Source organism: Mesoplodon bidens (genome assembly GCF_964165515.1).
Source record: "Mesoplodon bidens genome assembly, chromosome: 14".
Taxonomy (NCBI): Eukaryota; Metazoa; Chordata; class Mammalia; order Artiodactyla; family Ziphiidae; genus Mesoplodon; species Mesoplodon bidens.
The window spans coordinates 75,403,492-75,475,580 of NC_138170.1; positions in this window are offsets into that span (position 1 = coordinate 75,403,492).

Consider the following 72,089-nt stretch of genomic DNA (forward strand, 5'->3'; position numbering starts at 1 on the left):
GTCCCCCAACCTCAGCAATATTTGAAGTTAAGGACTCCTGATTTCAACCAAGTCTCTATGATCTCAGTCTATGCTCCTTTGACAAATAACATAGAAAAAAGTAAGCGTGTGTGTGTGTGTGTGTGTGTGTGTGTGCTGGAACTGGGGCAGAGCTGCTCCCTTCCCAGCGTCTGGGCACATTTTGCTGCAGAGCCTTTCCAGTAGGATGGCTGAGACGGCAAGCCCAGCTCGGGTTTCATTTCAGAGGCTGATTAAAGCTCTCACAAATGCCAGCTTACATCATTTCGATGACTATTAATTTAAAGAAAATAGTTGCCTGGAAAAAAAGAAAAACATTGCAAACCATTCCTGTTTTATCAGCAAGGGGTCCTTCTTCTCAGACAACTCTTTTCTTCGTCTTGAAGTGGGCAAGTCTGACCTGGGCAAAGTTATCCAGGTGGAGCAATTAGAGGAACACGGGCCAGATTCTTCCAATTAGGTGAGGGCGCACAGACTTTTGCCATGGTGATGGCAAAAAAACTACTGTTCAGTCCCCCATTCTCACTGTTCAAGTGATAAATGACCCCCAGCCTGCTCTCCCCAGAGCCGAGTGAGGCCTGTCTCTGGACAAAGGCCAGGGAAAACAGAACAAGATTTATAAGAGCCAAAGGCAGAGTGAAGACGAGCTGGAGGGCATGCGGGAAAAGCCCACATGAGAAAATGTGGTGCGTTTTAGTAGCTGCATGTTACTTTATGGTGGCGGGGTGGGAGTAGAAGGGGCGCTGGGCTGCTGGTGGAGGGTAAGTGGCCACAGTCAAACAGCGTCTGGGCGGCCGGGGCCTTCTCCGCAGTTGGCCCAGCTCTTGGGAAAGCAGGGAGCCCTGGCCCTGAAATCCTGATCTGGCTCCTTCATTCACCCCAAATCCTTCTAAACGGACACCGTTAAAGGAATGTCTTTAAAACTAAGGAGACAAATGGAGACAGGGAAAGTGGTCCTGTGCTGCTAGATTAAAAGGCACGATGGTACAATTAAAGATATTCACCAGCGAAATTTGAACCCCATTACACGCTGGCGTACAGTACGCGAGGAAGAGCTGTTTTATATCATTAAAGACAAAAACCAGGTCTATAGGTAAGCTTTAAGAACAATAAACATCCTGAATTCAAGAATAAGTCTGTCAAATGAAGGGATATTGATTTTGGAACAAGGAATATTATGTCAAACAACATTAGTTTAATTGATCTGAATTTAGTTTAAGTACTAAAAGCATTTATATACAAACAGCAAATGAAAATTAACTGCAGCTGAAGCCCCGCTGTTCGTTCACAGGGGTTTTGCGTAGACCAGAACCTGGCACCCAAGCGGCCTGGCTGCAGTCAGGAGCACACAGCAGAGCTGGGCTTTCTTCCCCCGCATGACAATGGGGAAGGCAATGTGCTTTCTCTCAGAGGTAGGAACATTTAACACCGGCCTTTGACTTTTCAAAATACACAAACGCCATTTCTTGCTCCAGAGGAATTCATGAGAGAACACGGGGTGAGGCCAGGAGAGAGGAACCGAGTGGGCACCCAAGTAAGTGAACCGCTTCTGGTCCCCAAGTGAACGAGCCCCGGCTCCCCCTCTGACCGCTTGGCCCCATCAGAACCAATGTCTAACAAGGCTGCCTGTTCTCCGCACAGAGCTGCCCCTTTCAGCGGCTGCCAGGCCCTAGGAGCCCCAGGTAGAGGCTCCAGGAAAACACTTAGGCTCACAGCCCAGGCAGGACAGGTTCTCAATAAACAGTACCAGCCTCAGTCCCTCAGTGGTGACAGAATGGAGAGAGACTGTGAAAGTGTCCGAACCCATTTCCTGCCTTGTGCTCTTGTTTCCTTCTGAAAGAGATCCCAAGTCAACCACTTTTTCTTTCTTAATCCTCCACCTACAGCCAACCGGTGGAACTCACTCCAAAGCATGTGAATATACAGGAAATGCACAGTGGTAAAGCCAGGACAGAGATGCACATTTTCTCTTTAGTTACCAAAGTCTTGTGTGCAAGAATAATTGTGATTCTCCCACAGGATTGTTCAAGGGAAATCCAGCGGAAGCCTTCAGAAGTCCACTGGGCCTGGTGATCACCCCGAGTCTGCTTGCAGAGGGCTCATTGTCGGCTGCCATGGACCCCCGTGAATGGGTGAGGGTGTGAACCACTAAGTTATGTGTCAGACTCATTCTTTAAGGTCTGGTCAGCTCAGGAGCCGACCATGTTTCCACTTTGTTTTCAGAAGGCCTGACAAAGGCTCCAGGATGTTGTTTTGTTTACATCTTGCCACCTGCACACTCCCTCCCTGAAAGCTGAATCTCCACTCCCAGATCAAAGGGCAGTTAAGTGGAGCTGGAAGAAAGATCTCTCCACCTCCAGCCCTCAGCTTTCACTCTCACTCCAGAGTGCTGCACGTTGTCAGATTTATAGCCTTACGTGTGAACACGGCCACAAAAACCAACAAAAACAGCCTCACACCGTGGTTTTCCCTCCATCCAGACCCTTTGCCACACACGTGAGGTTTATTCTCAGGGTTTTAGCTGTGAAGGGACCTTTATATGAGCTCTCAAGACACCAGTTATCCTATCTGTCTTGATTTCTCCTTGTTGAAACATTTTTCTATTCCATCCATTTGACACATTTTCTATCAAAATATTTTTCCCCTCTGATAGTCCCAGCCAGCAGTCAGCAGAGGAGCGGAGTGACTGAGGACCCGGAGAGCAGTGTTCTAGAGTGACAGATGGGACCTGCTGAGGACAACGTAGTAAGAAAGAGGACATGAATCAAGGCCTTGGATGATGGCACATTCTGGCAACATGCACACTGTAAAGGTGCTGTGTAGTAGTGTCTCACAGACTCCAATGGACTCGTAATCCTGGGCTAATATTCACATTATATTTGTACTTTGAACACCTGTGATGTGCCAGGCCTTCTGCAGAGCATCCGTGAAGACTTGTACACGATTCCTGCCTTAGTCCAGAGGCATATGATCCGAGCACAGCCTGGTTCATATCTGCTGAACAGAGGTACAAACAAGCCCCTAGAATAACCTAAAGACAGAAGCAATTGCTCTTCCAAGAAATAAGGTTGCTATGGTCTGAATGTTTATGTCCCCCCAAAGCTCACATGGTGAAATGCTCCCCTCTAAGGTGATAGTATTAGGGTATGGGCTCTTTGGAAGGTGCTGAGGTTTTGGAGGCAGAGCCCTCTTGGATGGGATTGGTCATCTTACAATAAAGGCTCCAGAGAGATCCCTCACTCCTTTCACCACACGAGGACACAGTGAGAAACTGGCCACCTGCAACCCAGAAGAGGGCCTTCACTACAACCTGACCAGGCTGGTGACCTGATCTTGGATTTCCAGCCTCCAGAACAGCAGCCTGAACCGACTTAAGACAAGGAAAGTAGAAAGTCAGGAGCCTGTCAGCTGGAACAGGTGGGTGGGGGGAAAGATTCCATGAGGAGAGAGCTGTAAGCACAGAGGGTACAGGTGATGTCTGCACAATGCTGCCTAGTCCTGTGTGGCTGCATCACAGGGGGCTGTGGTGAGAGCCGGGCAAGAATCCTTGACAAGAGCACTCATGGCTTCCTGACCCCTTTATTGCATTCCTTTCCCCTTCAGAAGCTGTAGTGGACTGAGAGGCAGATGGTCTTCACGTTGAGTCACTTAGAGCCATGACCTTGGACGAGTCACTTAACCTCTCCAGACCCCAGCTCCTCTTGTGAAATATGCAGAAAGTAACAGTTACCTCCCCACAAAAGTGAAGGTAAGGCTTAAATAGAGTCAACTTTTGAGAAAGCCCTTACACACAGTACATAGCTAGGCTTACCAGGGCACTCAGTCATGTGATCCAGAGGGGCCCACACACTGAAATGAAAGGGGGAGGTCAGGCTTTTTCTGGCCTGAATTTAGGAGAAAAAACTCCCAATAGTTCTTTATATGTGATGCTGAGCAAGTCACATCACTTCTCCAGGCCTTATTTTCCTTCAATAAAACAGGAGTGGAAGGGCCAAGGTCTCTTCCGGTTTAGATTTCCAAGGACAGAGTTTAAAGCTCAATGGGCAAAATCTTCAGATTCCCGGAGACCTTGTTTAAATCCACCTCCTGGAGTGTAACTGTTATATGTCTGAACATTACAAATTATGAAATACGAAATAAATACATGCACATATACATAAACACATGTGAGTATATATAGACATGCATGTATATACGTAACTCAATTGTTCCAACCAGGGACATCGGTCCAATGCCTGGAGTTTCTCTCTTTCTTTCAGGATTCAACATTTGGCTCAGTTCCAATATATTCCTGAGTTTCTGAGTCTTGTTCCCACAAAGATCTGTCTTCTCTCTCTGGTTAAAAGAAATGCATGCTGGGCATCCTGCCAAGCACTTGGGGGCCTTATAGTATTCTGCCGTGACCCCTGGGGCGTGCCCCGTTTCCTGTGTCACTGGTTGTCGGAGTCGGGGGAGGCCTACCATGGCCTTGTTGGAGCTAGGCATTGAATTCTGAAGCATGAAAGGTTTACCCAGGCCCAAGACTGGACTCCCCAGATTTCTGTCTCAAGAATCCCAGCCAACTATGTCCTGACGCACCAGTACCTTACAAAGTGACCCTTGGAAGAGAGAGAGAAACCCACCTGCTCTTCCAGAGATCTTTACTAATCTTCTCTCACACTGAAAAGGCCCTTCAAGGTTTACAAAATACAGTTATATCGTTGACCTGATATAAGTCAAACCAGGGTATTAGCATCCAAACAAGGACTCAATTTTTATGCACATGCATATGAAATCCTAGGGGTCATCTTTTGAGGAAGTGCCCACTTGCTGACCTCTAATTATCCCAGAAGGGCCCAGATATACCATTCCTTGGGAGAGATAGGATATTCTTAAGCTCAGAGGACAGAAGGGCTAAAGGTTGGCTTTAGGCAAAATGGAAACAAACAAACAAACACCTAAAAGAGGCAGAGACTATCCTCCCTTTTCATATCCTGCCCTCCTCAAAGTATCATTTCTACTTCTCTCACAGCCTTCCTCTTCCTACTGGAAACAACTGCTTTCAGAACACAATTTATTCACAGTCTCTAAAGGCCCTTAAAACTCTGACGTTTTATGGTTCTATTTGAATTTCAGCCAATTTCTTTTCATGAGATGAAGCTCTGGTATTAAGGAGTTTCAGAAATGTTAGGGTCATTTGGGAGGGGAGGTAGGGGCTTCCCTGCCTAAGCAGTTTTTATGGTGGATGTCTTCATGGAAACAGGCAGCATCATGGAGCCTGACCAGGGAGCCTGACAAGGTCTCCTCGTATATAACAGAAGGATGTCCAGGCCAAGAGGAGGCCCCAAAAAACTGAGCCTGCTTCTGGAAAGACAAAGCTCTTCTACTGATGAACGTAAGTGCAATGAAACAGAAACTACTGTGAACCTAAGGGCAGGAGCTCTGAAGGGAAATACTCCATGCCTCTTGGATTTAAGGAGTCCCTTGTCTACTAGTGGAAATATGCACATAAACAGATAATTTCAGTAAAATGTTCTAAGTGATAAAACAGATGTAAGTAAGGGTATTGTGAGAGCAGAGAGAAGGGACATTTAGCCAATCTAGAAATTCAGAAAATACTTCTTGGCAGGAATGAAATCTATTCATGTTGTATTTTGTGTGCTTTTTTGTCTTTTTGTAACATGTTCTTGTCTTTTCTCTCACAATATCACCACTCCATCCCTGTGATGGAGCCAGGGAGAGGAACATTACCTCAACTGACAGATGAGGACACCAGGACACAAGAAAAATAGACAAAGTTGCACAGCTAGTTAATGGCAGAGAATGAGCAAACCTATGTTGTTTTTATGCACATAAATAGTCAATTGGATAGAGACTAAATGGAAAAATGGTGAGAGTTCTAGAATATTTTGAGAGTGGTGCAAGGGAAAAGGAGGGGATGTGATAAAGTTTTTGAGAGTTTGATATGTTACAGCAGTATTTAATTTGCTTCAACCAAAGCTATACTCTATAGAAATGTACATGCACTATCCCTGGGTAGCGGGGGGGGAATGGGTGAAGGAGGTCAAAAGGTAAAAAAACAAAAACAAAAGCACATAACATCACTTACAATTCTTCCCAAGAAAGTAAAGTACTTGGCTATTAAACTTGTGCAGGATCTCCATAGTGAAAATTATTAAATGCTCAGGAAAGAAATCAAAGAAGACCTAGATAAATGTAGAGACATGCTATGTTCATGGACTGGAAGATTTAACATAGTAAAGATGTCAAGTCTTCCCAAATTGGTCTACAGGTTTAATGCAATTGCTATCAAAACCCCACAAGCTTTTTAAATAGATATAGACAATCTAATCCTAGATATATGTGGAGGGAGAAAAGTCTGTGTAAATTGTGTGTTTATGCCTATCAGGTTTAATGCTAGCTCTGTAACTTTGGTTAACTTTTCATTTTTATTCTGAGAAACTTATGGTATGATAAAATATACTAGTGTAAATAAAGACACAATTCTTAATATGTAAAAAAAGAAAGGAAATGCTATTCCATTTAAAGTTCCAAAAGTTTATGCTGGTTTCATGCTTTGTATTTTGCATATTCTGTTCCCTTTGATTGTAATGCACTTCCCCAACTTTTGCCTACCTGGCATATTCTCACACATTCTTAAAAATGAAGTCAAACATTATTGGTCTCTGTTCCCTTGGTCTCTGGAACACATGCCCCTCAGATTTCATTCTAGGGATAACTGCTTGCTCTTTTGTCTGATAGGTTTTATTTTTTCCCCCACCAGATAGTAAGGATCATGAGTATAAGAATGTTATTCTATTTATCTTTATGTCCCCAGAATCCAAATGGTAACTGCTTAATAAGTGGTTGAATAAACAAATGGGTGAATAAAGAAATAAACAATAGGTAATAATTAATCTTTATAAAAATATAGGGTCAGTAAAGTGCATAAAACTTCAGCTCCAGGATATAAAGATATAGGAAAAAAGCAGCATTCTCACACTAATAATGAAAAAGAGCCAAACTAACTTCAAATTCACAGTATTTTTCAAACCCATCAGAGAATGGAGGTTGCAGGGAACTGGTTCAGAATCTAAGTAGAGATGGTGACTGAAGAGAGAGAGAATACATGAACATGTACTCACCTGGGATAGATAGAACCAGATGTCAACAAAAAGTTCAGCTAGAATAGCTGACAAATTGGTGAAGGCCAAGTGGGAGTGGTAGGACAGAGGAAACGTCTGGGGAGGTCACAGAAACTAGGTAAGTCCACAGTATCTTTCAGGTTTGTTCTCCATGGACCCCTGTGAACACCCTGGGTGTTTACATAAAAGATCAGAAGGGTCTATCATGGTTCAGATCTGAATGAGAAAAACAGAAGCCATGCAAGAAGGACAAGAACCTCTGCTGGATCCCTCCCCTACATTTCCACCATGGAACAGAGACATTATCTGAGGCGGAAGAGCAACAATGCCGGCCCTAGGGCACAGGTGAACATACACTGCATATGTAAACAAGGAACAGTGGCAGAAAAATCCTAGTCTTGAGAGAAGAATAGTTATGTGCTGAGCCCACAACTGCAGCCAGGGCAGGGACAGAGAACAGAGAAGGCCACCATGATGAGGTCCAGGGACATGGTATATACCTAAGACTGAGCTTTAATTAGAGTAACAGAGACCCCACTTCACCACCACTAAGATAAGAAACGTGGAATAACAAGTAAAAGAAGAATACTGCTAGAGAAGCGCAGAAGAGGAACAGAGCTTCCAAAGAGACACTCTCTGAGGTACAGCCCAAATGGAAGACCTAAAACTCAGAATCATACAGATATTCCTCGGATTAGCCACACACTACTCTAGCACAAAGTACCTCTAGAGGAATGGGAAGAATGTGGTGCACTGCGAAAAACTAAATCAAAAATAGTAGCACTCGAAAACAGTAGAATATATTTTCTTTTCCAGGGTAGGTGGAACATTCACAGAGGTAGGTGCAGAGAGTTCCACTGGTAAATTCTACCAAACATTTAAGGAAGGAAAAAAATGCCCATTCTATACAACTTCTTCCACAATATAAAAGCAGAAAAAATACTACCCAGCTCATTTTATGAGGCCAGGATTATCTTACTATGAAAAGGAAACAACGGTATTACAAGAAAAGAAATCTACAGAAAAATATCCCTCATTAATGTAGAGACAAAATACTGAAATGAAAAATATAGTATCTCTATTGTAAATCTAATGTTTTCCAGAGTACAAAGTTTGAAAAATGGTATGTTTGTTTAGAACTCAATATAAAACTCCCCTATTAAACAGAGCTTTCCTAAATCGTGCAGTGGAAATCTTAAACTGTTATCTTGATTTGACCCGTTAGCCAAGGTTACACAGGTAATACATGTAAAGTAAGAAGAAAACTGGAAGGTAAACTTCTATCAAGTGATCAAAACAATATCAAAAGAAATCATTTTAATCATATGGCACCTGATAAGATACAAAAGAAGATGTAGCATCCCTTCTTTGATATTTCTGCCAAAGATACTTGGCCTGAATCTACTCATGAGTTAATATCAAACAAACTCAACTTCAGAGGCATTCTACAAAATAACTGACTTGTAATCTTCAAAAGAATCAAAGTTATGAAAGTCAAGGAAAGGTTGAAGAACAAGCCCACACTGAAGAAGACTAAAATCAATACGCCATTCTAAACAGTATACTTTTTCTGAAAGGAATGAATTTGGCTACTTGGTGAAACTTGAATATATTTATAATAACATGTTTAGAGAAGAATGGTGCATCATGTCAGCAACTTACTCTCATCTGGTTAAGAAAAGTTCTTTTTCCATCTTCGAAACTTATAGATCAGTTTAATTATAATTTAAACACATATGCACAAACTTATCATAGCAACATTACTCATAATTGCAAAATACTGAAATCAACACATACATCCTATAGGAGACTGGCTGAAACATGACACATCACAGAATGGAGTCTTATGCTACTGTAAGAAAAACTGGGGAAGATTTCTATGAAATTATATGACATTATTTTCATAATAAATCATTGAGAAAAAAGGAAATTGCAAAGAGTATCTACAGTACGCTATCTTTCAAATAAGAAAGAAAAGGAGATAATAAAGTATATACATATTTGCTAATCTGTGCAAAAAGAAATACAGGAAAGTTCAACAAGGAACTAGTGAGATTAACTGCCTGTAAAGGGTGGTTAGAAATAAGGTAGAAAGAACAGAAGGATTAAAAAGGAGTAGAAGGGATGAAAAGGAAGTGGTACTTACTTGAGCTTATCATTTGTATAATTTGGACTCTTAGAACCACTGTAATGTTTGGCCTACCTACCAAATAAATGAATAATTACAATCAACAGAAATCCTGCACTATTTTGGTTATATAATGTAAGGTTAGAGATGGGAAAGAAAAGTGTTCGCAAATATACTTTGTTTTCCACAGAGGTATAGATGAAACTACTAAAACTACTTTCTGTATATACAATAATTGAAAAATAAGTGAATATATTAAGGAAAACAAAAGCCATGTTTCTACTGTTAGAGATATTACAAATAAATAAAGAGAGAAAGATAAAATAAAACTCACGGTGTTTTTCTGCAATCAAAAGTACCAGTATGGACTCATAGCTTTTATATAGAAGTAAATATAAATGTGTAGGTATGCATGCATTCATATGCATACATATATTTCCTAGCTCTTAGTGTTAAGAGGGACTAGAAGCAATGATACTCCAGTACCAGTGAATACACAGAAACTGGATCTTAATTTCTAAATTCTGTTCATAAATAAAAGGAACCAGGAAGTTGGAAAAATGGCTGATTCTAGAACTGGAACAGGGAAAGTACATGATGATCTGGAAGATGTTATGGTGCTAGAGATTAAGTAAATGTTCAAAAATTGATAGGGTCTTGTCAAAAGATCATATTAGCCAACTTAAAGAGGCTCACAATGGCCAAATTTCTATAATTTGAACAATAAAGTAAATAATGATAGTAACAGACCACAACTTATAGGATAAAATAAATATTCCAGACCCCATTTTTACATAAATTAAAAAAGAACAAAATAAGTAAATGGGGGAAAGGGACATTTTGTACAGCCCTAATTAATAAATGTAGAGAGAATGATGGAAATAAAAAAATAAGCATTTAGCAAATAAAAGGTAATTGTTGCAGGCAAGAATAATCAATGGGTGAGATTGGTTCAAGATGGCGGAGAAGAAGGACGTGTGTTCACTCCCTCTGCGAGAGCACTGGATTCACAACTAACTGCTGAACAATCATCGACAGGAAGACACTGGAACTCACCAGAAAAGATACCCCACATCCAAAGACAAAGGAGAAGTTGCAATGAGATGCTAGGAGGGGTATAATCACAATAAAATCAAATCCCATAACGGCTGGGTAGGTGACTCACAAACTGGAGAACACTTACACCACAGAAGTCCACCCACTGGAGTGAAGGTTCTGAGCCCCACGTCAGGCTTCCCAACCTGGGGGTCTGGCAACGGGAGGAGGAATTCCTAGAGAATCAGACTTTGAAGGCTAGTGGGATTTGATTGCAGGACTTTGACAGGACTGGGGGAAACAGAGACTCCACTCTTGGAGGGCACACACAAAGTAGTGTGAGCATTGGGACCGAAGGGGAAGGAGCAGTGACCCCATAGGAGACTGAACCATACCTACGTGCTAGTGTTGGAGGGTCTCCTACAGAGATGGGGGTGGCCGTGGCTCACCATGGGGACAAGGACACTGGTAGCAGAAGTTCTGGGAAGTACTCCTTGGCATGAGCCCTCCCAGAGTCTGCTATTAACCCCACCAAAGAGCCGGGTAGGCTCCAGTGCTGGGTCACCTCAGGCCAAACAACCAACAGGGAGGGAACCCAGCCCCACCCCTCAGCAGACAAGCGGATTAAAGTTTTACTGAACCCTGCCCACCAAAGCAACTCCCAGATCTACCCACCACCAGTCCCTCCAATCAGGAAGCTTGCACAAGCCTCTTAGATAGCCTTATCCACCAGAGGGCAGATAGCAGAAGCAAGAAGAACTACAATCCTGCAGCCTATGGAATAAAAACCACATTCACAGAAAGACAGACAAACTGAAAAGGCAGAGGACTATGTACCAGATGAAGGAACAAGATAAAACCCCAGAAAAACAACTAAATGAAGTGGAGATAGGCAACCCTCCAGAAAAATAATTCAGAATAATGATTGTAAAGATGATCCAGGACCTTGGAAAAAGAATGGAGGCAAAGATCGGGAAGATGCAAGAAATCTTTAACAAAGACCTAGAAGAATTAAATAACAAACACCTAGAAGAATTAAGAACAAACAGAGATGAACAACACAGTAACTGAAATGAAAAATATACTAGAAGGAATCAATAGCAGAATAACTGAGGCAGAAGAACAGATAAGTGACCTGGAAGACAGAATGGTGGAATTCACTGCTGCAGAAAAGAATAAAGAAAAAAGAATGAAACGAAATGAAGACAGCTTAAGAGACCTCTGGGACAACATTAAACGCACAAGCATTGGCATTATAGGGGTCCCAGAAGGAGAAGAGAAAGAGAAAGGACCCAAGAAAATATTTGAAAAAATTATAGTCAAAAAATTCCCTAACATGGGGAAGGAAATACCCAAGTCCAGGAAGTGCAGAGAGTCCCAGGCAGGATAAACCCAGGGAGAAACATGCCGAGACACATAGTAATAAAATTGATAAAAATTAAAGACAAAGAAAAATTATTAAAAGCAACAATGCAAAAGTGACAAATAACATGTAGGGGAACTCCTGTCAGGTTAACAGCTGATTTCTCAGCAGAAATTCTACAAGCCAGAAGGGAGTGGCACAGTATATTTAAAGTGATGAATGGAAGACCCTACAACCAAGATTACACAGCAAGGATCGCATTCAGATTCGATGGAGAAATCAAAAACTTCACAGATGAGCAAAAGCTAAGAGAATTCAGCACCATCAAACCAGCTGTACAACAAATATTAAAGGAACTCCTCTAACTGGGAAACACAAGAGGAGAAAAGGACCTACGAAAACAAACCCAAAACAATTAAGAAAGACACAGGCTTGCTGAACGGATACAGAAACAAGACCCATATATATGCTGTCTACAAGAGAACCACTTCAGACCTAGGGACACATACAGACTGAAAGTGAGGGGATGGAAAAAGATATTCCATGTAAACAGAAATCAAAAGAAAGCTGGAGTAGCAATACTCATATCAGATAAAATAGACTTTAAAATAAAGAATGCTACAAGAGACAAGGACACTACATAATGATCAAGGGATCAATCCAAGAAGAAGATGTAACAATTATAAATATACATGCACCCAACATAGGAACACCTCAATACATAAGGCAAATGCTAAGAGCTATAAAAGAGGAAACTGACAGTAACACAATAATAATGGGGGACTTTAACACCTCACTTACACCAATGGACAGATCATCCAGACAGAAAATTAATGAGGAAATACAAGCTTTAGATGACAAAATAGACTAGATAGACTTAATTGATATTTATAGGACATTCCATCCAAAAACAGCAGGTTACACTTTCTTTTCAAGTGCACATGGAACATTCTCTAGGATAGATCACATCTTGGGTCACAAATCATGCCTCAGTAAATTTAGGAAAATTGAAATCATATCAAGCACCTTTTCCGATCACAACACTATGAAATTAGAAATCAATTACAGGGGGAAAAAAACGTGAAAAACACAAACACATGGAGGCTAAACAATACGTTACTAAATAACCAAGAGATCTCTGAAGAAATCAAAGAGGAAATCAAAAAATACCTACAGACAAATGACAATGAAAACATGACAATCCAAAACCTATGAGATGCAGCAAACTCAGTTCTAAGATGGAAGGTTATTCAATACAATCCTACCACAGGAAACAAGAAAAATTGCAAAAAACAGTCTAACCTTACACCTAAAGGAACTAGAGAAAGAAGAGCAAAGAAAACCCAAAGTTAGTAGAAGGAAGGAAATAATAAAGATCAGAGCAAAAATAAATGAAATAGCAATAGCAAAGATCAATAAAACTAAAAGCTGGTTCTTTGAGAAGATAAACAAAATTGATAAACCTTTAGCCAGACTCATCAAGAAAAAGAGGGAGAGGACTCAAATCAATAAAATTAGAAATGAAAAAGGAGCAGTTACAACAGACATTGCAGAAATACAAAGCATCACAAGAGACTACTACAAGCAACTCTATGCCAATAAAATGGACAACCTGGAAGAAATGGACAAATTCTTAGAAAGGTATAACCTTCCAAGACTGAACCAGGAAGAAATAGAAAATGTGAACAGACCAATCACAAGTAGTGAAATTGAAACTATGATTAAAAATCTTCCAAAAAACAAAAGTCCAGGACAGATGGCTTCACAGGTGAATTCTATGAAACATTTAGAGAAGATCTAACACCCATCCTTCTCAAACTCTTCCAAAAAATCGCAGAGGAAGAAGCACTCCCAAATTCATCCTACAAGGCTACCATCACCCTATACCAAAACCAGACAAAGATACTAAAAAAAAAAAAAAATAGAAAATTACAGACCAATATCACTGATGAATATAGATGCAAAAATCCTCAACAAAATACTAGCAAACAGAATCCAACAACACATTAAAAGGATCATACACCACGATCAAGTGGGATTTATGCCAGGGATGCAAGGATTCTTCAATATACACAAATCAATCAATGTGATACACCATATTAACGAATTGAAGAATAAAAACCATATGATCATCTCAATAGATGCAGAAAAAGCTTCTGACAAAATTCAACACCCATTTATGATAAAAACTCTCCAGAAAGTGGGTGTAGAGGGAAACTACCTCGACATAATAAAGGCTATATGTGACAAACCCACAGCAAACATCATTCTCAATGGTGAAAAGCTGAAACTGCTTCCTCTAAGGCCAGGAACAAGACAAGGATGTCCACTCTCGCCACTATTATTCAACATAGTTTTGGAAGTCCTAGCCATGGCAATCAGAGAAGAAAAAGAAATAAAAGGAATACAAATTGGAGAAGAAGAAGTCAAACTGTCGTTGTTTGTGGATGACATGATACTATACTAAAGATGCCATCAGAAAGCTACTAGAAGTAACCAATGAATTTGGTAAAGTTGCAGGCTACAAAATTAATGCACAGAAATCTCTTGCATTCCTATATGCTAACAACAAAAGATCAGAAAAAGAAATTGAGGAAACAATCCCTTTCACCATTGCAACAAAAAGAATAAAATACCTAGGAATAAACATACCTAAGGAGGTAAAACACCTGTACTCAGAAAACTGTAAGACACTGAGAAAGAAATCAAAGATGACACAAACAGATGGAGATCTATACCATGCTCTTGGATTGGAAGAATCAATATTGTGAAAATGACTATAACTACCCAAAGAAATCTACAGATTCAATGCAATCCCTATCAAATTACTAATGGCATTTTTTACAGAATTAGAACAAAAAGGTCTTAAAATTTGTATGGAGACACAAAAGACTCCAAATAGCCAAAGCAATCTTGAGGGAAAAAAATAGAGCTGGAGGAATCAGACTCCCTGACTTCAGACTATACTACAAAGCTACAGTAATCAAGACAATATGTTACTGGCACAAAAACAGAAATATAGATCAATGGAACAGGATAGAAAGCCCAGAGATAAACCCACTCATCTATGGTCAACTAATCTACGAAAAAGGAGGCAAACTTTATCATAGGTGGCAAACTTTGTCAAAGGAGGAAACTTACAAGCTTTTGCACAGCAAAGGAAAACATAAGACGAAAAGACAACCCTCAGAATGGGAGAAAATATTTGTAAATGAAGCAACTAACAAAGGATTAATCTCCAAAATACATAAACAGCTCATGCAGCTCAGTATTAAAAAAACAAACAACCCAATCAAAGAATGGGCAGAAGACTTAAACAGACATCTCTCAAAAGAAGACATACAGATGGCCAAGAGGCACATGAAAAGATGCTCAACCTCACTAATCATTAGAGAAATGCAAATCAAAACTACACTGAGGTATCACCTCACACCGTTTAGAATGGACATCATCAGAAAATCTACAAACAACAAATGCTGGAGAGGGTGTGGAGAAAAGGGAAACTTCTTGCACTGTTGGTGGGAATGTAAATTGATACAGCCACTATAGAGAACAGTATGGAGGTTCCCTAAAAAACTAAAAATAGAATTACCATATGACCCAGCAATCCCACTACTGGGCATATACCCAGAGAAAACCATAATTCAGAAAGGCACATGAACCCCAATGTTCATTCCAGTACTATTTGCAATAGCCAGGTCATGGAAGCAACCTAAATGCTCATCGACAGATGAATGGATAAAGAAGATGTGGCACATATATACAATGGAATATTACTCAAACATAAAAAGGAATGAACCTGGGTCATTTGTAGAGACGTGGATGGATGGAGAGACTGTCATACAGAGTGAAGTAAGTCAGAAAGAGAAAAACAAATATCATATATTAAAACATATATATGGAATCTAGAAAAATGGTACAGATGAACCAGTTTGCCAGGCAGAAATAGAGACACAGATGTAGAGAACAAACGTACGGACACCAAACAGGGAAGTGGGGGGGATGGTGGTGGTAATGGGATGAATTGGGAGATTGGGATTGACATATATACTCTAATATGTATAAAATAGATAACTAATAAGAACCTGCTATATAAAAAAATAAATAAAATTAAATTAAAAAACAATTTTAAAAATCATTGTTGTTAAAATAAATCATCAATGGATGCTAAAAGAAACAGGTGAAGGCATGATTAGATATAGGATATTAGCATATTCTAAAAGTATGAAGTTATAAAATTCGAGATACTTTTTTATTAAAAAGGAAAAAAATAGTGATTTTATAGTAGAGAAATGTAGCAGACATCACCTTAATCAGGTGATCAAAATTAACATTGCCAGCAACAAACTATATTGACATAATTACCTCGTGACAGATGCACTGAGGAAAGGAAAAATATTTCCATTATTCTTACAAAAAAATTCATAACCTCAATGTAATAATGAAAAAAACATCAAACAAACTCAAACTGAGGGATATTCCACTGACCAGCCCTCTTTAAAAATGTCAGTGTCTTGAAAGACTAAGAAAGACTGACTAGGGGGATCAATCAAGATGGTGGAGTAGGAGGACATGGAACTCAACTTCCCCCATGAACACATCGAAGATACATCTACATGTGGAACAATTCTCACTGAAAACTAAATGTAGACTGGCAGCAAGACTCCTGTACAACCAAAGATATAAGAAAGATCCATATGGAATCAGGTAGGAAGGAAAGAGAAGTGATCAGTTTGGGACCTGTGCCCCTAGTCGGGACTCAGAGGAAAAGGGAGAATACACAGGCAGAGATCCACCCTAGGGAATGAGAGGTTCTAGTCACATATTGAGTGCCCCAGCCCTGGGATCTGACACAGAGAAGATGAGGCCCCTTTGCTGGTTGGAGGGCCACTGGGATTAACAGGAGGGCTGTGGGAAGCCTGGGCTCCACTCCTGAGGAGCTCATGAGAGCTGGCTTGCTCCCAAGGCAGGGCACAGAGGGCAGAAGGAGGATGGGTCCAGTGGCTGCCCAGTTTCTCACAACCACCCCAGCATGATCCCCTGTGTGAGCCGAGCAAATGCTCCAGTATTGCTTACTTCACCTCGCAAATCCACACTGGGGTGAGGGCTTCCACACCAGGGAGAGAGCCTGGCTAAAGGACGCATAGGTGATTCAGACCCTGGGCAGCACCTGAGCACAGTAGGAGTGTCTATTGTTATCCGGTCACAAGCCAAGAGCCTACTTGGGCTCCCTCTTGCTCCAGCACTGCTCCCCTCTGGGGCAAGGGTGCTGGTTCTGGGAGAGGAGAAAACACACACTTAAAGGGGAAAGAGACAACTCAGACCTGACCCTCAGGGATTCTGCTCCATCAACTTGGCATCCCACCCCATCCCTGATAGGGTTGTAATGGCCATTAAGCAGAGGAGAAGTCCCACCTCACACTTGGCCCAGGCCCTAGCCCCTCCATCTCCAGTTCCACCTCCTACCAATGTGATGGCTGTCAGCACACCCTGAGGAAAAGCATGAATTGTGTTCATGTGAAATTCACCTCTCCCCAAAGGCACTAGGCACACACAGACTGTATAGAAACCTAAGGACACCCACATAAGAACACCCTTTCAAGACTGCAATAGGTAGCTGTTTTACTTAAATTTATAGAGACAGAGAAAGTTAAGCAAAATAAAAAGACAGATGAACTGGTCTCAACTGAAAGAGCAAGAGAAAAACCATGAAAAAATAATAATAAAACAGAGACTTCCGGGTAAGATGGGGGAAGAGTAAGACACGGAGATCACCTTCCTCCCCACGGATACACCAGAAATACAGCTACACGTGGAACAACTCCTACAGAACACCTACTGAACGCTGGCAGAAGACCCCAGACCTCCCAAAAGGTAAGAAATTCCCCACATACCTGGGTAGGGCAAAGCGGAGAGATTCCCGCACAGAGGATCGGTGCCGAGCGGCACTCACCAGCCCGAGAGGCTTGTCTGCTCGCCCGCCGGGGCGGGCGGCGCTGGAAGCTGAGGCTCGGGCTTCAGTCAGAGCGCAGGGAGAGGACTGGGGCTGGCGGCGAGAACTCAGCCTGAAGGGGGCTAATGTGCCACAGCTAGCCGGGAGGGAGTCCGGGAAAACTCTGGAGCTGCCGAAGAGGCAAGAGACTTTTTCTTCCCTCTTGGTTTCCTGGTGCGCGAGGAGAGGGGATTAAGAGCGCTGCTTAAAGGAGCCCCACAGACGGGCGCGAGTCACGGCTGAAAGCGCGGAGCCCAGTGACGGGCGTGGGACGCTGGGGCTGCTGCTGCCGCCACCAAGAAGCCTGTGTGCGAGCGCAGGTCACTGCCCACACCGCCCTTCTGGGAGCCTGTGCAGCCCACCACTGCCGGGGTCCCGGGATCCAGGGGCGGCTTCCCTGGGAGAACGCACGGCGCGCCTCGGGCTGGTGCAACGTCACGCCGGCCTCTGCCGCTGCAGGCTCGCCCCGCACTCCGTGCCCCTCCCTCCCGCCCGGCCTTGAGTGAGCCAGAGTCCCCGAAGAGGCTGCTCCTTTAACCCTGTCCTGTCTGAGCGAAGAACAGACGCCCTCAGGCGACCTACACGCAGAGGCGGGGCCGAATCCAAAGCTGAGACCCAGGAGCTGTGAGAACAAAGAAGAGAAAGGGAAACCTCTCCCAGCAGCCTCAGAAGCAGCGGATTAAAGCTCCACAATCAACTTGATGTACCCTGCATCTGTGGAATACATGAATAGACAACAAATCATCCCAAATTGAGGAGCCAGGAGTCAGTGCTGTGCCTCTGAGGTGGGAGAGCCAACTTCAGGACACTGGTCCACAAGAGACCTCCCAGCTCCACATAATATCAAATGGCGAAAATCTCCCAGAGATCTCCATCTCAACACCAGCACCCAGCTTCACCCAACGAGCAGCAAGCTACAGGGCTGGACACCCTATGCCAAACAACTAGCAAGACAGGAACACAACGCCACCCATTAGCAGACAGGTGGCCTAAAATCATAAAAAGTCCACAGACACCCCAAAACACACCGCCAGACGTGGACCTGCCCACCAGAAAGACAAGATCCAGCCTCATCCACCTGAACACAGGCACTAGTCCCCTCCACCAGGAAGCCTACACAACCCACTAAACCAACCTTAGCCACTGGGGACAGACACCAAAAACAACGGGAACTACGAACCTGCAGCCTGCAAAAAGGAGACCCCCAACACAGTAACATAAGCAAAATGAGAAGACAGAAAAACACACAGCAGGAGAAGGAGCAAGATAAAAACCCACCAGACCTAACAAATGAAGAGGTAATAGGCAGTCTACCTGAAAAAGAATTCAGAATAATGATGGTAAAGATGATCCAAGATTCTATTTCCAAGATCCAAAATCTTGGAAATAGAATAGACAAAATGCAAGAAACAGTTAACAAGGACCTAGAAGAACTAAAGACGAATCAAGCATCGATTAAAAACACAATACATGAAATAAAAAATACTCTAGATGGGATCAATAGCAGAATAACTGAGGCAGAAGAACGGATAAGTGAGGTGGAAGATAAAATAGTGGAAATAACTGCTGCAGAGCAAAATAAAGAAAAAAGAATGAAAAGAACAGAGGACAGTCTCAGAGACCTCTGGGACAACATTAAACGCACCAACATTCGAATTATAGGGGTTCCAGAAGAAGAAGAGAAAAAGAAAGGGACTGAGAAAATATTTGAAGAGATTATAGTTGAAAACTTCCCTAATATGGGAAAGGAAATAGTTAATCAAGTCCAGGAGGCACAGAGAGTCCCATACAGAATAAATCCAAGGAGAAATATGCCAAGACACATATTAATCAAACTGTCAAAAATTAAACACAAAGAAATCATATTAAAAGCAGCAAGGCAAAAACAACAAATAACACACAAGGGAATCCCCATCAGGATAACAGCTGATCTCTCAGCAGAAACTCTACAAGCCAGAAGGGAGTGGCAGGACATAATTAAAGTGATGAAGGAGAAAAACCTGCAACCAAGGTTACTCTACCCAGCAAGGATCTCATTCAGATTTGATGGAGAAATTAAAACGTTTACAGACAAGCAAAAGCTGAGAGAGTTCAGCACCACCAAACCAGCTTTACAACAAATGCTAAAGGAATTTCTCCAGGCAAGAAACACAACAGAAGGAAAAGACCTACAATAACGAACCCAAAACAATTAAGAAAATGGGAATAGGAACATACATATCGATAATTATCTTAAATGTAAATGGACTAAATGCTCCCACCAAAAGACACAGATTGGCTGAATGGATACAAAAACAAGACCCATATATATGCTGTCTACAAGAGACCCACTTCAGACCTAGAGACACATACAGACTGAAAGTAAGGGGATGGAAAAAGATTCCATGCAAATGGAAACCAAAAGAAAGCTGGAGTAGCAATTCTCATATCAGACAAAATAGACTTTAAAATAAAGACTACTAGAAGAGACAAAGAAGGACACTACATAATGATCAAGGGATCGATCCAAGAAGAAGATATAACAATTGTAAATATTTATGCACCCAACATAGGAGCACCTCAATACATAAGGCAAATATTAACAGCCATAAAAGGAGAAATCGACAGTAACACAATCATAGTAGGGGACTTTAACACCCCACTTTCACCAATGGACAGATCATCCAAAATGAAAATAAATAAGGAAACACAAGCTTTAAATGATACATTAAACAAGATGGACTTAATTGATATTTATAGGACATTCCATCCAAAAACAACCGAGTACACATTTTTCTCAACTGCTCATGGAACATTCTCCAGGATAGATCATATCTTGGGTCACAAATCAAGCCTTGGTAAATTTAAGAAAATTGAAATTGTATCAAGTATCTTTTCTGACCACAATGCTATGAGACTAGATATCAATTACAGGAAAAGAGCTGTAAAAAATACAAACACATGGAGGCTAAACAATACACGACTTAATAACGAAGTGATCACTGAAGAAATCAAAGAGGAAATTAAAAAATACCTAGAAACAAATGACAATGGAGACACGACGACCCAAAACCTATGGGATGCAGCAAAAGCAGTTCTAAGAGGGAAGTTTATAGCAATACAATCCCACCTTAAGAGACAGGAAACATCTCGAATAAACAACCTAACCTTGCACCTAAAGCAATTAGAGAAAGAAGAACAAAAAAAACCTCCAAAGTTAGCAGAAGGAAAGAAATCATAAAGATCAGATCAGAAATAAATGAAAAAGAAATGAAGGAAATGATAGCAAAGATCAATAAAACTAAAAGCTGGTTCTTTGAGAAGATAAACAAAATTGATAAACCATTAGCCAGACTCATCAAGAAAAAAAGGGAGAAGACTCAAATCAATAGAATTAGAAATGAAAAAGGAGAAGTAACAACTGACACTGCAGAAATACAAAAGATCATGAGAGATTACTATAAGCAAATCTATGCCAATAAAATGGACAACCTGGAAGAAATGGACAAATTCTTAGAAATGCACAACCTGCCAAGACTGAATCAGGAAGAAATAGAAAATATGAACAGACCAATCACAAGCACTGAAATTGAAACTGTGATAAAAAATCTTCCAACAAACAAAAGCCCAGGACCAGATGGCTTCACAGGCGAATTCTATCAAGCATTTAGAGAAGAGCTAACACCTATCCTTCTGAAACTCTTCCAAAATATAGCAGAGGGAGGAACACTCCCAAACTCATTCTACGAGGCCACCATCACCTTGATACCAAAACCAGACAAGGATGTGACAAAGAAAGAAAACTACAGGCCAATATCACTGATGAACATAGATGCAAAAATCCTCAACAAAATACTAGCAAACAGAATCCAACAGCACATTAAAAGGATCATACACCATGATCAAGTGGGGTTTATTCCAGGAATGCAAGGATTCTTCAATATACGCAAATCAATCAACGTGATACACCATATTAACAAATTGAAGGAGAAAAACCATATGATCATCTCAATAGATGCAGAGAAAGCTTTCGACAAAATTCAACACCCATTTATGATAAAAACCCTGCAGAAAGTAGGCATAGAGGGAACTTTCCTCAACATAATAAAGGCCATATATGACAAACCCACAGCCAGCATCGTCCTCAATGGTGAAAAACTGAAACCATTTCCACTAAGATCAGGAACAAGACAAGGTTGCCCACTCTCACCACTCTTATTCAACCTAGTTTTGGAAGTTTTAGCCACAGCAATCAGAGAAGAAAAGGAAATAAAAGGAATCCAAATTGGAAAAGAAGAAGTAAAGCTGTCACTGTTTGCAGATGACATGATACTATACATAGAGAATCCTAAAGATGCTACCAGAAAACTACTAGAGCTAATCAATGAATTTGGTAAAGTTGCAGGATACAAAATTAATGCACAGAAATCTCTGGCATTCCTATATACTAATGATGAAAAATCTGAAAGTGAAATCAAGGAAACACTCCCATTTACCATTGCAACAAAAAGAATAAAATATCTAGGAATAAACCTACCTAAGGAGACAAAAGACCTGTATGCAGAAAATTATAAGACACTGATGAAAGAAATTAAAGATGATACAAATAGATGGAGAGATGTACCATGTTCTTGGATTGGAAGAATCAACATTGTGAAAATGACTCTACTACCCAAAGCAATCTACAGATTCAATGCAATCCCTATCAAACTACCACTGGCATTTTTCACAGAACTAGAACAAAAAATTTCACAATTTGTATGGAAACACAAAAGACCCCGAATAGCCAAAGCAATCTTGAGAACAAAAAATGGAGCTGGAGGAATCAGGCTCCCTGACTTCAGACTATACTACAAAGCTACAGTAATCAAAACAGTATGGTACTGGCACAAAAACAGAAACAGAGATCAATGGAACAGGATAGAAAGCCCAGAGATAAACCCATGCACATATGGTCACCTTATCTTTGATAAAGGAGGCAGGAATGTACAGTGGAGAAAGGACAGTCTCTTCAATAAGTGGTGCTGGGAAAACTGGACAGGGACATGTAAAAGTATGAGATTAGATCACTCCCTAACACCATACAGAAAAATAAGCACAAAATGGATTAAAGACCTAAATGTAAGGCCAGACACTCTCAAACTCTTAGAGGAAAACATAGGCAGAACACTCTATGACATAAATCACAGCAAGATCCTTTTTGACCCACCTCCTAGAGAAATGGAAATAAAGACAAAAATAAACACATGGGACCTAATGAAACTTCAAAGCTTTTGCACCACAAAAGAAACCATAAACAAGACCAAAAGGCAACCCTCAGAATGGGAGAAAATATTTGCAAATGAAGCAACTGACAAAGGATTAATCTCCAAAATTTATAAGCAGCTCATGCAGCTCAATAACAAAAAAACAAACAACCCAATCCAAAAATGGGCAGAAGACCTAAATAGACATTTCTCCACAGAAGATATACAGACTGCCAACAAACACATGAAAGGATGCTCAACATCTTTACTCATTAGAGAAATGCAAATCAAAACTACAATGAGATATCATCTCACACCAGTCAGAATGGCCATCATCAAAAAATCTAGAAACAATAAATGCTGGAGAGGGTGTGGAAAAAAGGGAACACTCTTGCACTGCTGGTGGGAATGTGAATTGGTACAGCCACTATGGAGAACGGTATGGAGGTTCCTTAAAAAACTACAAATAGAACTACCATATGATCCAGCAATCCCACTACTGGGCATATACCCTGAGAAAACCATAATTCAAAAAGAGACATGTACCAAAATGTTCATAGCAGCCCCATTTACAATAGCCCGGAGATGGAAACAACCTAAGTGTCCATCATCAGATGAATGGGTAAAGAAGATGTGGCACATATATACAATGGAATATTACTCAGCCATAAAAAGAAGTGAAATTGAGCTATTTGTAATGAGGTGGATGGACCTAGAGTCTGTCATACAGAGTGAAGTAAGTCAGAAAGAGAAAGACAAATACTGTATGCTGACACATATATATGGAATTTAAGAAAAAAAAATGTCATGAAGAACATAGGGGTAAGACAGGAATAAAGACACAGACCTACTAGAGAATGGACTTGAGGATATGGGGAGGGGGAAGGGTAAGCTGTGACAAAGTGAAAGAGCGGCATGGACATATATACACTACCAAACATAAGGTAGATAGCTAGTGGGAAGCAGCCGCATAGCACAGGGAGATCAGCTCGGGGCTTTGTGACTGCCTGGAGGGGTGGGATAGGGAGGGTGGGAGGGAGACGCAAAAGGGAGGGGATATGGGAACATATGTATATGTATAACTGATTAAATTTGTTATAAAGCAAAATAATAATAATAATAATAATAAAACAGAAATAAACAATTTACCAGATAAAGAATTCAAAGCAGTAGTAATAATAATGCTATCTGAATTAGGGAAAGGAATAGATGAACACAATGAAAAATTTAACAAAAAAATAATAAAAAGAACCAGTCCGAACTAAATAATACATTAACTGAAATGAACAACACACTAGAAGAAATGAGTAGTAGACTAAGTGATACAGAAGAACATGTAAATGATCTGGAAATAGAATAATATAAATCACCCAATAAGAACAGCAAAAAGAAAAACAAATTTTTAAAAATGAGAACAGTTTAAGAGATTTCTAGGTAACATCAAGCATACCTACATTTGCATTATAGGGGGTCACAGAAGGAGAAGAGAGAGAGAAGGGGGTAAAAATTGTATTTGATGAAATTATAGTTGAAAAATTCCCAAACCTGAAGAAGGAAACATATATCCAGGTACAGGAAGCACAAAGGGCTCCAAACAGGATGAATCCAAACAGAACCACACCAAGACATATCATAATTCAAAATGGCAAAAGCTAAAGATAAAGAGACAGTTCTAATGGCAACAAGAGGAAAACAAACAGTGATAAGGCTATCAGGCCAGAAGGGAGTAGCCTGATGTATTTAAAGTGCTGAACGGGAAAAACCAGCAACCTAGATACTTTACCCAGTAAGATTATCATTTATAAGTGAAGGAGAAATAAAGAACTTCTCAGATAAGCAAAAAACAAAAAAAGTTCATCAATGCTAAACCTACCCTAAAAGAAGTGTTAAAGGTTCTTCTCTGAGTGGAAAAGAAAAGGTTACAATAAGAAATAAGAATTTATAGGAAAAGAAAAATCTCTCTAGTAAAGGCAAATATATAGTAAAGGCTGCAGATCAACCACTTAAGCTTGTATGAAGATTAAAAGATGACACATTGTAAAAGCAACTATAAGTATAATATATAGTTAAGGGATAGACATGAAGATGTAAAATATGACATCAAAAACAAAACTGTCACTCTTTGCAGAGGACACGATACTATACATAGAAACCCCAAAGCCTCCATCAAAAAACTGTTAGAACTATAAATGAATTAAGTAGAGTTGCAGCATACAAAGTTAATATACAGAAACCTCTTGCTTTTCTGTACACTAATAATGAACTATCAGAAGGATAAAGCAAAAAAAATAGCATTTAAAATTTCATCAAAAAGAATAAAATACCCAGGAATAAACTTAACCAAGAAGGTGAAAGACCTATACTCCCAGAACTATAAAATGCTGATGAAGAAAACTGAATATGACAGAGAGAAATAGAAAGATATCCCATGTTCTTGGACTGGATGAATTAATATTGTTAAAATATCCACTCTGCCAAAAGGAATCTACAGATATAGTGTAATCCCTATCAATATACCCATGACATTTTTCACAGAACTGGAACAAATAATCCTAAAATGTATGTGGAACAAATATAGGCCCAAATTGCCAATGAAATCTTGAGAAAAAAAGAACAAAGCTGGAGATATCATGCTCCCTAACTTCAGACTATACTACAAAGCTACAGTCATCAAAACAGCATGATACTGGCACAAAAATGGACACATAGCTCAATGGAACAGAATAGAGAGCCCAGAAATAAACCCACATGTATATGATCAATTAATCACAACAATGGAGGCAAGCATATACAATGGAGAAAAGACAGTCTCTTCAATAAGCGGTGCTGAGAAAATTGGACAGTTACATGTAAGAGAATGAGATTAGGACATTTCCTCACACCATAAAGAAAAATAAACTCAAAATGGATTACAGACCTAAATGTAAGACCTGAAACCATAAAAATCCTAGAAAAGAACATAGGCAGAACACTCTTTGACATAAATCATAACAATATTTTTTGGATGTGTCTCCTAAAGGAAAGGAAACAAAAGCAAAAATAAACAAATGGGACCTAATTAAACTTAAAAGCTTTTCTACAGCTAAGGAAACCATTGACAAAACAAAAAGACAACCTACTGAATGGGTGAAAATATTTGTAAATGATATGGCCAATAAGGGGTTGATATTCAAAATATATAAACAGCTCATACAACTCAATATCAAAAAAAAAAACCACCAAAAAACACCTAATTTAAAACTGGGCAGAAGACCTGAATAGACATTTTTCCAAAGGAGACATACAAACAGCCAACAGGCACATGAAAATATGCTCAATATCACTAGTCATCAGTGAAATGCAAATCAAAACCACAATGAGATATCACTTCAAACCTGTCAAAATGACCATAAATAACAAATGTCAGCAAGGATGTGGAGAAAAGGGAACCCTTATACATTGTTGGTGGGAATATAAATTGGTGTAGCAACTGTGGAAAACAGTATGAAGTTTCCTCAAACAACTAAAAATAGAACTATCATATGATCCAGCAATTCCACCCCTGAGTATATTTCTGAAGAAAACGAAAACACTGATTCAAAAAGATACATGCACCCCAGTGTTCATAGCAGTATTATTTACAATAGCCAAGATATGAAAACAACCCAAGTGCCCATCAAGAGATGAATGGATAAAGAAGATGTGAGATACACACACACACACACACACGCACACACATGCAATGGAATATTACTCAGCCTTAGAAATGAATGAAGCTCTTTCATTTGCAACAATGTGGTTGGGCCTGGAAAGTATTATGCTTAATGAAATAAGTCAGACAGAGAAAGACAAATACCATATATTATCACATGTGTGGAATCTAAAAAATAAAACAAATAGACGTATATAACAAAACAGAAAAACTCTCAGATATATAAACAAACTAGTAGATACCCATGGGAGAGAGAAGGGGGACAGGACAAGATAGGGATATAGGATTAAGAGATACAAACTACTATGTATACAATAGATAAGCAACAAGGATATATTATACCACACAGGGAAATAGAGCCATTATTTTGTGATAACTTTAAATGGAATATAATCTATAAAAATAGTGAATCTCTATTCTGTACACCTGAAACTAATGTAATGTTGTAAATCAACTATACTTCAATAAAAGGAAAGCAAGACTGACTAACTCTCTCAGATTGGAGGAGACTAAGGAGATATATCAATTAAACACAATACTGGATCCCAAGATCAGGAAAAGAATGCTAGTGGGACAATTAGCAAAACATAGGGAAGTTGGATGATGGATATACCATGAAACTCATCATGAAGATTTTTTTTAATTGAAAATTATTTCAAAATTAAAAATTAAAACAAATAAAATCTAATGAAAGAAAGTATGAATAGAATGAACTACCAAAGTTTATCCATCATCTGCAAGGAAAGAAGAGTCAGCCATTTGGCTGGATGAAGTGGGACATGGTATTTCAGCTCTCACCCTATGTCCAACTATCCTTAGTAACTAAATATTGAAAATGTTTTCAATTAATCCTCTTGTTTTTAGTCACATCAACATGCTACTATCAATGGCACTAGGGCACCAAATTCTTGAGCCTTTATATGGATCCACAGTGATAAATAATTAACCCTACTAATCTCCACCACCACCAAGAACACAAATAATTAAATTTTGCTTTCTCTGTTCTTTTAAATCAATTACTACTCACTTGTCTTCTTTCCACCTTCCAAATTTTTGTTAACATCTCTTTGTCAGCATCTCACTTCTCCATGTCCTCAATGGTTTATTCCTACTTTATCCCTCTATTTTCATTTTAGTGGGGTTTTGGAAGAAAACACAAAAAGTGTGTTTTCAATCTGCCATGCTTATTTTTTTAATACCTCTAGTGTTTGTATCCAATTTAATGATTGTTGTTGACCTGAACTAAGTTTATATAATACTAGTCCCATTTGGTTGGAAAAGAGAAAACTCTGTGAGGACATCCATGCCCATATCCATTTACACAAACACCTAAAGGCTCTTTACATGAAGAAACACAATTGTTAAGTTTGATGACTGATTTTCGCTAATCATAAGAAAGAATTTTCCAGTTGTCAGAATTGCTTAGAAAAAAAAAATGCATTAGAAGGTACTGAATTCCCTTTGTTGAGCATAATGAAAGACTTGATGCCTACTAGTGAGTAATACTAGAACCTACAGTGGAACTGGAAAAAACTTCTAAAGTGTGAATTTCTGGGATATTTGGGAAAGACTCTTATCAATTAATTCAACAAGTATATATTGAGAACCCATTATGTGCAAAATTGGGTTCTAAGCCTCCCAGAAGTTATGTGAAATCTAGAAAACCCAACACCAATACAGACACTAATCAGACACTATCTTAAACAAATATGTACTATGTGCTTTGCATTGAGTTAAGCATTTTATGTACTTTTTCTTCATTTAATCATTAAAACAAATCAAGTTTATTCACCTCCAATTTAGTAGTGAGGAAACTAAGGCTTAGGAAAGTTCATTATGTTGCCCAAAGCTACACAGTAGTATGTGGCCAAACCAATATTTATAACCAGATCTGTCCAGCATCAATGATTTTGCTCAAAATCAAAACAAAACAAAATCCAACACATACACATGCTCAAGTTTCACTATCAATGTTAATGCATCAATCAGGCAGCCTTACTTCGGCAGACCCATTATAAACACAGTAAAAACAGCTCTCTTTATTTAAGAACTCATAATTTTAGCAGTAGGAAATCACACATATGTTTTGAGCCAAATCTGGAGTTTATAGGGGAATGTATCATCAGAGAAGCTAATAATCCTCTCCAAAACCAAGGTTGGTCTAACATTTAGTATAGAGATGCTCAACAAGAGAACATGTCACAGTCTCACTGTTTACGCTTCTTCAAACGAATGCCCTGCATTTTTCTGCAGTGTGACAGAGTCATGAAAATAGAGTGTTATGATTCAGTTAGGAAATGGATGATATCTCTACTGTCTGCTTTCCTTCCTGTCCATCCTTTTGGATTCAAATTAAACAACAATCCCATGTCTGTAGCCCAAATGTATGAAAACAATGGTGAAGGTGAGTGAAACTTCCTGGTGCTGAAAATATCACAAAGGAAAGGACATTGAGAAAGCAATGAATGCAGATAGGACATAAAAGGTCATCCAGCCTGGTACAGCTGTGTCATCTTCAGGTGGAGTCTGGAGCAGCACAAAGATTTCAATGGTAACAGTGCACAAGGAGGATATCCTCATAAATGAATGTGAAGCCTGGAAATTTCCACAAAGGAGATGAGAAGACTTTATATCCACACATTTGGGGCTTCTATTTTGACCTCACTCTCTCTGACTTCCAACAGTGTGGTCTATTTGCTTTTCAGAGCTATTTGTTGATTGTGGAGCTGAAATATAACTTGCTCTAGAGTTGGAAGGAAACACATAGGAAACCAAGGTCAGTGTACTGTCTCTTTCCCTAGATTTATTTGTCTGAATCTCAGTCAAAGGCAGCTGAGAAGTGGACAGCAGAGAAAAGCTTTGACAGGGCAGAGAACACTGTTAGAAATTAATCATGCAGTCGGTGGGTTCAATCTTAGAGATTTTTCAGCAGAAGTTTCGAACTACTTAATAGCTTTAACAAAGTATATATTCTTTTATATTTGTTTTCCATTCATTAAAATCTTTGGTATATTTCAGTATGGAGGGTATGCATTGTTCTATTTAAGAGATACCAGGACTTAAAATCATTGTGTCTACCCTTAATGTCTTAAGGAAGATAAGAGAATATTTTAACTGGCTTTAATTTTAACCACAAGTAAACCATAAAATTGAAATCTGAACACATAGTATTGATGTCAAAAAAGGCAGTACAAATTTGCGTTATTGTACCCTGGCACGGATTGCAAGCTCTGGCAAGTCCTAAACTTTACTCACACCATATTAATAACTACACTCCCATACGGAGAAAACCACATCAAATTCTTTGGATGATAATGGTGGCAGTTAAACCTTTGAAAAGGCATTTGATAAAGAACTGCTGTAGAGCCTACTGGCTTAGCAGACTTTAAAAGATGTCAAAACATTTGATTTTTCTCACAAGACATTACTCTTCAAGGTAACGGGTAGGTGGCTCACACCATGCGTTTATTTTGAATTAGCATTTTCTCTCATTTCCTTTACCCCATCTCCTGCTCCACTTTTCACCTGAGCCAAGGGGGTAAACACACACTAATGACACCCGTTAGCTTTGTCTTTACAAACATCAAATTGATGAGCAAACACCCCAAATCCTTCATTAGGTGGGTCATAAACTGAAAGGGCTCTTTGATTATAATATGATGAAAGATTTATTAACAAACATGAATTCAGCTAAATCATAGTATTGGCAGGTTTATGAGATTGTCTCTCCCCAGCTGACAGGTGGGGCCGGCAGGCTGCTGTGGGAATGAAAACACTAAATCTGTTAGTGTACTACATAATGATCTAATTACCGCCCGAGGAGCACCGCACAAGAGGCTAGAATTTCAGAAAGTTTCCTTGGGCTTGCTAGGTCCTGACACAGAAAAAGAAACATGTATCACACTTTTCGGGGACACAACTAAAATATGTTAAATAAAACAGAATAAACTAGGGTTTAACAGAAGGCTTAAAGTCAAGTGACTTATCTAAAAATAGTGAGAAAGGAAAGAAGGAAGGAAAGAGGGACTCTAGAAAATGCCAAGTCACTTGCAAGGACTCTTGATTCTCCAAAGTCCTCTAGTGGGGGTTTCTAGGAGACTTTTCAATAGGTAATGATTGTTAGGAATTGAAAATACAGAATAAATATGCCAGATTGTACACTTAAGTCACACCATATGACAAAAGAATTGCACATAGAAATAATGAGAGTGATATATTATTGGCTCATTGAAAATTAAATATTTGTGCATATCTTGAAAAAAATGAGAGGCAAAAACCATATTTATAATACCTTATACCATTGGACCCGATGAGGTTTTTCCACTGGCCATTCTCTCAGAATTACAGAGTTTTGACATAGGGTCATGTATATATAGGTATACTCCTAAAATTTGGTTTCTGAGAAACTCTCTGAAAATGTTTATCAAGTTACCAACATTGTCTAATTTAACACTCCCCAAAATGCTGAATTATTTTGTGTAGTGAATCAACTGTTGTGAATAAGCACAACAATTTTGGGTAGGTTCAGATTTTTACAAGATGTCTTTTCCTTGAAGTAGTTGCTTTGTCAGACTTAGACACATTTTCTAAATGAATAATTATAGGTGAAATTAATAATAAATACTTTAGTTTGAAATGTGGCTTTGGCCAAAACATTTGATATTTAGAGAAAATTTATATGCTTCTGTGTAGATGTTAAAACTGAAGAGTGATAAATAGCATAAAGGGGACTATGCTCTTAATCCTTGTATTTCATGAAGATAGAATGAGGAAAGGAAAATTCTTAAACTCTTAGGACTGGAAATGACTTTATCTTTTCTTCTAACACTCACACTATAGACACAGTTAGACAAATTCAGATAATTTCCTCAAATATTGTTTCCATAAACATAGTATTCATTTTCCATCATATGTACACAGATGAGAAACCACAAAATCCTCTTAAGGACGTATCAGTCTTCTGATATTAATAAAGATCTCTGTCATCATAAACTTCTATAAGAAAGCGAGGCACTAAAGTAGTACTTGACATCATATAATAGAAAAGTATTCTGTAGAGTGTGTTTGTGCATGTAACAAAAAATTAATTTTCAAGCATACAGATAATAATAATAGCTTTTATGTTTTGAGTACTAGTCACTGTGCTAAACAGTGTGCTAGGTACTTTTCATATAGAGAGTATCACATGTTAAAAGGATATATATTGCTATAATCATTTTAAAACAAAATGCATTTAATGAGCCATTTCCTCACTTTTATCAGTTCAGATTATCACAAGGAAATATTTACTGGCATATAGATATTTCCTAAGTAGGCTTTAGTGAGGAAGCAGATGTACTCTGCACTCCACTTAACCTCAGTTTATCATTAAAATAGCAATGCTAATAATTACATTGGTATTACAGGCTTGCTGTGAGGATAAAACAAGAGAATATATACAGCTTCTGAGCTGCTAATGATATATAGGTTGACCAATTACTCTTATTATGGACCCCAATAATAACATTTTCCACTTTAGATTTGGAACTTATCACATGCTCACCTTTTCTAACACCTCTTTTGGTCCACATTCTGGGTAACTTGAAACCCAGGGATTTAAGCAAGCATTATAATTTGAGCCGCCTTATATCTTCACTAGCTAATAAGGACATATTTTACCTCCCTAGGAAGACTTGGCACTCTCAGAGGACAGAGAAGACACCCCTCTGTCTTTTCTAATCTCTGCATCTTCCAGAATAGGATAGGAGACAGGAAATATATTCAGTGAACACTTAGCAGCTCATACAGTTGTGGAAATTTTGAAAGTGTCACTCTAAGAGGCAGATTTCCTAAAACAATACATTCAAAATTATTTTCAAGTTATTAAAAATATTTTATTGGAAATTTACTTTGTGGTAAATAGCCCTTACTGAGCTATCCTAGGTTATTTCTCTAAGATTTCATTCATCCAAAGAAGTCTCAATATCTACACTTTATTTTCTCAAAATTAGATTATGGAATCCCTTTAGTTATAGAATCCTTTGGCAAATACACCTAGACACTCCACTGTATGGAGGACACTCTGGTCCTTTCATTTAAGGAAAAGCAACTGAGACTTCATATAGATGACTATTACAATGTCTGGAGCAAAATAAACCCCAATAAGTGATTGATAATAAATTGTTATAAACTGCAGGATGAAACCTATGCAATTATGGAACAGGCAGCACCCAGATTGATGAGGAGGTTATTCAAAGGTGGGCAATGGAATCAGGAGGACAAAATTATTCATAAGTTCTTATTTTTTATTAGGTAAGGTATATGCTAGGTTCTGGGGATTAAAGGATTAAAATAAAAGACTTACAGTCTAGGAGGGAATAGATAAAATAACATTAAACAACACAACATAGTATAATCAAAGTGCTTCACTGAGAAAACAGAGGGTTCCATGGGAACACAAAGGAGGGTATCATACTGTGGCTTGGGGAGTTGGGTTCTCTGAACTTTACCCAGAGTAAGGCAAAGGCAGGGAGCAAGAAGACACTAAGCAAGGGGAAGGCCTTGTGATGAGTAGTGAGAGATATTTTAATAAATTAAGGGGAGGAAAAAAGACTGTCTCACTGTGGCTAGAGCAAGACACCAGGGGAGAGATAGTAAGAGACGAAACTAAATTCAGGGTCTTTTAAGTTAGGGGGTTTGGACCTCATCCAGAAGACAATGAGAAGTCAACTGAAAAGCTTTTAGTAAGAGAACGGCATGATCAGCTTGTATTTCATAAAAATTATTTTTTTTGCAGTGAGAAGAATAGATGGAAGGGGTCCAGACAGGAAGCATAAAAAACAGTTAAGAGACTACTGGTAAAAATCCCTGTGAGTGATTATAATAGCCTAAACTAGAGCCATAAGAACAAAGGTAAACAGAAGAGGACACCATAGCTACCTATATCTAGATAGGTAGCTAGATGGATGGATAGATAGATAGATAGATAGATAGATAGAAACAATTTTATATAGTTTTTTTTTAATTTAGATATTTGTTTAGTTTGTATGTCTGACTGGATATGGAACATTTGAGAAGCCAAATATGATAGTACCATTGTCCGAGTTTAGCAGACATAAAACTGGCAGATTTTTTAAAAATTTATTTCTGGAGAAGAAAAAGGGCCAAAATTTCAATTGATTGTTATAGCAAAAGATAAACACATCAGCTCAATAATTAAACATTTTTGTATGGGTTTGATCAAATAAATTGAATAGTTCTTCAATTATGTCGTTCGAAACCAAAGGTTATCACGTTGTAGATTTCTAGCACCTCTTTTCTTTTCTTGGAAATATAAGACATTTCTGTGCTGCTTTCAACAAATAATTGAGTTTCTATGGACTCAATATGATCAGTTTTATGTCCCTTGTTTCATTCTCTCCTGAGTGGACCTTAAAAACTTAATGTTGCTGCCTGCAAACAAAATGAGGATCTAAGGGGAAATTTGGAGGAGCAGGATCCTCATATGTGTGAATGAGGAAAATCTCCACTGATAGAAGAATCGAAAACTATGCTATCTTTTTATACATAAAAGCAATACTTTTAGGAATCCTTAAAAAAGATTAAAAAAATCTTCTACCTCTCTGTCAATAACGTAATAAGGGACAACAAGAAATATTCAGCCCTGGAAATACATCCAGCAAGAACTAATAAGTAACAAAACTCACAATGTTTAGCGGCCATTTTCTACCCTATCTTTCAGGGGGAAAATCTGAAAGAGGAATTTTAAAGTTAAAGCAATTCTGCAATGACAACAAAAAGAAAAAATAGATAATAAAAAATTAAAATATTCAATTACTTTCATTAAAAAAATAATAATTTCTGTTACCCTTCTGCAGAGGTGGGAATGGGCCTGTAGTGGGAGAGAGGGGATGAGGGATCCTTCCAGGGAGTGAAAAAGAGTCTATATTTTGATCAGGGTGGGAGTGAGGTTATAAACATCTGTCAAGCTGTATGTCTAAGATTATATTTATCCTATGTTACATCTCAATTTTTCAAAAATGGGAAAAACTGATTTTCCCATTGGGAAAGAAAAGGGCAGACTTAAGAGTAAAAATAATGACTTCAAGTGGGACATACGGACTTTAAGATGTTTATGGGATGTTTAACTGTTTCTATGCATTAGACAGTTGAAAATATGGATCTCAAGCACACAATGAAGAGATAGCCTGAAAATAGAAATTTAGGAATCATCAACATGTGGGAAGTAATTAAGTCTTTGACAGTGGAAATGGTCATTTGAGAAATACAATTTAGTGGATGAATAGAGGAAGAGATTCCCACAAAGAAGAATGAGGCAACCCAGGGGAAAACTGGGAGAATGTCACGTCACAGAAGCCAAGGAAAAAGAGATATTTTAAGAAGAGGGTGAGATAACTGTATCAAATGTTACTGAGAAGTCAAGAGAAATAAACACTAAAAAGTGTTCATTGGATTTAATAGCAAGGAGATTGATGGTAATTTTAATGGGAACAGTTTCACTGAGATGATGAGAAAGGAGGTAGTTGGAGGGGAATTTGGTAAAAAGGGGCATTTTAAAAGGATAGGGAAACCTCACTAACCAAGTTGCATTTGAAGAATGAGTGGAGAAAAAACAGCAGAGACTCCTGGCAGAGGTAAGAGCTAAGATAGGGGGTCATGCATGGTTAGTAAGTGTCCGATGTGGTTTAAAAATGGCATTCCTTGAAGAATGTTGAATGGGCTAAATCAGGGCAGATCATTCTAATCTTTGAATATGGAAGACAGAGACAACTGGATATTGTTCTCTAGGACACTTGGGAGCCACTGAAAGGATTCAGGTAAATGTCAAGTTTAGAATTAAATTTTAAAAGATATCCTAGGCATAGAATGGACAATGAATTAGGGAATAATTACCACTAATCAGTAAGTGATGAGAACTAATAGGAATGGCCCTTCTCAGTACTAAAGCACTGAACAATGTCAGTACAGTCACTATATCACCCATCCATGTGCACTGTGTCATAACATGATAGTGCTGTGGCCTCGTAATACTTGTGACTTTGTGAAGTCCTTGTTCATATGGTAAGGAAATGCTAAGAGAGTTTTGATCCAATTGCTTGATGAATGACTTTAAAGCATTCCTAATAAATAGCCAGATCTCCTATATCCAGATGAATGTAGAAAGTAATCCTCTCAGATTCTCCTTTTTTTTTTTTTTTAAGTTGTGCTTTTTGCTGAGAATGATTATTTGGCAACAATTATCACCATACCCACTAGCCTGGGTTCCTGGTGAGTCAAACTGCCTCTAGAAATCAACTTAAGGTTCCAAGTTGGAAATAATGCCTTTCCTGAAAACATTCAAAAATTCTGAAATCATATCTAAAAATGCATTCCAAAAATATCTGGTACAACAGTAGCCCGGTTCGAAGATGTACCAACAGTACACTCTTCCACAGTTACATCTCTCGCTTGCCTAGAAAGGAAAAAGCCAGCCAAGGCATGGCTCCTCTCATATGACTTTTAAGTCCCTAAACTAGCTAGAGTCCTATTAACCAATTAACACAGTTGGGTGCCACTTAACAGCCTACACTCTTACTGAGGACCTACATCCTCTATTTGACCTTAGAACAACTACCATCCTCCCTCAAATGCTTGATTCCAACCATTCAGGCCTGGGGACACTGATAAGGGAAAAGAAGGGTTTTCATTTCTGAAAGCAAGAAGCCTGAGTCATTTTGTCCCAATTGTATCTGCACAAGGCCTATTATATGGACTGTGATTTCCAGGGATGAAAGCTGTGAACTCCCAGGTCACTTGTAAACTGATCACTCCCCAGTCTTTCCTCCTCCTGCTTTTAAGTGGTTTGAGGCTGGGAAATTGAAACCTGAAGAAACACAGAGCTCTGATCCGGGGGACCTCCAGAGCTAACCTGGACTTTGGCTGATTTGCTGTAGGAAGTAACTGCTTACTTACCCCATAATTAACACCACGAGCTGATCTTTGGAAGATAAAGTACAGAAGGTCAGACATAAGATCATTTAGAGAAGGATTTCACTAAAGCACTACTTTTAGTAGTTCTTGTGGCTACTTCACTCATGAAACAATTGGGTGTAATTTCTAAAAATATTACTGTTCATAGACATGGAGAAAAGAATGAATTACATGTCACTGAATACCGTCTCAGCAAACTCCTCTTTGATTAATGAAACTACAGCACATGCCAACTTGATAATGTATTGAGATGAAAAAACATGCAGTTTGTTCAGTGGCAAGTTAAACAATTTTAACTACATTTTACTATTCTAGATACAAAATGTGCTTTCTTCCCTCGTTAAAAATATTCACTGGTTTACCAACCTTTATGGAATAAAGTTCCCCTCTGAGCCTACAGGCCTTAGTGACCTGGCTTCCTGACCGTGTTCTGTAGCTGCCTTACTCTTACGCTCACTGCCAACGTCTCAGCCATGTCCCCTTCTGATGAAGGCAATGAGTTTCCTGCCTCTGTACTTCTGAACAGACTGCTCCTTCATTTGGCATTCCCTTACTTGTTTGTCTATGAGGCAAACTACTCCTCATCCTCAAGATCCAGCTTAAGAGTCACTGCCGTGCAAAGCCTTCCCTGGCCATATCTGCAACATATCCTTCTCTGTGAGTGTGCAGCAGCTTACACGTATTATATTTACTATAATAGAGAATATCAATCTCTCCTGTAATTTGTTCATCCATGGGAATCCAATTATACGAATTGGATGAAGAGACATGCCATGAGAAGAAATGGTTTTCTAGTATCTTTCCTCCCTAATAATCTATAATCAAGGTTTATCTTCACCCAGGATACTCTGCTTCTTGGAGTCAATGAAATTGGAGGCAAATAAGGTTTTTTTAATGTAGTAAAAACCACTAAGGCTTAACCCAACTAAAACAAGTAGCTAGCTATTCATAACTATTCTACGGGTCCCAGGGGAGCTCAAGAGGGAGAGTTCTCAGACCATATTCATCAAGACTATTCAGAAGTCACCTGTGGCATGTATTTGTGCTGAGTCCAGGTCAACAGCATTACCCTCATATACAAATATTTGTTCCCTTTCACTCAGTGCCTCTACCATGGGATAACTATAATAATCCGCCAAATTTGACAAAACTCTCAATCTAACGATATTCTTTATAGCATCATACATACTACAAAAAAGTAGAAAATAAGTTAACTATCCAAATATAAGGGCATTGATAGATTCATATATATGAATATCATATATATGGTATATATATCATATATATGGTATAGAAGCATGGTAGAATATTACAAATCCATCAAAATTGTTAATAAGGATATATATCATGGAACTACATATAAGTGTTAGGTTAGAAAAAGAAGATAAGATAAAAATTATCTTATGGAAGAGTCATGTTAACATGCAGAGAAAAAAAATAAATGAAGATCTACACTAAAAAAATGTGTTGTATAATTTAATGAGACCATACATGGCTTTTTAAATCTTCTAATTTTTAATATTTTCTAAATTTTGTGTAATGAATATGTATGAATTCAACCAGAAAAACTGTAAATGTGTTTTAAAGGGAAAAATTTTCAGAATACATTTGTAATTCAACAAATTAACACTTATAAACCATATTAAATATACTGGCCAAATTTGAAAAGAATTCTATTTATGCAACAACTAAAAAAATACTCATTAGAAAATCTAAATGCAATTTCATTAAATTAATAAACAAACATGATAAAGTTCAAATGGGCTAGAGGAAACATTCTAAAACAAGTCTCAGAATGTGTTTCTTAATGTACAAGGTAAATGCATTTGTAACCAATAATCCATGTTTCATGTTTTAAAAATCCATGATGTATATATTTATACTATAAATAGAAAGCACTTTAAAAGAATTGAATAGGGATTTAGATAATCAAAAGTGCATGCAAGGCACTGTCTAGTGATGTGACTTTGAACAAGTTCTTTCCTCTCTGCCAACACAAAATCAGCAAAATCAAGGCGTTACATAAGATATTAGCTAAGTTTCCATCTAGCTCCAAAATGCTGGTTTTTGAAGGGTTGTCATGCAACAGATGAAAGTGGGGAGTAAAGGGGGTCTGAGGGATATGTCCAGGAAAGAAATTAGCTTTCCAGCAGGTAAAAATATTCAAAAAGAAATGGTCTAAAAACAGAGAAAAATTAGAGGGATGGGGTGGGGGAGGAAATGGGAAAGGAGGGAGAGAGAAAGAGACATCAAAGAGAGAATATTTTATGGGAGGGAAGCAGTAGTAAAATGCTCAGGGATGTTCCAGGGTGAGAAAGTGGAAAGCATGTATATGAGATTTAAGTCCATGTGGCAAACTAAGGTGACACGAAGTCTCATGCCCGTTCCTACTCTGCGGCAGCTCAGAAAACAGCATCTCACCTTCTGTTAACTACGTCAGATCTGGAGGCCAATTCCATGCCATTACCCATGGAATGAAAACTAAATAGGGACCCTAAATTATCAATATGTATAGGATTAATAAATAGTCATTCAGTACAGATAAGAGATAATACTTGAACCATATTTGAATCATAACTCCAAGTGCACATCTCCCCTGAATAAGCCAAAGGAACTTCAACTTCAATATTACCAAACTAGAATTCATCTCCATGCCCCACACCTGTTTCAAGCACTGGTACCCCCTTATGCCTAGGCTCTAAAGCCAAACGTCTGGGTATCAGTCCAGATGTTATTTCTAACGTATACCTAAGTCTCATGAATGTCCAATGTAGTATGTACAAGGTAGTACACCCTAAATATCTTTGGAATCAATTTCTTACCAACCCCCTTCAAGTATGGTTTATACCAGCAAGTTTCTAACTGGTGTTTCCACCAATATCACCTCTATACATTCCATGTGCCCCATTGCTGCTAGGTAACTTCCTAAATTGGAACCCCACAATACCATCTCATATGTTTAAACCCTTAAACAATTCCCGTTGGTTATAGTTCTTCCAAAATAAACCCAAACTCATCAGAATGGCATAAAAAGCTGATCAGAATCTAGCCTCACCTGCCTTCTCTGGTCTCTGCAGTATAGTAAGTCACCCAAGGTCTTCCACACATGGGGGCTGAGCACACACTCTCCTCTTCATTCTTCAACAACTACCTCAGAAGTTACTTTCTCTGGAAAACTTTTCTTGACTCCCCCAGAGAATGTTTCCTTCCTCTGTGCATTCTTAGATCTTAATGCATTTCTCCATTTATACTTCTCTAGCATTAATCACACTGTATTGTGATTATTTGTGTTCATATTTATTCTCTTACTGAAAAGTAATCCTTGTGAGCAAGGATCTGAGCTGTAGAAGTCTGTGTATGTCCTGCATTTGTTAATCTTGTACATAATCAGTAAATGCTAGCTAAATGAATTAAATGAATAAAATCCTTTAAAGATATAGGGATACAAATTTAGCGATTAGAGATGAGTAATATGTGCTATGTCAATATTTATATCTTAATCTAAAACCAAAATTTAATGCACCACAAATATCACTCCATGTCCTGGGTCAAGTTTAGTCATTTGTACTACACAAGAAGAGTTCAATACCTCAAATCATTTGATGGTATCTGGAAAAATGTACATGTGGTGCCTCGAAGAAATATACTAGCCTTTGGGTCACTGGGCATGCTAAGTCACCATGCTTCAGAAACCAAGATAATATTAGAATAATTGGAAACAATGGATGAACTTTGAAATTTTGACCTAGATTGCTTTAATCAAGAATTGAACAAAAGGGAAATAAATAGTAAAATACCTCTAGGTGTTTACTTTGACTCTATTCTCTTTTCTTTATGGTTTTAACCATTACCTCTAAGTAAGAAATATTAAGTATGACTATATTCTTAAGCTCTAGAATATTCTTCTCAGTCTCCTGGAAATCTCTACCTGCTCTTCTACAGGAAACTCAAACCCAGCAATAATATACTGTACTCTTTATTTCAATAATCTCTGTTAACTAACTCTTTTTTTTTTTTTTTTTTTTTGCCGTACGCCGGCCTCTCACTGTTGTGGCCTCTCCCGTTGCGGAGCACAGGCTCCAGACGTGCAGGCTCAGTAGCCATGGCTCACGGGCCCAGCCACTCCACAGCATGTGGGATCTTCCCGGACCGGGGCACGAACCCAAGTCCCCTGCATTGGCAGGTGGACTCTCAACCACTGCGCCACCAGGGAAGTCCCTTAAAAATTATTTTTAAGAAAACTTATCAAGTCTTCAGAAATTTTCTAATGGCATACTGGAAACGGAGAAACATTCATTCAAGAAAATCTACCAAATTTGGTAAGAATACTGAGAGTCTGTGGCATTTAGCCACCGTCTACATCATTAGTCCTCTCTGCCCCCATAACTTGGTGTTATAGAAGCCTCCAGCTCCCCATGTGGGGTTACAGTTCCACCGCAGGAGGAGTAAGATGCTGGCATTTCTTATCCCTCCAGAACCACGTTGCATAAGTTCTATTCCAGGCAGGCACCGTGGAGAGGACCATGTCTTTTTTCTTTGGCCAGCCCCCACTCATAAAGCAGAAGCTCTCCCCCAGGCCCAGTAGGTCAAGAATACTGGGATCCTGATTGCCCCTATCTCAGCTCACTCATAGGTAGGAGGCGTCACATCAAGAACAGTCCAGAAGACCAGGGGCTGCCTATCTGCCCTCCCACATGCTTACTCACAGAGTGGGAGTGCTCGAAAAACAGAGGTCCCCACCCATACCTTCAGTACAGTGATACCCTCAGGCAAGCTATGGAGCTTTTCCCTCATGGTCTGCTTCCCCTCAGGGTAGAAGCACCTCTATACCAAAATCCACCCAGACATGTTGTAATAAAAATACTGAAATCTAAAATAAGAAAAAAACCTTAAAGCAGCAAGAGAAGAATGATTCACCACATAAAAGGAAGGAAACCACAATGAGATTAATAGCTGACATCGCCTCATAATCAAGGTGGTCAGAGGCAGTGGGATGACATATTAAAAGAGCTGGAAGTTAAAATATCAACCAAGAATCTTACATCCTGCACAGGTATCTTTCAAAAATGAAGGCAAAATAAAGTTATTCCCAGATAAACAAAAATTGAAAGAATTTGTTGCTAGTAGACCTTTTATGTAAGGAATACTAAAAGTTCTTCAGGCTGAAAGCAAGTGACACCAGCCAGTAATTTGACTCCACATGAAAAGCAAAAGAATACTGATAACGATGATTATGCAGGTAACTGGAAAAGACAGTATAATTACATATTTCTCTCCTTTCTTCTCTTGACTGATTCAAAAAGCAATTATGTAAAACAATGTGTGCATTGTTGCACATACTGCATTGTTGGGGTCATAATATACTGATATGTAACAAATATCTGACAATAACAAAGCTGTTTTGAAGTAAGGAAATGATACCAGATGCTAAAGCAAACCCACAGGAAGAATTGAGAAGAACCAGAAAGGGTAAGTAAGATGATCAATATAACAAACTCTGTAAATATATACTTGCTATACTTTTTTTTCTCTCAGGTTATTTAAAATATATAATATATAAAGTATATATAATATATATATAATTATAAAAATGTATTGCTGCATTTATAGTATATATACACTGATATAATATGTATAACAGTAATAGTTTAAAAAGGTGGGGAGGAAATGGTGTTACACAGGAGGAAACTTTCTATATTTCACTAGGCCTAAGTGTATAAACCTGAAGGGTATTCCGATAAGTTAAGATGTGTGTTGTAAGCTCTAGAGCAACCACTAAGGAAATAACTCAAAACTATAATTAAATATCATTAAAGGAATTAAAATGTTACCCTAGAAAATATTCACTTAATAAAAAAAGGCAATGAAAGAGTGAGAGAGAAACAACAAAAGACATGAAATATATAGGGAAAAAATAAAGCAAATTGGTACATATAAATCCAACCATATCAATGATCTGGACTTCTACCTCAAATCATATAAAAATAGCTCAAAATGGATTACCAACCTTAATGTCAGAGCCACAACTATAAAATGCTTACAATAAACCACAGAAGTAATTCTGTGACCTTGAATTAGGCAAATGGTTTCTTAAACATGTCACCAAAGCACAAGTAACAAAGAAAAAATAAAGAAATTGGCAAATAGACAAAATAGATAGACAAAATTGACAAATAGACAGATTTTAAACAGACAAATGTAAAACTTCTATGGTGCAAACTACCATCCAGAATATGAAAAGACAAGCCACATGATGGGAGCAAATGTTTGCAAATCTTATATATGAAAATGGATTTGTATCCAGAATATATAAAGAACCCTTTAATTCAATGACATAAAGACAAATAAGTTAATTTTTTTTCATGGACAAAGGACCTGAATAGACATTTCATCAGTGAAGATATACAAGTGGCCAAAAAGCTCTTGAAAAGATGCTCAACATCATCAGTTATTAGGGAAATGCAAATAATAACTACAAGGTGAGATGCCTTTCCCACCCACTAGGATGTAAAGTCAGATAATAACAGGTGTTGGAGATGATGAGGAAAAATCAGAGTCCTCATGCATTGCAGACTGGAAGGTAAAATGTTGAAAGCACTTTTAAAAAACAGTTTGGGAGTTCCCCAAAGGGTTAAACATAGAGTGATAACATGACCCAGCAATTCTACTCCAAGGTATATACCCAAGACAAATGAAAACATATATCCACACAAAAGCTTGTAAATAAATGTCCATAGCAGCATTACTCATAATAATCAGAGTGGAAACAACCCATATGTTCGTCAGTTGATAAATGAATAAAATATATCCATACAAAAGCATATCAATTGGCGATAAAATGAAATGAAGTGTCAATACATGCTACAATATGGATGAACCTTGAAAACTTTAAGCTACATGAAAGAAATCAGTCACAAATATGTGTGAACATATTTGAATGATTCCATTTACATGACATGCCTAGAATAGGAAAATTTACAGAGACAGAAAGTAGATTAGCAGTTTCTTAAGGCCTGGAGGAGGTAGGGGGTAGGATAGGGAATTAATTATATTGAGCATCTTTTTATGTACTTACTGACCATTTGTATATCTTCTTTGGAAAAATGTCTGTTCAGATCCTTTGCCCACTTTTAACTGGGTAGTCTTTTTATTCTTGAGTTATAAGTGTTCTTTATATATTCTAGATACAAGTATCATCAGATTTGTGATTTGCAAATTTCTCTCATTCTGTGGATGTCTTTTCATTTTCTTGATGGTGTCCTTTGAAACACAGAAGTTCTAAATTTTTATGAAGCCCATTTATCTGTTTGTCTTTTGTCACTTGTGTTTTTGGCGTCATGCACCTATTCTTTTTAAAAGGAAAACAAAGAGTCTGATTCTGATGTTTCCCTCCTGTTTATGGACACAATACTGAAATACTAGTCTGTCTCAAATTGTATCCTAATGGTGGCAGTGGTGTTGTGAGAAGAGTGCATCGTTATCTTTATGGAGCTAATAGGTGTTTTGTCAGTAGATCATGATTTAATGAATACCTCTCTGGTGTTGGGGAGAAACCAGAGCATTTTGGTAACATGGGACAAATAAAGTTTTGCCTCAATGACATTTAAGAGATGTGAATTTCACTTAGAGATTTATGATTCTATTGCTTTCATGACACTTTAGGAGCAAATTAATTCATTTGCCTACAAAAGAGGGGTCTCCTCCTTTTTTTTTTTTTTCTAGAACAAGTGCCCAGATGGACAAGGAAAGATAGACTCTGCTTCCCTTTGGATGAAAGTCAGAGGAGTCACAGTCCCCTTTGTACTCCAGTCCTCTATCCTTAAGAGCCAAGAATAAGCTATCCAGATTAGAGCAAATATTAGATGCTTAAAATGCGACATTTAGTATTTGACAAGAAAGTACTTATACAGCTAACAGTGTCTTTACAATTTCAAATAGGGAGAGCAACTCTCGTCTGAGTGTGTGCGGGGACTGGGAGGCAGGAACAGTGAAAATGGGCCTTTACCACTCCTTTTGTGTTTTTTCTATGCCCACCCAGGCCATCCTAGGACTGTCAAGTTAGGAGGAGTGAAACTAGAAATGTAAACATCACTCTCACATCAATGAAGTTCCAGGCAAGAAGACAATGAACACTGTAGCCTGTTTGGCTACATGGAAGTGGTAAGCATTGTCCTCATTAGAGTCCTCTGTGTCTCCAAGCTGCCTCAGGTGTGAAGCTGCTGATGAACTCAATGTCTACCGATAAAGATCGGTAGACATTACCAATCTCTGCATGTCCAGCAGTCAGTGACTGTTCTCTTACTAACACCACAGGAGGCTCAACTTTTCCAAGAACTGGGGTTCCTGCACAATTCAAAGATGCCCCCAGGAAAACAATTTTCCATGCAATAAGAAATCATAGAATGTGCATCACTCTTCCCTTTTTATGTCAATATTTTGTTAATTAGATAGGATCCAATAGTTGAAGCTTACATATGTATATACATATATACGTGCATGCATTTTCATACATAAATTTATGTATTACACATTATTTTGAAATATGTACATTTATAAAGGTTGATTAAGGATAAATGACAGAGATTTATGAAGCTGAAATATGTAAAACAAATGTCTGTACCACATGAGATTTTTTGACTATGTGTATCTTCATATTATTTGTTTATTTAATACGTGTTTGTTGTATGTATCTTTGGCATATCCCACACATTGATGAATGCAATAAACAAAATCAACACACTCATGGAGCTTACATCCCATTTGGGGAACAACCACAACCCAAAACTGATGATGGTAGACACTATGATGAGAAATAAAATATGATAATATGACAAAGAGATCCTGGGAAGCTACTTAGCATTACCTAGTCAGGGAAGAGCTCACTGAGGACATGGCATTAAGACTGAGACTCAGGTCTGATTGACAGAAGAATACCCATGAAGACAAGATGGGCAAGGGTGGAAGGCAGCATTCCAGGCCCAGAGAACCACCATTGCCAAAATCTGGAGACAGGAAATGTGTGGGTATGTCCCAGGATCAAGAGGGCCAATGTGGCAGAAGCAGAGGGAGGAATGAGCAGAGTGACAGAAGATGAGGTCAGCCAAGTTAAGTAGCTGGGATTTTAGTTGCATTTTAATGCATTATTGCTGACATTGCTGTCTGGGAATCAAGATTTGGGTGGGTTTTGATCAATGCCCTGCCATTAACTTACTGTATGACTCCGGGAAACTTATATCCTTTCTCTTGGCCTCAGAGCGACCTCAACTGTGAAACAAAAAGCTTGAACTAGAAAGTAGATGATCTATGAATTCCCTTTGAGTGCTAACATGCTATGATTCTAATCTTTGCCCTCAATGATGAAGTTGAACACTCCCTTTTCTTAAAAGTACTGAGGCCCTTTCATGAACCAGGGAAGGATAGCTCAGGGTATGCTGGTCATTTGCCCTGAATTGTAAAACTGCCAAGACTTAAGATAGGACCAGGAGCCAAAGCTTGCATTTCCCCTGTATTGTTGACATTTCTTACGAAACATATTTGCTGTGAATTTTTATATTTTGCTTCCTGTCTTCATTACTTTTCCAGTTTTTTTGGAGTGCCTGACTAAGTTCCCCTCAGTTCTCTACTTCCACCTCAACAATTTTAAAAAAAGAAAGGAAGAGAGAAATGAATGAATATGGAGGTCATTAATACCTTCCCAATATCCGCAGGCACACTGATTTCCCAAACTCTCTCTTTTGGGAATAAGATCAAGTGTGCAAAGGCTAGCTCACTTCTCTCTGCAGAAAGGTGCTTGAAGATGTGACACTAATGTAAGCTTCATCACTTTGTAGAAATTCCCAATTGGAAATATAATCAATCAGACTAGTGATTCCCAGAACGTGAAATTCACTGTGACCAAAGATTAGTTGGCTCTCACCATAAATAATTTAGAAAGACTACTAAACAAACACTTCAATAGCTTCATAGGGTTGCTAAATAAACAAGCAATACGTGCACAAGATAAACCTTTTAAAGGAACAGCTAAGAGATTTGGACTTTTAAAGAATATTTACCTTGGAGCTGAGATAAAACCCAAGACTGAGTTTAAAGAGATAGCACATAGAACACAGGCCCTCTTCTGCGGATCAAGAAGAGAAGAAACCCTGTTTCTGATTTGTGGTATTTTAAGTTTCAGGGCTGCATTAGTACCGTGACCTCTTTTTCCAAGTCACGCATGCTTTAGCAGGAAAAAACAAAACATTTTAAAACAATATAGATATTTGTGAGTTTGCTATGTTGTGTGATTTTTATCATGCTTGAGGGGCCAAAATACATCAGCTGGAAAACAACTCTAGTTTATTATGGAAAATAATATCTGACACAAAGAAACTTCATTTGTAAGGAAAAAAATGTATTCTATAATGAGATTTTCAGCTAAATTAAACAAATGCTCTAGAAAAAAGTGTTGTTTATTTTTTAAGTTGCTAAGAATATGAGTCATTTAAAAGGTGTTTTATTATGTACAAGTAAGAGTACATTGGATGACTGGGTTTTAACACTGCCTCTTTAGTAATTAGCAAAGTAAGCTTGGACAAGTTACTCAGCTTCTTTGAGTATCACCTGTATATGCCAGACAAGGCAGTTGGATTAAATGTTCTCAAACTGTAATTCGATGCTGAAATGCTAGAAATGTATTTTTAACACCACATATTGCTTTTGCATGCAGCACATGGTAAGTATTTAACCAGTTCATCAACAATTTAGTGAAAAACTGAAACAGTGAGACACAACATTTCGCTAATTAGGAAAGGGCATTACTGATTTCGATAATGTTATATCTTGGTAGAGTCCTGGACTTGTTATCACAAAACTTCAGTTCTGTCTCCTACAGGCCATAAAGAAACTTTGGGAAGATCATAGAGACTCTCTGGACCACTATTTCCTCATGTGTGAAATAGGCATAGTAGTACTTTCTTCTCATAACTGTTCCAAATAATTAAGAACACAGACACAGGAATCAGATAGTTGCATTTTAAAATCTGGCTACACCAATTATGAGTCGTGTGATTTAGGGGCAGTTTGCTTAACTTCTGAGTGCCTCAATTTTCCAGTCTGTAAAATGGAGAGAAAAACAGCACCTAATTGAAAGAACTGTTGTAAGGATGAGGTTAGACACCATATGTATAGCAGTTAGAAGAGCGCTTAGCATTTAGTAGATCCTAGTGTTCTTTTACATTATTATTATCATCATTAGTATTACTAGAAATAGTAGTATTAGCAGTTTCAACAGCAGAGGCATGTGGAAATCCAGGTACTAAGTAGAGAAAAGTCAAGTTGCTTTAAGGGCCAAGAAAATAAAGTATTCCTGTGGGCTAGAGCTATTCATGAAGGCTTGAGGATGCAGCCATGGCTAGGGTTGGGCGTCAGTGAAGGGAAAAAAGGCCAACGGAAATTACAACTGGTGAGGACAGAATAGTCAAAGAGATGGAAGGGAAAAACCCAAGTGAGATTTCCAGGTGAAGCCAGCCAAATAAACACATGCACGTACCCCTGCGCCTTCCTGAAGCACTAAGAAAATGACATGAAGGAAGTATGTTTAAGGCATAAAACCATATGAAAAAAATAATGGAAGAGAAAACAGCAACAAAACTTCGGAAACTAGTGCTAAGTGAGGAAACCTGAGTAATATGAATTCCAAGTTGGCAGTAGGAAAAGCTAAAATGTGACCACACTTATGGCAGAATGCCCCCATCCCCAGTTCAGGAATGTAAAGCACCAGTTACCTCCAAGAGTGGAAGTGAGGGTAAGGCTTAAAGAGTAGGGAACCTGGGCTTCCCTGGTGGCGCAGTGGTTGAGAGTCCGCCTGCCGATGCAGGGGACATGGGTTCATGCCCCGGTCCAGGAAGATCCCACATGCCGCAGAGTGGCTGGGCCCGTGAGCCATGGCCGCTGAGCCTGCGCGTCCGGAGCCTGTGCTCCGCAACGGGAGAGGCCACAACAGTAAGAGGCCCGCGTACCGCAAAAAAAAAAACAAGAAAAAAGAAAAAGTAGGGAACCCGTGAAAGTTTACTTAAGAAACACTTAAATCCCTACATTCTCTCTCCAGGTGCAAATAATCAGAAGGTCTTTGGACAGGGAAACACAAGCATAGTTGAGGATGGTATTATCTTACTGCAGTTAGTGAGATCACGTGCACATTTACGTGCCAGGTGCTGAGATCCACCGAACTACCTCATTCCTAGTCTTCCATCACTGATGGACTTGTAGAACACTGAAAATCAACTTGATATCCTGTGGGGGAAAGACTGGAAAATTATCTCTGGGAATCTGACTAGCCCAGATACAAAGGTACTGGCATTAAGAGTTTCCACAAGACAGCCCATCCAGATCACCTCTCTACTTTGAATACTCTGGTTGACAAATTCCACCAAAGTGCTCAGAATTTCACAACAGCCTTGAAGAGAATCACTCTAAAATACAATCAGACCATTTAGAAAAGATGCTAACATGAAAGATAGGGACCTAAATGCAAGTGAAGAAAAAAGCAACTTGGAGATAAAAAAAAAAAAAAGGAAGAAAAAAGTTCAACAGAAACCATTATTTATGTATTACATTCATAAAGTAGGAACTGGATGTATTTTATAAAAACAAATATTCTGACAATATTAAAAGGGTCTTGGAAATAAATATAATAACAGGAATGAAAAAGTCAGTAGAATTGCAAGATTAAATGAGGGAAATTTCCCAAAAAGCAGGACAAAATGTCTAGGAGATGGAAAATAGGAGAGAAGACTACAAAAACTTACAATCAGCCTAGAATTTTTGATATCCAAATGATAGGAGTTCCAGAAAGTAAACAATGATAAAAAGGAAGAAAGGAAGTGATCAGTGAAAAACTGTATCAAAAATATTCAGAACAATATGAATTGCCAAATGCCTGGCACAGCGAATGCAAGCAGACTCATACCAATATGTATCATCTTGAAGTTCAAAGACCATACACATTTCCAGAGAGAGAAATGAGTGGTCACATACAAAAGATGAGGAATCAAAAATAGCATTGGACTTTGAAATAACAGAGCTGGAAGGTAGACAACAATGAACCGGAGCCTTCAAATTCTGAGGGAAAATGATTTACAACCTAAAATTCTACACCCAACCATACTTTCAATCAAGGGTGACACTAGAATAATGACATTTTAAGGCACGCCATGCTCTTTAAAGAGTATAACTTCTCATACCCCTTTTTTCTAGAGCTACTGAATAATGTGGTCCAGTAAAACAAGAAAGTGATCAAAATAGAAGATGTAACTATAGTAAGAGGGAATCCAACTCTGGAAATGGGAAAAGACCCAAAGATAATGAAAGATGTACACCAAGAAGAGAAGACAACCAAATCCACTAGAAGCAGATACTTAGGATTTGGTTGAGATTTTTCTTAGAATATAAAATTTAAAGAATACCTGAAGATTTTGACAATGGGTAGAGAATTTGGGCTGAATTAGTGGTAAGTATATAGGAAACTCAACAAAGAAGAAAATCAAGACAAGTATTCACTAAAGAGAAAATTGTGCAGAAAAGGAGAAGAAATTATGATTTAGTACATGATTCAGGATTTACCTAGTCATAATACAGGAAACAATAAATATTCATATAACCAAAATTATGAGAGCTAAATTGGAAGGGTGGGGGGAACAGGAAATATGTGTGTGTGTGTGTGTGTGTGTGTGTGTGTGAAGTCAATGCTTAATGCCTAAACAGCAACATCTGTAAGTAGCACTATATTTAGCAAAGCTTCCCAATCTTGCTCAAGACAGCGCGCACACACACATTTATAAGGCACACAGGAACAAATGGAAAAGAAAATCGAGATTGGAGGCAATGAGACAGGGGATCAGGCCACCCCAGGTTCCACCTGACCACCCTGTGGGCAGAAAGGATCAATATCTCCTGACACCTGTAATGCATTTGCTGCTTACTGTTTGAGAAGCTCCGATTTAGAGATAGCAAGGTAAATACCAGAAGAACAAGCTAAATGAATTGAAAGTGATTTCTCTGGGGGACGGAGATGGGAAGGGAGGGGGAGAGGAGAGAGACAAGCAAGGGGCAGAGACCAACCATATTTCATAATAAATCTTGTAGAACTAATTGAATCTTTAAACCATGTGTGCATACTACTTTAAAAATAAAATAAAATAAAATTTAAAAAACCTGAACTATACTATGAAAGTGATATCTGAACTAAATATGGTGCTAACATTTCTTAAGCACTTTTTACATGCTGCGCATACATTAATTTCCCCATTTGATCCTAGGACAACCAAGTGACAATTAACAATTGTGCTATTATACACATTTCAAATATGAAGAAACATAAGGTAAGAGAAATTAAGTACATTGCCCATGTTCCTACAACTAATAAATGACAAGACTGAAATCCAAGTAGGCCTCTGCCATGTATCAGAGCCCAAGCTCTTGCCCACCCGCTGTGCTGTCCCTCAGGTGAGGTCAGTGTTGGTGGCGCCACTTTCTGAAGGGTCTTGTCTATCAATCTAGATGAAGTCCTCTGAGGCACTTTGGGAAATGGTTTCTTTCAAAATTTTTCACATATCAGGAATATGGGCCATATCAACCTGCTCAAGTCTAAAAACCAGAGTATTAAAAACCCAGCTCCATCATCTCCCCAACTCTCCTGCAGACACTTCCCCAGGGAGAACCTCATCACCACCCCACACTGTATGGAGACAATGCTGCACAGCCCTTGCTGTCCACTCAAGCAAGCTTCCTACTCTTTGGGCGGTTATTGCTGCTCTTCCACAGCGCTGCATTACTCTGATGACTTAACATGAAGGTTGAAATGCAGGAGTAAACCTCACTGGATGTTTAATATTGTTTATGACATCACCATTTAATTATTTTAACAAGATCACAATTGGTTAATATTTTCTAATATGGACTCTGGTTTCTCATAAACTTCTTTCAGGTATATGCAAAGCAGCATGTTCCAATCCAAAATTTAGAAAATAAAAGGAAAAACAAACTTTAAAAAGGTTGATTAACACATAAATTCATATAAAAAGTGACCTCCATTTTAGCAACCAATACCGTTAGGAGGTTTCCTGGCATTTAAAACATTTTAAAGTTATTCTGAATATTTACATCCAGAAAAGCTTCAATACATACACACACACACACACACACGTGCACACACACAGACCAAAAAAACAGAAAGGCAAAGAGAGAAGGAGAAAGAAGAGAAGAAATTTTAAGAGGACAATAACAAAGAGCTGTGTTGATCTTTAATTGAAGTAGTATTTTATCATAGGGACCTATTAGGTAATTTACATTAAATAGATCAACGGAATTCAATGACTGGATACGGTTATTTCTTCTCATTGTTTTTCCGTCACTTTCCTGCTGGCAAACCAGACATGCAGACTTTTATACCACAGATCTTCTTCCCAAGGTCTTCCAGATTCCCCATATTAATCCCACACGCCCACGTACACACATGCACACGCTCACACATGGCCCTGATAATATCAGGATATCATCGTTGTCCAAGACCTAGCTTCCCTCTCAGAACCACGCCTCATTCCAGAGCCGGGAATTAGGCTGATCCAATTCCATACTGTGTGGCTGGATTTGGAGCTGGCCACCTCAGACAACTCCCCAGCTGCCTTCTCCCTCCCAATTCCTCCACACTCTCCACCACCCACTGGACCTAGGATTCTTCCTCAGTTTTTACATCAAAGATGCCCTTTTCTCTAGAAAAGAGTCTGGAAGGGAAGATTATAAGATAACTGCTTTTTCTTGATAGTAAAGACAATCATTTGGTCTCCTTTTCTTCAATAAAAGCATCTTATTATTTAAATATATTGGTCTCCTCAGTTTAACTTGCTCCATAAGGCACATTTCCCCTTTCCCAGGACACAGAAAATGTTGTCCAGGGCACTGACTGCCTTACAAATGTATTAAGTAATACATTAGTCCCTTCAAGCAAAACAATGTGTCATGTGTATCTACTGAATTCAGTAGTGTTTGGAAGAGTCAAGAAATGAAGCATTGTCCCTACTGGGATCAGGGCTCAGCCTTGGAAGACTTGATGCTCTGGATGCTCCTGGAGGAGAGGGCCACCGAATCCAGACGTGTAGGAGGGAGTTGGGCGGGGGTGGAGGACAGGACAGGTGTGTGCGTGTATGGAGGAGTCTCCACTTGCCAAGGAAGAAGAATCTTCTAGGCAGAGAGACGTGATAGTGCAAAGGACCAGAGCCACAGACAATATTTAGGAAATAAAAGATTGTTCTCCCGAAGCATAGGAAAAAAAGGGGGTGGGTTGGAGTTAGGTGGTGAGACACGAAGCTGAAGGCATGGGCAAGGTCAATCACGTAAAGCCTTGTAAGCTCACTTTGGTACTGATAATTCATTGGAGAGTTTTTTAAAGGGCAGTAACATGATCAGATCTGCATTTTTAGAATTTCACTCATTCTTGGCATCAGTTGGGTGCTTGGGAGATCTATACTCTAAAAAGCAAGGGTGGCTTGATTACAGCTATTCTACCAGTATTTAAAGAGTTGGATAATAGCTGTGTGACACCTGGAGATTACTAAATACTTCCAAATGTATTTTCACATTTTATTATCATAACTCACTACAAAGCCACTGTGATTATCTTCATTTTTGTGAAAGAAGAAACTAAGACTCAGAAAATTAAAGTGAAGTCTTGGGGCTGTCTCTAGGTTCATTCTGCCACTACTTTGTTACCAACCTACTGTTCCAGGACCAAGGCAAGGTACTTGTGCTCACATCAACAGCCTGGAACAGACAATATAAACAGATAATATAAACAGAATGGCTGGTTGCAGTTGACTGAAATTTATGACCTATAATACAATTTAGTAAAAAATGAAAAGACATGAATCTGAAAACCAGAAGAGTTTCAAGGCATCAGTGAAGTTCATATGCAACGGTCAATTTGAAAATTTTGTGGAAAATTCTAGGTGTTCTTTCAGCTAAGTATCTGTCTATTTGTAAAGACTATCTCTGATGAAGTTTTTTTTTTAAAAAAAGAAACAAGTAGAATAAGGCAGAGTAGCACATGTATTATGGTGTTATTTGTATATATATATTCCTGTATAAACACAGAGTATCTCTGAAAAGACATATGAGAAACAGGTACTGGTGACTGCCTCTGGGGAGAACTAGGAACTAGAAGAAGATTAATTTTCACTGTGTAACCATGGGCACTGCTTAAATTTTTGCACTGTGCACGAGTCACACATTGAAAATGGGATTTAATTATGAAAAATAGGATATTTTGGAGAAAATGATAATTCTATGCTTACCCAGAGTAAGTGTTTTAAAATAAAAACCCAGAACAGATGGGCAGAAAATATCAGACACTTTTTTCTGCAGTATCTGACATATTCAGGAACTAGCTTTCTAATGCAGAGCAATGTTCTCTGGGATGCTATAACTCCTAGGGAAATAACATGTGTTCTGACTTAGAATAGCTCTTTTATGTCTCAGAGTCCCAGGGCTATGCCAAGGCACTGTAGTCCACGAGCTTCAGGCACTTCAGCCTTTGTTTACCCCCTGAGAAGGCACACCCCTGCCTGGCCACTGTGCAAATGCAACAAGTCAGCATTTGATCCTGAAGCTCCATGACTGAGTCTCTGGAAAGGGAAGGGTAGCAGGGTAGGAGGGACCATTCTTAACGCCCTAGGCCAGTGCTTTAAAAGCTGCTTTCTGGGGGTGTTAATAGCTATGTCACAAGGAAAAGGAAACCTAGGTCAAATACATTTGGAACTGCCATTCGCTCCTCTTCCTGTTCTCTTCTAATGTGGACTGGGGCACGATGCACATGAGCGCATTAGAGTCTTCTTAAGGACCCCCTTCTTACATGGAGCACTGCTGGGGCAACGCTGCTGTAAGCTATTCAGTGGGTGTTCACAGCAACAGCCCCTGTTTGCCACGCTCTTAATACCCATACCTTTGTGCGTTCCTCTTCCCCCTGCGTTCTGACTTGGGCCATGTAATCAGCCTTGGCCAGCAGGACATCAGCAAAGAGAACAAGCAGAGGCTTGATAAGGGCACACACACCGGGGGACTTGCCTTCCTGGATCTCTACCTGGAGATCCTCACGCGGCAAAGAAGTCAGGGGGTAAAAGACGGAGCCCAGTCAGCTGGGCAGGTGAACCCAGCCTCCAGCCAACTGGTCAGATGAATGTCACTGCATAAGTGAGCCCATGTGAATGTAGCAGAACTGTTCAAGCAGACACAGAATCATAACAATTAATAAATCATCATTATTTTAAGTCACTCAGTTTTGGGGTAGTTTGCTGCACAATAACAGATAACCGATATTGACAGTTAAATATCAAGGTAAAAAGCAGCAGGCCAAGAATAAGGACACGTGACCTCGATTTCGAGCGCTGTTCTCTGCCTCAGTTTCCTCACATGTAGAAAGAGGAGGTTAGAACAGATACTGCCTAATGGGCTTTCTCGCTCTAATGTGTTTAAAGCAAAAGAAATGTGCTCCACATATATGTACTATTATTTTGGCATCTGTTCGACCTCAGACTGCAGGGCTTGAGCTTAACATATATCTTGCAGGTGAAAAAAGAGAGTTACACTTGAGAATTTGTAAATCTGGCTCCCAGTCCCCTAGGCTGACTTAGCCCAGATGTTAGAATGGAAATATCTGAGTCCGGAGTGGGATTCTTTGCAAAATAAAAGGTGAGGCGATGGCCCACGGGTCACAGACTCTTTGCCCCCTCACTTTTCTGAGCTCAACGGGTCTGTTAGCAGCAGCACGACCCTGAGTTTTGTGAGCGACAGGGTTTGTGTTTACAGTGCACAGGACAGAAGAGCAAGAGAAACCACCCCCATTCCCAGCCAAGCTTTCTCACTGCGCAGGAGGAATAGGAGTGTGGGATCACACTCTGTTTATTTGTGGTTCTTTTAAGTGATGTCCAGAGACCCACATTTCATGCTCGTTGGAAAGTGTATACGTAACTGGGGAAGCTGTTAAACAGCAGTCTGCCTTCACTCCAGTTATTTACTTATTTAGTTATATGTCAGCATGCAGTTCATTGAGTCATAATTCTTTACCGTGCCCTAAGATGACCAGCATTTGAGGGTGTCAGAGGAAATCTGCATCTCATATTTATAAAGATTTCCCAGGGCATCATATTTGGCTACTTATATTTCAATTATCAAAGGCTTTTTGTTTGTTTGTTCAAAAAAGCTTTCTTTGATTAGTATTATGACTTACACAAAAGGAGGGAGAAAAGAAAAAAGACCATTTCAGAGGGAGGAAAAAATACGAGTCATCCCAAAATAAACTGAACCAAATTCCTTGAAAGTGCTGAAAACTACTTTAAGATGTGCAGATTCTAAAAAGTGGGAGAAAAGCAGTAATTCATAATCATGGATCTTTACAGCAAAGGTCTAACCTAAAGCAGAAAAGTTCAGTTTAATTATGAGCGAAAGATCAAATAAGCTCAAACACAAAACATATTTTTGCTATTTTGCATTGTGTACATTGGCAGCAGAAGAGATTGTTCTTAAGGAAAAATACAATTCTAAATCAAGTGAAAACAAACCAGAAAGCTAGATGAAGCTAACACCTCAAAGAAATGCTGCCTTCGTCACTTTTGTAAGAGAACTGACAACTGTAATCTACCAGCAACGTTTTCTGGCTCGCACAATGTTCCAAAATTGCAGGCAGTGCAATCTGTGTAACTCCTGTTGCAATACCCACAAGGCAGGCACTCAAAGATGAGGCATTTTCCTTCACCTTTCTGGAGCTTTTCTGTGTAATACACCGAAGGCAAAGGCAGGATGGCTTTGCATCCCTTATGCAGGAGGAAATGGCTGGCTAAAAATGTGTCTTCTCGGCCATCTCTTCTGTTTAGCTCTGGGTTCTGTGATGGGCAAGAAAAAGCGGCAGCGGGGTTGGGGAGGCAGTGGACACAAGAGAAGCCGAGTGGTGGGGAATGCCCCGCTTTGGGTCTGGAAGAAAGCTGAGTTACACGCAGGACCCAGAGCTGCCTCTGCCTTGCTCCCAGGAAAATGCCCATGAAGGCAGCCTTGAAGAATCTGAAAAGGTGTGGTCACTTCTTCCTTGGCCACATTCTCAGGCTCATTTTTATAACCATTACTAGCAATCAGTCTTAAAAGATAAAAGTTTATTTGGAAACTCAGTCAGCATGTTAACTGTGGTTTAAAGTGAATGGCTCCCTCTTCTCTCATTTTAGCCAGAGATTTACACCCCTTCCAAGCCGGCCCTGGTCTTATTTATGTAACTGCACTAGAGAGTGGCTTGAGGTTGCCTCTTACAATAACAAGCTCCATTTATGCCTTGTGGGGCTGGGCCCAGGCATTTAAAGCAACTTAGATCGAAACAGGCACCAGGAAAGTAGGAGCAGATCGCATGGAGAGGCTTCTAGCAAGACTACCCCTCCTTTAAATAAGACAGCTTGAGCATTTCGATCGTTCGGATCTCAGAGCTACGCATGGTCCAAAGGAACCTCCAAGGACTATGGGTTCTGCATTGTTTCAGGCACAAAGTTCCCTGAAATGTGTGCATAACCTTAATACAAAGCATCTACTGTTGGTGACGCAAGAAAGAGACAGAAATGCTCTTTCTCCTGTTGCTGCTTATCCTGATGGAAATAGGCATTATAAAATACACTTTGGTGTCAACTTTTTTTCAAAGAAACACCTCCAATCCCAGATGTTGTATTATAATATACACATATACACATTCATATGTATAATTTGTATTAGTAAGTTTAATAACACAAGGGGTTATTAACCATTATTCCTTTTCCTTATCAACATTCTTACCTTTCATAAATCCACCCAGAATTTATAAGAATAATTAATGCTATGCACACATTTACAATGGAGCTTAGATAAGGGATCCATGCCTTCATTCTCAATTCAAATGTCAAATTTTAAGTGAACTGACATCTCAGAGAGGAATATGAAATCTATTTCAATTTCATCTAGAATAGCAATACCATCTCTTTCTATAAAAGAACAGTTACAAAAGCTGACTTTCTTTCTCCACAAGCTGTTAAACGGCGCCCCCTTCCTGTCAGTGATGAATTTGGTCAAGGAGAAAAAAAAAATCACATTGTCATACAGCATCTTAAAATGTTCGACTTGTAACAATCCTGTAGAGATAATTTTTTGTAGACCATCCATCAGACATGTAAAATAGACTGGTATCCAGGCAAGGGAAGTCTCTTATCAATTTCATGAATCAGTTAAAAATATTTTCAGCAGGCACTGTGTTAATCATTGGAGATAAGCAAGGGTCCTAATTTAAAATCTCATAGGGGACACATAAAAGTAAACCAAGGACTACAATACAGGTCATTAAGTGCTATATTTGTGATGTATACCAAGTGCTGTTAGAGAAATAATAGGTTTGCCAGAGTAGTTGAAGGAGGGCTTCCTAGAGAAGGCTGCAGGTAAGTTAGGTAAGAAATGATGGTTACATGTTGACCAGGCATAAACGGTAGAAAGAGAGTCCTACACAACTAAGATGGAATTTCAAATTCTTCAAAGTTTGAAAGAGTGTTTTATTTATTTATTTATTTATTTATTTATTTTTTGCGGTATGCGGGCCTCTCACTGTTGTGGCCTCTCCCGTTGCGGAGCACAGGCTCTGGACGCGCAGGCTCAGCGGCCGTGGCTCATGGGCCCAGCCGCTCCGCGGCATGTGGGATCTTCCCGGACCGGGGCACGAACCCGTATCCCCTGCATCGGCAGGCGGACTCTCAACCACTGCGCCACCAGGGAAGCCCTGAAAGAGTGTTTTAGAATGAGGATCAAGTACTTCATGATTTTTAGCTTCATGGGATCTATGTGGACAAGTAAAAGAAGATGGAACTGGGGAAGCATTCTAAAGGCCAATATATGCCAAGCTGAGGAGCTTAGACTTCAGTCTGAAGGTGACAGGAGTCACAGAAAAGTTGTTAAACAGTCCAGTCCACACACTCGGTTACATTTCACTGCTGTCCCTTCATTACTGCCAATGACCAGGTCAATTAAGTATCTAACCAACAATCTGTATAGGGTACCAATTCTATGCTAAACCTTGGGGTACTTCAGAAGCATCTTCTTTGCCACAATATGAAAGCGTTATAAAGCCACAGCAAGAACAAGGCAGAGGGTAGGATTTTCATCTATTGCCATATTGGATCTTTGTAAAAAGTAGTTAAAAGAATATATATTATGCTACCTTTTGTGTTAAAAAGGAAAATAAATAAGAAAATACATATAAATCTGACTATTTTGCATAAGGAAACACGGGAAGGATTAATATAAACAATAAACGTGTTTTACTACCATAGCAGAGATAAGGGGGGGCACTCCTCTGAGTGTAGAATTCTGTAGAGTTTGAATTCATGGAAGCATAGTGATGCTCTATGCATTCAAAAATAAAATTAACAAAGGTGGTGGGAAAAACTCAAACGAAACTCAAGAAAGAAACAAATAAATCCACTGTATTTAAAATGAATAAAATAACCATACTGAAGGAAAAAAACAGAACTAATACTAATGACTGTGGAACCAATTAATGTAATTAGTGTCAAGGTTCTCACTGTGGAGGAAGATGGAAATACGGAAAGAGGGAAGGCAAGGGAAAATCATGTGGAGGTGGACTGGAATTTGAAGGTACTGGTAGGAAATAGTGATTTCTAAAGATATACACATAGTTTTCCCCCCAGCTCTGTCTACTGAAAGTGCTTAGAAGCAGTGACACTCCAGTAGCAATGAGCACGTCTAGCACCGGGATCTTGGCTTCTCCATACCATTCCTTAGTAGAAGGAAAAAAGATCCTTGGAGAAATAACTGATTCAAGAATGGAGTGACAAAAGTACAAGATAAACCTGGAATATCTTATTGTACCAGAAAGCAATGGATCTCTAAAAAGAACGCAGAGAGAATGTCAAAACGACACAGGAGCCAGCTTGAAGGGGCTCCTACTGGTATCAAAATAAATAAGGAGGGTAATGGATTATAACCCACTGATTAAAATATTAATTCATGAATATATGCTTAGATTGACAAATGACAGAGGATAGACAGATAAATAAGAAAGTGGGTTTTTCCTTATAGTAGAATGCCCACCTGTAAATGTGAATGAAGTGATATAATCATCATAGTAAATATTGGTTTGGAATCACAAATGAGTGCTAAATGTAGGAGAGAAAGCTTATTAATTGCAAGGGGAACATCATAACTGTAAGGAAAAAAACTGAACAACTACTTGACCAGCGATCAAAATTAGCATCAACAGTGAGAGCAGATGGGCTTCTGGATGTGATATTCTGACAAGGACACAACCTCACCTTTGTAGTATTCCCACCAGGGACACATAATCAAAATATAATCATGAGGAAATCTCCAGACAAACCCTGACTGAGGAATATTCTATAAAATAATTATTCTGTAGTCTTCAAAAATATCAATCACGTGAAAGATGTAGCAAGGCTGAGAAACTTACAGATTATGGGAAACTAAAGAGACATGACAGCTATTTAAATGTAAGATGTGACCCTATACTTGATCCTATAAAGGGAGGGGAAAATTCTATTAAGGGCATGATTGAGACAATTGACAAAACCTGAATATGCAATACAGGTTTAATACAAATTTTGTATCAATGGTACATTTCCTAAATTTGATAACTGTACAGTGGTTACATATGAGAATATCATTTTTCTTAGAAAATGAATACAAAAGTCTTAAGAGGTAATGGAGCATGATGTATGTAAACTATTCTCAAATGGTTCAGAAAAATTACAAAATATGCACACATGTGCATACACACCACACACATACATGTGGGGAGAGAGAGAGAGAAGGGGGGTTGAGAGAGAGATTATGGTAAAACAAAATGTTAAAAATTGATGAATCTTCACAAATTGTATATTGAAGTTTTTAGTACTATTTTAGCAAGTTTTCTGTTAGCTTGAAGTTATTTCAAAATGAAAAATTAAACAAACAGAGCTACTCATGACCAAATGATGATATGCACAACACGCTCCACTGTTATTTTAATTAACCATGCAGCAACCAACCCAGCAGGCCCCAGTAGCACCTGAGCACCGAATGTGTACACATGTTTAGAGCCACTTCTAGGAAAGTATATAAAACAGTCTGTGTACCTCATAAAATCTATCTTTATTCAACTCTATAAGGGTTCCCCAGGTGGCCTTCATAACTATAATGCCACACTCCCTGCAGGGCCTTGGCAGCATCAAAAGCAGCTCAGACATCTTGAAGGACAGGGCTCCAATAATGACTCCCCAAAATGCCTTAGGCCAGGCGATCCCTAGACAGCTTCCTTCTAGATGCCTTGTGTCCGTAAGAGTGAATTCTCTTTTTCTGTGGTCATCAGACTCTACCTTAATGAATGCATTCTGAGGCCAGAAAGAGCAAAGACAAAAAAGGACATGGTGCTATAGATTTGCAGCCTGGATTCACAAGAGACATCATTTTAACAATCTCTTTAAAGATTTTAAAGAGACCACATTGTGAACCAGATAGAGTTCTGGGCTTAAGATTCCAGCACATTAGAAGTGTTATGACCAAGAATATCAGTCATATTAGATAGCTTGAATTCTAATATTATTAATTTCTAAATGGCTCACTTTCATATAACACGGTGCAATGTGTGTGTCACTTTCAGGCATACTCTCTCCATAGCAGTAACACTGTCAATAGCAACAATAACTATTGTTTATGAAGCACTTACTCTGCAGTGAACATGCTATTAAAGGCTTTACATATATGTCATTTAATCAGTCAGACAGCTCCATGAAGTAGTTTTTATTATTCCCATTTTACATGAAGCTCAGGTAGGCTAAGTAACTTGCTGATATCACAGAAAGTAAGTAGCCATGCTAGGATTCAAACACAAGACTGACATTAAAATCCAAGCTCTTAATCACAATTTTCCCCATAATGTCCCCTATGAATATCATTCCCATTATTCAAATCAAGGAATTGAGGTCCTGGGTAGCTAAAGGATTTATCTAATTTTGGAAGAGCCTAGCTCAGATCTCCTGCCTCTAAATTTGGCATCATTCCTACCTTGGAGGCTACAAGGATCGCATAAAACAATGGGTAGAAAGTGCTTTGTAAATTGTGAAATTCATGAATATATGAGGATTAAATATCATTATTACCTTTAAAAACTACCCTAGTGCATCATGAGAGCAAGGAGCAGCTGGGATTAAGAGGGCAGCTGAGACGCTCTGGAAATGAGTTTGGCAATTTCTTATAAAGTTAAACAGACACTTACCGTTTGACCTAGTGATCCCCCTCCTAGATATTTACCCAAGAGAAATGAAAATATATGTTCATATACAAATCTAGATGGGAAAGTTTATTGCAGCTTTATTCATAATTGCCCCAAACTGGAAACAGCCCAAATGTCCTTCAAGTGGTTAATGAATAAACAAACTGGGACATCCATGGAATGAAAACAGTATTCAGCAATAAAATGAAATGAATTACTGATGCATATAACAACATGGATGGATCACACATGCATTATGCTAAATGAAATAAGCCACATTCAAACAGCTTCAGACTGCATGTTTCTATTACATAGCATTCCAGAAAAGGCAAAACTATATGGGAAAAAAAAAAAAAGAGAGAAGAGGTAGTCAGAGGCTGGGTGTAGAAAGTACAATATATTGACTACAGAGGAGCATGAGGAAGCTTTTTCAGGTGATATAAATGTTCACCATCTTCACTGTGCTGGTGGTTACACAACTGTATGCATTTATTAAAAATCATCGTGCTCTACTCAGAAAAAGGGTACATTTTATTGGGTATAACATACTCTAATAAAACTGACTTAAACATTTTTAAAAAAGGAAGCTGAGGGCTTCCCTGGTGGCGCAGTGGTTGGGAGTCCGCCTGCTGATGCAGGGGACGCAGGTTCGTGCCCCGGTCCGGGAAGATCCCACATGCCGCGGAGCGGCTGGGCCCGTGAGCCATGGCCGCTGAGCCTGCGCGTCCGGAGCCTGTGCTCCGCAACGGGAGAGACCACAGCAGTGAGAGGCCCACGTAACGCAAAAAAAAAAAAAAAAAAAAAAGGAAGCTGAGATTCTCTAAGAGTTGGCTAAACAGATTGATGGATGATGGTGCCCTTACCATCTCCCTTGGCTTACTGGGAATACTTTTCAGGAAAGTATCAATGTCCTAGAGATGGTGCCTCAAGGTTTTCCCAGGAAAACCATGCATACTCAAGTCTTACACCCATGCCTCTCCACATAGGGCTTTTGCTGGTCTCCAGTTTTTTCTCAACTTATTTTGCTTACATAATTTAGCACTATGAAAACACGGTCCATGCTGTGTCACTCACCTGAGTGGGCCTGAGGACAGCTCACCTGCCTTGTTCCTTTCTCTGAGAATCCCTCTGAGCCTCCCTCCTATCAGGAGCTCCTTTTCCTCTCTCCAGCTCCTCTTCATGGTTCAAGGTCCAGCTTAGCTCTGCCTCCCTGACAATCTCAGCCCGTGTAAGTCTATAAACTGCTTGTTTTCTCTTCATTTGGTTCTTACCAAATGCTACTGTTCGTGATTGTCTACAGCCTCTTCTTTAGTCTCTCAAATACAGATACAGTGTGGTAAACCTTACTAGTGGCTACTGGTATCAATTTGTCTTCTTGTTCCTGGATAGAAGGTAGACTTCACTTCCTTGAAGCCTTTGCAGTTAAGTGGAACCATGTGACAATGGCCTGGGGCTGTCAGAATTGATGTGTTTTGCTTGTAGACAAAGCTTAGAAGAGAAAGCCTGAAATATCAAGGAATTTGTTTCTCTACTTCTTCTTGTGAAGTCTCATATTAAGATGATAAAGACTGGAATATACTGAATCATGAGGGTACCATTCAGAAGAAAGCTGGGTTTTTTTTAATTAATTAATTGATTGATTGATTTTTGGCTGTGTTGGGTCTTCACTGCTGCGTGCGGGCTTTCTCTAGTTGCAGCGAGTGGAGGCTACTGTTTGTTGAGGTGCGTGGGCTTCTCATTGAGGTGGCTTCTCTTGTTGTGTAGCACGGGCTCTAGGCACGCAGGCTTCAGTAGTTGTGGTACGTGGGCTCAGTAGTTGTGGTGCACGGGCTTAGTTGCTCCGTGTCATGTGGGACCTTCCTTGACCAAGGCTCAAACCCGTGTCCCCTGCATTGGCAGGTGGATTCTTAACCACAGCACCTCCAGGAAAATCCCCAGAAGAAAGCTTTTGTTGAACCACCTGGACCTTTAGTGAATTTTCTGTGAGGACAAAACAAACTTCCTCGTGATAAGCTGTTGAGACATGGGGGCTGTTTGTTATCGCACTGTAACTGAGGCTCTCCTGACTAATATAAGCAGAGAGCATATAAAAACATTTTGTAGGTTAGAATCCAATCCCATGGAAACCAACCAGAGAAAGGGATAAGTAAATATCGCCACAACGCCAGGATTTTACATGCTGCCTGAAGCAAACCCAGCAGGCTTGCAGTAAATGCCTATTGAACTGACATTTGCTTTGGCCACAGCTAGTCAGTGTGAAGCAAGGACTTACTCTGAATAATGATAGTTACTCAAGAGAAAAATTACTCTCAACAATAACAGATAACAGTAATTTAAGACCATTTTTATGTTAGCTTTTAATCTCCATTTATAGAAATAATGAGAACATACCTGAAAGGAACATTGTTTGGAAATCAGATAGTCTTTTAAATTCTATTTCCTTTCAAGCAGATTAGATATTTACAAACCTATTTAGTAACTCTTTACCCAAAAATGGTGATAGAGGTCTTCCTGATTATACATAACTTAACTGAAAGCCAAGTCATGTTACATGGAACCCTAAACACACATGCACACACACACACAGGCACACATGTATATGCACAGGCAATATTTTGTGTTATTTTAAATAAACATATTCATAAAATAAGCATTTTATTTTATTTTATTTTAGAAAAGTCTTGGGCTTAGGCATCTAAGTAAATAAAAATAAAAGTGAGCTCAAATGGAAAAAAAACCCCAAAGAACATTAGATTTGTGTTCAGAAAATGGGGGGTGAGACTCCAGCTCTGCTGATCCTACGTTTAGTCTTGAGCATTCCAATCCCCCCCCAAATAGACATAATACCATCCTTTCTGCTCACTTTACAGAATTGTTGTGAGATACAAACGAAATTCTATTACAATCGATATTATTTAAAACTAGTATATTCTAGGAAAAAAAATCCTAGCTTTTGTGATCTCTCCTAATAAAAGCAAATATTCCACTTAGGGCAACAAACAGTTTTTCTTCATAGCAGCATTTTGTATTCTCTCAGGAGTTCTACATTTGCAAATTGCTCATCTCAAGAAAAATAAATAAAAATGTAATGCATCTCTCCATCAATGCACTTAACTTCTAAGCTATACTCCAGAGGTGGAGTAATCTTCAATTCGTCACTCCAATCACAAGTTTTGGAGTTTTCTCTTCTCCTCCAGGTGTTGTCTACACCTCTGACCCTGCTCCTTCTCTCCCGCCCATGTGGGTTTTCATCAACCAATGTGGGAAGTCAGGTGGGATTGCCCTTGCTGTGGACAGAGCACGGAGGGCTGCAGAGAGTCTCAGGGAGGCCAGGAGGGATGTGACGGAAATGTGGGAGTGTCAGGCGAAGGCATGTTGATAGCACTATAGGTGGAAAAGCTGGTCTGGAAATTGTTCCCCTCAGCCTGGATAATGTCCACACCATCTCTGCGCTCCTGACATTGCGGGACTTGTTTTTATGCCGCTTGGTGGGGAACAGTTTAGTTAGGATCACCCTTCATTCAGCAAATTGCTTTTCTCAAGTTTTTTGAATTGCAGTTTCTGACTCCAGGTTTCTGCCAGCACTGCGTACCTCAGTAGCTATTTCTCTACCATTCTGGAACTCCCAATTAAGTTGTAGTCAAGGCTCTCATGGCATAAATTAGGAACAGAAAAACCAGTTTTAACTCAAGGCTCTGAAAAACCATCAGTAGAGCGGTGAGGCCTGCTTTGGCAAAGGCTCTCTCTCAGCCGGGAAACAGGACAGCCCAGCCAATCAGTCAGCTGTGCCTTTTCTCTCCTACAGAAGCAGAGCCACTGGTAGGCACATGGCTGCCTGTCTGCAGCGTCCCTGCTGTGTTTTTGGCAAGCTCAGAAAAGTAGTAGGAGATGGTGAATGCTAGCATTCTAATTGGAGGCTAACTGCCTTCCTTCCAGATTGACTGTTCTGAGGTCTGAGGGGCATGCAGCCCAGGTCCTGGCAACTCATGAGATGACTCTGTGTTACCATCTGGAAACTTCCTATTATATTCTGATGTAAAGGGTATGGGGACTCACTCCTGGGATAAACCATTCTCAAGGTTTTAAGGGAGACGCTGACCTTTTGTAGTCCCTTCTCTGCATGCACAGAAGTAAACCCAGCATGCCTCAGTCTGACATGGCCCATCAGTCATAAAAACGTGACACTAAAATCAGCAGTGGGGGCGGGACAGCGGCAGCAACGCAGCGATGCTCCTCCTCCTCTTGCTCTGTGGCCTGTGCTCTGAGCTTTACACAAATCCACGGCTCCGTTTTCCTTTCTTGGCCCTGGGCCCCTTCTTTCCGCCACTCTGTTTCAAAAACATCACAAGCCATGCAGGTGGTTTTTGTTGCACCACAGCTCATATTCTTGACAGATCCTACATCTGCACATTAATACTCCTTGATGCCTCCAGCCTGAAACTTTCCCAGACACACTGGCCTAAGAGCCTCAGAAGCCATGCATGAGGGGGACTAACCACACAGGAATTCCTTACTGGGTCTGAGGGTTGCAGGGTCATGGTGTTTTAAACAAGAGAAGCTTCATGGTCACTTAGCTCTGAACGTCAAGGCATTTGACTACATTAGAAACCCACCTTCCCTTCAGAGCAATGAGTACTTTTAGCCATAACCCTGGGGTAAATCCAAGTTACTGTAATCATGAGTTATCACCATTGCCACAATTGCAATCACACAATTAATGTTTACTGAATGAATAAATGAATAACAATAATAATAATAATATTTAACCTTTATTTAGTCCCTCCCATACTTAAGGCACTGGTCTAGATTAGACCAGCAGTCTCTATTGCTCACAACTACTACATAAGGTAGATACTAATTTACACACTTAACAGATAAGAAAGTGAAATAACTTAACTAAGGAAATAGACAGATAATCTGGCCAATCTTAACCACTGATAGCACAGTGGTTAAGAACCTGCGTGCCAATGCAGGGGACACGGGTTCGAGCCCTGGTCCGGGAAGATCCCAGATGCTGTGGAGCAACTAAGCCCATGAGCCACAACTACTGAGCCTGCCACTCTAGAGGCCATGAGCCACAACTACCGAGCCCACATGCCACAACTACTGCAGCCTGCCTCCCTAGAGCCCGTGCTCCGCAACAAGAGAAGCCACCGCAATGAGAAGCCCATGCACCGCAATGAAAAGTAGCCCCTGCTTGCCACAACTAGAGAAAGCCTGCGCGCAGCAACAAAGACCCAATGCAGCCAAAAATAAATAAATAAATTTATTTAAAAAAAAATCTGGCCAAGGCTACACAGTTGGATTAATGGCAGAATAGGAAATTAAATATAGAGCATAGGTTCCCAAACCCAGGCTAATTCCATTTAATCATGCTGAGTTTAAACAAAAAGCAGGGATTGGGGGTACAACAAAGAGACTAAGGGACTTGAAAATAACTGCCCAGGAATTGATTTCTATACTGGGGTCTGTCTTTGAAGAAGCCTTTGGAATGCTTCACTGGCCAGAAGAAACATTTATTCTCATTTTACCAGCATGCAATGAAATAGAATGGGTTGCAGTGGTTTGGACTGAGTGAAAAAGAGGTTTCCCAGATTCAACAAGAAATAAAGATTGAAAAGAAAAAGAAAAATTCACCTCCCAGGAAGGCTGGAAAGAAGAAAACAACATCATCCCGGAGGACACTAAATAGATGAGTAGGGGGACTATTAATAAATCAGAGCTTTCAGAGCTAGCAGCCAATAAAAAGAAACAGTGTTAGAAGTAGTCTTTGAGTGTCCATTTCCTCCCTTCCTTCTGAAATAACATGACTTGTGAGTAATACCATAGACATTATCTACAATGACTCCAAAATGTTGTTTCTTTAAATCTATAACTTTTATTTTTAGGCTCACCCTGAGAAATTTGGCAGTTATAAAAGTTGTCAGGATAGAGGAAGGGGGTCAACACAGGGTTCAAGCCATCCTCTGGGGCCTGAAATCAAGCTGGAGAAGAGTTAGCAGGGGTGGAGGGAACTCCACTGACTGTATGCTGAAGAAAAGTGACAGAGGGCCTGAGCCACAGTGCTTCTCAGAGTGGGGAGGCTGAAGGGCTGCCTAGGTCCCAAGGACATGACTAACCCATGACTTATGGAAAGCTTGACGGGTCTGACCTTGGAATGATGAAGAATCACACTGGAACGGACCACAGCCCCTTCGCCGGGCTTCATCTCATGCCCTGAGGAGGGCCTCCGTCATTCTCCCAGTATGATTTTGGGTATGAACAATATCTGTGGGTGTCAACCGCAGGGACAGGTCTGAGAACATTCTCAAAACATACATCTTAAATCTTTTCCACTTGATTAGCTAGTTTTAATTCCATATACTGCCCATGTAGTACAGATGGCTGAGAATAAGAAGTCAGAGGGAGGTATGATTTTGGGAAGTTTTTTGGGAAGTTTAACATTCTAAAGCACACAATCATGAAACTGAATTTGATTTCTCTGAAATTAATTGGAGAGGCTCAGATAGAGAAAAGATCAAGCTAACACATAGCAACTATTAGCTAAATGCAAAACTTCTATTGACTTATTTTTACATTTTAACATATTAGATTAGTAATAATGTTAGTATTATTGTTGTTAGTTGAATATCTTGTTGGACCCTCAGTGAGAAGCTGCTATGTGCAAAGAAGAAGGTATGAACAATGCAGGTAGGTTGAGGCAAAACACACTTAAGACACTGCCCCTATTTTATTTTATTTATTTATTTATTTTTTTGCGGTACGCAGGCCTCTCACTGTTGTGGCCTCTCCCATTGAGGAGCCCAGGCTCCGGATGCACAGGCTCATCGGCCATGGCTCACGGGCCCAACCGCTCCACAGCATGTGGGATCTTCCCAGACCGGGGCACGAACCCATGTCCCCTGCATCGGCAGGCGGACTCTCAACCACTGCGCCACCAGGGAAGCCCGACACTGCCCCTATTTTAATGGAAGCTTCAATCTAATTAAGAACAGACAAATGAATTTCACTATGTGGTATTGTTCCCATAATCATCTTGGGCCAGAAGCATTAAGTAGTGTTATATGAACGTGAAATGGGTAGAAAGTATCTAAGTGTTCTTAACATACAATTCACCTCCCTCAGTTGCCCATTTTGACTTGCACAAGGTACCTGAAGGAAGAGAAGGAAGAAGACAAACTTCAACCTCCAGAATACAAAGAGTTCTTTTACCCTAGACAGCTTGAGATCCCATCATAAAAACTCCATAGGGTTGAGGGGGTAGGAGAAAATGGTGAGGGCCTGCTCCCAGGTGGGAAGTCTATCAGGAGACCCCTGCATAAAGCTAGAATCCCAATGGGCTGTACTCTTTTAGAAGGTTGAATGAGAAATAAACTCACTGACAAAAATAGAAGATCAAGGAAACTTTCCAGTCTCCACATTGGCACTAGTGGAAGGAAAAAAATCTCCCTTGAGACTTTACAATCACAACAGACCCTTCACAGGTTCACCATCCAAATTTATGCCACCTGTGAGGTCTGAAAGATCTCAAATGGACAATTTAATTTAAAGTGGTCCTAGGTCAGTGGTGCCCCCAGGAAACTGGCAGAAGCAAACACAAATCATTTCTGGAGGAACACTAATTCAACCCAGGCCTCAGAGAATTCCTACAGATAAAGTTCCAAAGAAAATGAACAACTCATTGGAAAAAAGAAAAACACAAAGAGACAAGGTACCTTGAGTTAAATACAGGAGAATCAGGTTGCTAAATATATCAGATACTGTAATTCCCAGAGAATATACAACTATATTTACTTTGAAGAAATAAAGGAGAAGCATGAAAGTATGAACAAATAATAAATATTTGAAATGTAAGTGTTTTAATAGATGCAAATAACATATTAGAAATGAAAAGCTATAATAACTAAAATAAAAACAAAATGGATAGTGCTTCCCTGGTGGCACAGTGGTTGAGTCCGCCTGCCGATGCAGGGGACACAGGTTCGTGCCCCGGTCCGGGAGGATCCCACATGCCGTGGAGTGGCTGGGCCCGTGAGCCATGGCCGCTGAGCCTGCACGTTCAGAGCCTGTGCTCCACAACGGGAGAGGCCACAGCAGTGAGAGGCCCACGTACCGCAAAAATAAATAAATAAATAAAATAAAATGGATACGTTGAACAGAAGATTAAATTTGACAAGAATCAGTGACCTAGAATATAGATAAAAAGATAATATTAAACATAAAGATAAAAAATAAAGTAGAGAAACTAAGAGCCAGAGCATAGAGTGAGGAGAGCCAACAATGGCTGATTACAATTATAGAAGATAGAATAAGCCAATATTTAATGACACTATATTTGAGAATTTTCCAGACCCAATGAAGGACACCAATTCTCAGATCCAAAGAGCTCAGTATATTCCAAAAAGAATAAATGAAAAATAACTTCACATAAAGACATATCATAGTTAAACTATGAACATCAAAGGAAATTAGTCCTTAGAGCAAGAAGAGAGAGAGAGGATAAATTACCTGAACATCAAATGAATGACTCATTTCATATTAGTATGTATGGAGATCAGAAGACAATGCACTATCATGAAATGATTTGTCCAGTAAGGTTATTTTTCAAGGAGGGTAAATTAAAAACATGTTTTGCATAATGAAAAGTAGAGTTTATCACAAATATGACTTCACTGAAGGAAACACTAAAAGAAGTAAAATGAGATACAAGAAGGAATGGTAAGCAAAGAAATTGGCAAGTGGGTTAATTTAAATAAATATTGACTACGTAAAAATGCTAATGTTTAATTCATGGAGAAATAAAGCTAAAATATGGAAGAGCAGTAAAGTATAAGTTTGAATATGGGGTAAGCCAAGGTAAGTATTTTTAGGCTTTGCTACTCAAAAAGCCTAGTCCAGACATCAGTAGGATTGCCATTACCCGTAAGTTTGCTAGAAATGTAGAATCTCAGGCCCCACCTCAGGCCTCCTGAATCATAACCTGCACTTTAACAAATTCACAGGTATTCTGAATATATATTTAATGTAGAGAAGCTATTCAAATACTTAGAAGTTCTTAATTATGCATGTTTAAAGAAAGTTACCTAGAGTAACCACTGAAAGCATAGACATGCAGCATAACTTACAAATAGTAGAGAGAAAAATGAAGAAATTATGAAAAAAATCTTGAATCAATATATCCATCATTATAGTCTGGTTATTCAATACCAAAGATCCTCATATATCATAGGCTTAAAACAACAAGGGATAATTTTTCATTTACACTGACCATCCTTTGTAAATTAAAGGGGGAACCCAGGGAACCAGATAGAAGTGACTCTTTAAGGATTTGGATTTAAATCAATAATCTGACCATTTGTGTTCTGATTATTTCTCTTAGCATGGGTCTGTTGACAACAAATTGTCTTTTTAATGTTCTTATTTCATATTTTGCCTTCATTTTTAGAGTATATTTAGTTAGATACACAATTATAGGTTTTCAGGGTTTTTTTAGCACTTTAAATGTGTCAATCCATCATCTTCTAGTTTCCATAATTATTTCTCATGAGAATTTAGCTGCTAGTCTCGTTGCTCATTTGACGGTAAAATGTCTTTTTTCCCCAGGCTGCTTTGGAAATTTCCTTTTTGTCTTTTGTTTTCAGTAGTTTTATTATATTGTACCTAGAGTTTTTTTTTTTTTTTTCAATTTAGAGTTTGTCATTTTTCTTGAATTTTGTGTCTTAATGGTTTTTATCAGTTCTTGACCAGTATCTCTTCAAATCTTGTTTCCACCATATTTTTTTCCCTCTTCTTCTAACACTTGAATTGTACAACATGTCAGATCTTTTCACCATGCCCCATATGCCTTTAATGTATTTTTTATCTATCTCACATTTTTTTTTCTCTGTGTGCATTGATTTGGATATTTTATAGTAATCTATCTTTAATTTACTAATCTTCTCTTCTGCTGTGATTAATCTGCTATTATACCCATATTTTCAGTTCTTAATTTTCTTTTATGTAGTCTTTAGTTCTAGAATTATCATTAGATTATTTTATATATCCTAGTTCCACAGTAAAATTCTTACTCTTGGACATTTTTTAACATAGTAATCATAGTTATTTTAAAGTAAATCTCAAACAATAAATGAATTACCTGTTGGTATGATTTCACTGTCTGTATTTCTTCTTGGTTTTGGTTATTTGGATCTATTTCCTAACGTTTTTATTCAAATGTCAGACACTGTAAATAAAAAACT